This window comes from Cricetulus griseus, chromosome 5, assembly GCF_003668045.3.
Source record: "Cricetulus griseus strain 17A/GY chromosome 5, alternate assembly CriGri-PICRH-1.0, whole genome shotgun sequence".
NCBI lineage: Eukaryota > Metazoa > Chordata > Mammalia > Rodentia > Cricetidae > Cricetulus > Cricetulus griseus.
The window spans coordinates 183955644-184027732 of NC_048598.1; positions in this window are offsets into that span (position 1 = coordinate 183955644).

The window sequence follows — 72089 nt, forward strand, 5'->3', positions numbered from 1 at the left end:
AGCTGATACTAGGCCACATAGAACCAGCTAACCCCTGCTTCAAAGAACCAGCTAAAACTAGGTTGCAAAGAACCAGCTAACTTAGGCCATAAAGAACCAGCTAACCCAGGCTATAAAGAAGGAGTTAACATTAGGCCACAAAGAACTAGCTAACACTAGTCCAGGAAGAACCACCTAACATAGGCTACAAAAAACAGCTAATACTTGGTTACAAGGAAGCAGCTAACTCTAGGTTACAAAGAACCACCTAACCCTAAGCCACAAAGAAACAGATAACCCTAGGCCACAAAGAACTAACTAACCCTAGGCCAGGAAAATCCAGCTAACACTAGGCTAGGAAGAGCCTGCTAATGCTAGGCCAGGAAGAACCAGCTAACACTAGGGTACAAGAATCAGCTAATAGCAATTCATGAAGAACCAGTGAAACCTAGGCCAAAAAACCCAAGTAATGCTATGCACAAAGAACCAGCTAACCCTAGGCCACAAATAACTAGCCAAAACTAGGCCAAGAAGATCCTGCTAACAGGAGGGCACAAAGAACCAGCTAACTCTATGTCAAAAAGAACTAGCTAACCTTAGGCCAGGAAAAACCAGCTAACACTAGGCTACAAAGAACTTGCTAAAGCTAGACCAAAAAGAACAAGCTAACCCTAGGCCACAAAGAACTAGCTAACACTAGGCCAGGAAGTACCAGCTAACCCTAGGCCACAAAGAACCATTTAAAACTAGGCCAAAAAGAACTAGCTAACCTGAGGCTAGGAAGAACCAGCTAACACTAGGCTTGGAAGAAACAGCAAATGCTAGGCCAGGAAGAACCAGCCAATACTAGTCTACAAAGAATCAGCTAAAGTAGGCCAAGGAGAACCAGCTAACCCTAGGCCCAAAAGAACCAGCTAATGCTAGGCCACAAAGAACCAGCCAAACCTAGGCCACAAAAAACTAGCCAACACTAGGCCCAGAAGAACCAGCTAACACTAGGAACAACCAGCTAACACTAGGCTACAAAGAACCAGCTAACTCTAGGCTACAAAGTACCAGCTGACACTAGGCTACAAAGACCCAGCTAACCTCAGGTATGAAGAAACAGCTAACACTAGGCTACAAAGAAACAGGTAACTCTAGGCCAGAAAGAACCAGCTAACCTATGCTCCAAAGAACCTGCAAACACTAGGCCTCAAAGAACAAGGTAACACTAGGCCAGGAAGAACCTGCTAATCCTAGGACACAAAGAACCAGCTAACCCTAGGCCACAAAGAAGGAGCTAACACTAGGCCACAGAAAACTAGGTAACCCTAAGCCAGGAATAACCATCTAACAATAAGCCAGGAAGAACCAGCTAAACCTAGGCTACAAAGAAGCAGCTAACACTAGCCTAGGAAGAAACAGCTAACACTAGACCATGAAGAACCAGCTAACACTAGGCGACAAAGAATCAGGAAACACTAGGCTATGAAGAACAAGCTAATTCTAGGTCACAAAGAACCAGCTAACCCTAGGCCACAAAAACCAGCTAACACTAGGCCACAAAGCACTAGCTTACCCTAGGACACAAAGAACCAGCTAACCCTAGGCCACAAAGAACTAGCCAACACTAGGCTAAGAAGAACCAGCTAACACTAGGCCAGGAAGAACCAGCTAACACTAGGCTACAAAAAACCAACTAACTCTAGGCTACAAAGAATCAGCTGACACTAGGCCACAAGAACAAGCTAACCTCTGCTACAAAGAACCAGCTAATGCTAGGCCAGGAGAACCAGCTAATACTAGGCTAAAAAGAATCAGCTAATAGTAGGCTAGGACGAACCAGCTAACCCTAGGCCAAAAAGAACTAGCTAATACTAGGCCACAAAGAACCAGCTAACCCTAGGCAACAAAGAACCAGCTAACACTAGGCTACAAAGAACCAGCTAAATCTAGGTTACAAAGAACTAGCTAACCCTAGGCCACAAAAACCAGTTAACACTAGGCTACAAAGAATCAGTTAACCTGTGATAAAAAGAAACAGCTAAAACGAGGGTACAAAAATCCAGCCAACACTAGGCCACCAAGGACTAGCTAACACTAGGCCAGGAAGTACCAGCTAACACTAGGATACAAAGAACCAGCTAAATCTTGGTTACAAAGAACTAGCTAACCCTAGGCCACAAAGAACCAGCTAACACTAGGCCACAGAAAACTAGGTAACCCTAAGCCAGGAATAACCATCTAACAATAAGCCAGGAAAAACCAGCTAAACCTAGGCTACAAAGAAGCAGCTAACACTAGCCTAGGAAGAAACAGCTAACACTAGACCATGAAGAACCAGCTAACACTAGGCTACAAAGAATCAGGAAACACTAGGCTATGAAGAACAAGCTAATTCTAGGTCACAAAGAACCAGCTAACCCTAGGCCACTAAAACCAGCTAACACTAGGCCACAAAGCACTAGCTTACCCTAGGACACAAAGAACCAGCTAACCCTAGGCCACAAAAACCAGTTAACACTAGGACAAAGATTTAGTTAACCTGTGATACAAAGAAACAGCTAAAACTAGGGTACAAAAATCCAGCCAACACTAGGCCACCAAGGACTAGCTAACACTAGGCCAGGAAGTACCAGCTAACACTAGGATACAAAGAACAAGCTAAATATTGGTTACAAAGAACTAGCTAACCCTAGGCCACAAAGAACCAGCTAACACTAGGCCACAGAAAACTAGGTAACCCTAAGCCAGGAATAAGCATCTAACAATAAGCCAGGAAAAACCAGCTAAACCTAGGCTACAAAGAAGCAGCTAACACTAGCCTAGGAAGAAGCAGCTAACACTAGACCATGAAGAACCAGCTAAAACTAAGCCACAAAGAACCAGCTAACCTATGCTACAAAGAAGGAGCTAACACTAGTCTACAAAGGACCAGCTAACTATAGGCTAGAAAGAACCAGAAAACCGAAGGTGACAAAGAACCAGCTAACACTAGGCCACGAAGAACTAGCTAACACTGTACCAGGAAGATCCCGCTAACACTAGGCTACAAAGGACCAGCTAAATCTAGGTAACAAAGAACCAGCTAACCTATGCTACAATGAACCAGCTAACTGTAGATTACAAAGAAGATGCTAACCCTAGGCCAAAAAGAACCAGTGAACACTAGGGCACAAAGAACTAGCTATCCATAGGCCATGAAGAACCAGCTACATTATTCCACAAAGAACTAGCTAACCTCTGCTACAAAGAACCAGCCAACACTAGGTCACCAAGAACTAGCTAACACTAGGTCAGGAAGACCACGTAACACTTGATTAAAAAGAACCAGCTAACACTAGGCCACCAAAAACTAGCTAACACTTGGCCAGGAAGAACCAGCTAACACTAGACTACAAAGAGCCAGGTAACTCTAGGTTACAAAGAACCAGCTAACCCTACGCCACAATAAACCAGGTAACACTAGGCCACAAAGAAGTAGCTAACCCAAGTCCAGGAGGAACCCGCTAACACTAGGCTAGGAAGAACCAGCTAATGCTAGGCCAGGAAGAACCAGCTAACACTAGGCTAGAAAGAATCAGCTAACAGTAGGCTACCAAGAACCAGCTAAACCTAGGCCAAAGGAAACAGCTAATCCTATGCCACAAAGAACCAGCTAACTCTAGGCCACAAAGAACCAGTTAACCCTAGCCTACAAAGGATCAGGTGACACTAGGCCACAAAGAACCATCTAAACTCTGCTACAAAGAGCTAGCTAAGAGTAGGCCACAAAGAACCAGCTTACACTAGGTTACAAAGAACGAGCTAACCCTAGGCCAGGAAGAACCACCAAATGCTAGGCAAGGAAGAAATAGATAACACTAGGCTACAAAGAACCAGCGAAACCTAGGCCACAAAGAACTAGCCAACACTAGGCCCAGAAGAACCAGCTAATACTAGGAACAACCAGCTAACACTAGGCTACATAGAACCAGCTAACACTAGGCTACAAAGTACCAGCTGACACTAGGCTACAAAAACCAGCTCACATCAGGTATGAAGACACAGCTAACACTAGGCTACAAAGAACCAGGTAACTCTAGGCCAGAAAGAACCAGCTAACCTATGCTACAAAGAACCTGCAAACACTAGGCCACAAAGAACAAGCTAACACTAGGCCAGGAAGAACCTGCTAATCCTAGGACACAAAGAACCAGCTAACCCTAGGCCACAAAGAACTAGCTAACACTAGGCCACAGAAAACTAGGTAACCCTAAGCTAGGAATAACCATCTAACAATAAGCCAGGAAGAACAAGCTAAACCTAGGCTACAAAGAAGCAGCTAACACTAGCCTAGGAAGAAACAGCTAACACTAGACCATGAAGAACCAGCTAACACTAGGCTACAAAGAATCAGGAAACACTAGGCTATGAAGAACAAGCTAATTCTAGGTCACAAAGAACCAGCAAACCCTAGGCCACACAGAACTAGGAAACACTAGGCCAGGAAGAACCAGCTAACACTTGGCCAGGAACAACAAGCTAACAGTAGTTTACGAAGAACCAGCTAACTCGAGGCTCCTAAGAATCAGCTGACACTAGGCCACAAAGTACCAGCTAACCCCTGCTTCAAAGAACCAGCTAAAACTAGGCTATAAAGAACCAGCTAACTTAGGCCATAAAGAACCAGCTAACCTATGCTATAAAGAAGCAGTTAATATTAGGCCACAAAGAACTAGCTAACACTAGTCCAGGAAGAACCACCTAACACTAGGCTACAAAGAACCAGCTAATACTTGGCTACAAGGAAGCAGCTAACTCTAAGTTACAAAGAACCACCTAACCCTAAGCCACAAAGAAACAGATAACCCTAGGCCTCAAAGAACTAACTAACCCTAGGCCAGGAAAAACCAGCTAACACTAGGCTAGGAAGAGCCCGCTATGCTAGGCCAGGAAGAACCAGCTAACACTAGGCTACAAGATTCAGCTAATAGAAATTCATGAAGAACCAGCGAAACCTAGGCCAATAAAACCAGCTAATGCTATGCACAAAGAAACAGCTAACCCTAGACCACAAATAACTAGCCAAAACTAGGCCAAGAAGATCCTGCTAACCTGAGGGCACAAAGAAGCAGTTAACTCTATGTCAAAAAGAACTAGCTAACCTTAGGCCAGGAAAATCCAGCTAACACTAGGCTACAAAGAACTTGATAAAACTAGACCAAAAAGAACAAACTAACCCTAGGCCACCAAGAACTAGCTCACACTAGGCCAGGAAGTACCAGCTAACCCTAGGCCACAAAGAACCATTTAACACTAGGCCAAAAAGAACTAGCTAACCTGAGGCTAGGAAGAACCAGCTAACACTAGGCTTGGAAGAAACAGCAAATGCTAGGCCAGGAAGAACCAGCCAATACTAGTCTACAAAGAATCAGCTAAAGAAGGCCAAGGAGAACTACCTCACCCTAGCCCCAAAAGAACCAGCTAATCCTAGGCCACAAAGAACCAGCCAAACCTAGGCCACAAAGAACTAGCCAACACTAGGCCCAGAAGAACCAGCTAACACGAGGAACAACCAGCTAACACTAGGCTACAAAGAACCAGCTAACTCTAGGCTACAAAGTACCAGCTGACACTAGGCTACAAAGAACCAGCTCACCTCAGGTATGAAGAAACAGCTAACACTAGGCTACAAAGAACCAGGTAACTCTAGGCCAGAAAGAACCAGCTAACCTATGCTACAAAGAACCTGCAAACACTAGGCCACAAAGAACAAGCTAACACTAGGACAGGAAGAACCTGCTAATCCTAGGACACAAAGAACCAGCTAACCCTAGGCCACAAAGAACTAGCTAACACTAGGCCAGGAAGTACCAGCTAACCTTAGGCCACAAAGAACCATTTAACACTAGGCCAAAAACAACTAGCTAACCTGAGGCTAGGAAGAACCAGCTAACACTAGGCTTGTAAGAACCAGCTAATGCTAAGCCAGGAAGAACCAGCCAATACTAGTCTACAAAGAATCAGCTAAAGTAGGCCAAGGAGAACCAGCTAAGCCTAGGCCACAAAGAACCAGCCAAACCTAGGCCACACAGAACTAGCCAACTCGAGTCTAAGAAGAACCAGCTAACACTAGGCCATGAAGAACCAGCTAACACTAGGCTACAAAAAACCAACTAACTCTAGGCTACAAAGAATCAGCTGACACTAGGCCACAAGAACAAGCTAACCTCTGCTACAAAGAACCAGCTAATGCTAGGCTAGGAAGAACCAGCTAATACTAGGCTAAAAAGAATCAGCTAACAGTAGGCTAGGATGAACCAGCTAACCCTAGGCCAAAAAGAACTAGCTAATACTAGGCCACAAAGAACCAGCTAACCCTAGGCAACAAAGAACCAGCTAACACTAGGCTACAAAGAACCAGCTAAATCTAGGTTACAAAGAACTAGCTAACCCTAGGCCACAAAAACCAGTTAACACTAGGCTACAAAGAATCAGTTAACCTGTGATACAAAGAAACAGCTAAAACGAGGGTACAAAAATCCAGCCAACACTGGGCCACCAAGGACTAGCTAACACTAGGCCAGGAAGTACCAGCTAACACTAGGATACAAAGAACCAGCTACATCTTGGTTACAAAGAACTAGCTAACCCTAGGCCACAAAGAACCAGCTAACACTAGGCCACAGAAAACTAGGTAACCCTAAGCCAGGAATAACCATCTAACAATAAGCCAGGAAAAACCAGCTAAACCTAGGCTACAAAGAAGCAGCTAACACTAGCCTAGGAAGAAACAGCTAACACTAGACCATGAAGAACCAGCTAACACTAGGCCACAAAGAACCAGCTAACCTATGCTACAAAGAAGGAGCTAACACTAGTGTACAAAGGACCAGCTAGCTATAGGCTAGAAAGAACCAGCTAACCGAAGGTGACAAAGAACCAGCTAACACTAGGCCACCAAGAACTAGCTAACACTGTACCAGGAAAATCCCGATAACACTAGGCTACAAAGGACCAGCTAAATCTAGGTAACAAAGAACCAGCTAACCTATGCTACAATGAACCAGCTAACTCTAGATTACAAAGAAGATGCTAACCCTAGGCCAAAAAGAACCAGTGAACACTAGGGAACAAAGAACTAGCTATCCATAGGCCATGAAGAACCAGCTACATTATTCCACAAAGAACTAGCTAACCTCTGCTACAAAGAACCAGCCAACACTAGGTCACCAAGAACTAGCTAACACTAGGTCAGGAAGACCACGTAACACTTGATTCAAAAGAACCAGCTAACACTAGGTCACAAAAACTAGCTAACACTTGGCCAGGAAGAACCAGCTAACACTAGGCTACAAAGAGCCAGGTAACTCTAGGTTACAAAGAACCAGCTAACCCTACGCCACAATAAACCAGGTAACACTAGGCCACAAAGAAGTAGCTAACCCAAGTCCAGGAGGAACCCGCTAACACTAGGCTAGGAAGAACCAGCTAATGCTAGGCCAGGAAGAACCAGCTAACACTAGGCTACAAAGAATCAGCTAACAGTAGGCTACCAAGAACCAGCTAGAGCTAGGCCAAAGGAAAGAGCTAATCCTAGGCCAAAAAGAACCAGCTAACTCTAGGCCACAAAGAACCAGTTAACCCTAGCCTACAAAGGATCAGGTGACACTAGGCCACAAAGAACCATCTAATCTCTGCTACAAAGAGCTAGCTAACAGTAGGCCACAAAAAAACAGCAAACATTAGGCTACAAAGAACGAGCTAACCCTAGGCCAGGAGGAACCACCAAATGCTAGGCAAGGAAGAAATTGATAACACAAAGCTACAAAGAAGCAGATAACTCTAGTCCACAAAGAACCAGCTAACCCTAGGCCACACAGAACTAGCAAACCCTAGGCCAGGAAGAACCAGCTAACACTTGGCCAGGAACAACAAGCTAACAGTAGGTTACGAAGAACAAGCTAACTCGAGGCTACTAAGAATCAGCTGACACTAGGCCACAAAGAACCAGCTAACCCCTGCTTCAAAGAACCAGCTAAAACTAGGCTACAAAGAACCAGCTAACTTTGGCCATAAAGAACCAGCTAACCCATGCTATAAAGAAGCAGTTAACATTAGGCCACAAAGAACTAGCTAACACTAGTCCAGGAAGAACCACCTAACACTAGGTTAAAAAGAACCAGCTAATACTTGGCTACAAGGAAGCAGCTAACTCTAGGTTACAAAGAACCACCTAACCCTAAGCCACAAAGAAACAGATAACCATAGGCCACAAAGAAGTATCTAACCCTAGGCCAGGAAAAACCAGCTAACACTAGGCTACAAAGAACCAGCTAACTCCAGGCTACAAAGTACCAGCTGACACTAGGCTACAAAGAACCAGCTAACCTCAGGTATGAAGAAACAGCTAACACTAGGCTACAAAGAACCAGGTAACTCTAGGCCAGAAAGAACCAGCTAACCTATGCTACAAAGGACCTGCAAACACTAGGCCACAAAGAACAAGCTAACACTAAGCCAGGAAGAACCTGCTAATCCTAGGACACAAAGAACCAGCTAACCCTAGGCCACAAAGAACTAGCTAACACTAGGCCAGGAAGTACCAGCTAACCTTAGGCCACAAAGAACCATTTAACACTAGGCCAAATAGAACTAGCTAACCTGAGGCTAGGAGGAACCAGCTAACACTAGGTTTTTAAGAACCAGCTAATGCTAGGCCAGGAAGAACCAGCCAATACTAGTCTACAAAGAATCAGCTAAAGTAGGCCAAGGAGAACCAGCTAACCCCAGGCCACAAAGACCCAGCCAAACATAGGCCACAAAGAACTAGCCAACACTAGGCCCAGAAGAACCAGCTAACACTAGGAACAACCAGCTAACACTAGGCTACAAAGAACCAGCTAACTCTAGGCTACAAAGTACCAGCTGACACTAGGCTACAAAGAACCAGCTAACCTCAGGTATGAAGAAACAGCTAACACTAGGCTACAAAGAACCAGGAAACTCTAGGCCAGAAAGAACCAGCTAACCTATGCTCCAAAGAACCTGCAAACACTAGGCCAAAAAGAACGAGCTAACAGTAGGCCAGGAAGAACCTGCTAATCCTAGGACACAAAGAACCAGCTAACCCTAGGCCACAAAGAACTAGCTAACACTAGGCCACAGAAAACTAGGTAACCCTAAACCAGGAATAATCATCTAACAATAAGCTAGGAAGAACCAGCGAAACCTAGGCTACAAAGAAGCAGCTAACACTAGCCTAGGAAGAAACAGCTAACACTAGACCATGAAGAACCAGCTAACACTAGGCTACAAAGAATCAGGAAACACTAGGCTATGAAGAACAAGCTAATTCTAGGTCACAAAGAACCAGCTAACCCTAGGCCACACAGAACTAGAAAACCCTAGGCCAGGAAGAACCAGCTAACACTTAGCCAGGAACAACAAACTAACAGTAGGTTACGAAGAACCAGCTAACTCGAGGCTCCTAAAAATCAACTGACACTAGGCCGCAAAGAACCAGCTAACCCCTGCTTCAAAGAACCAGCTAAAACTAGGCTACAAAGAACCAGCTAACTTAGGCCATAAAGAACCAGCTAACCTATGCTATAAAGAAGCAGTTAACATTAGGCCTCAAAGAACTAGCTAACACTAGTCCAGGAAGAACCACCTAACACTAGGCTACAAAGAACCAGCTAATACTTGGCTACAAGGAAGCAGCTAACTCTAGGTTACAAAGAACCACCTAACCCTAAGCCACAAAGAAACAGATAACCCTAGGCCACAAAGAACTAACTAACCCTAGGCCAGGAAAAACCAGCTAACACTAGGCTAGGAAGAGCCCACTAATGCTAGGCCAGGAAGAACCAGCTAACACTAGGCTACAAGAATCAGCTAATAGTAATTCATGAAGAACCAGCGAAACCTAGGCCAAAAAAACCAGCTAATGCTATGCACAAAGAACCAGCTAACCCTAGGCCACAAATAACTAGCCAAAACTAGGCCAAGAAGATCCTGCTAACATTAGGGCACAAAGAACCAGTTAACTCTATGTCAAAAAGAACTAGCTAACCTTAGGCCAGGAAAAACCAGCTAACACTAGGCTAGGAAGAGCCCGCTAATGCTAGGCCAGAAAGAAACAGCTAACACTAGGCTACAAGAATCAGCTAATAGTAATTCATGAAGAACCTGCGAAACCTGGGCCAAAAAAACCAGCTAATGCTATGCACAAAGAACCAGCTAACCCTAGGCCACAAATAACTAGCCAAAACTAGGCCAAGAAGATCCTGCTAACATTAGGGCACAAAGAACCAGTTAACTCTATGTCAAAAAGAACTAGCTAACCTTAGGCCAGGAAAAACCAGCTAACACTAGGCTAGGAAGAGCCCGCTAATGCTAGGCCAGAAAGAAACAGCTAACACTAGGCTACAAGAATCAGCTAATAGTAATTCATGAAGAACCTGCGAAACCTGGGCCAAAAAAACCAGCTAATGCTATGCACAAAGAACCAGCTAACCCTAGGCCACAAATAACTAGCCAAAACTAGGCCAAGAAGATCCTCCTAACAGGAGGGCACAAAGAACCAGCTAACTCTATGTCAAAAAGAACTAGCTAACCTTAGGCCAGGAAAAACCAGCTAACACTAGGCTACAAAGAACTTGCTAAAGCTAGACCAAAAAGAACAAGCTAACCCTAGGCCACCAAGAACTAGCTAACACTAGGCCAGGAAGTACCAGCTAACCCTAGGCCACAAAGAACCATTTAACACTAGGCCAAAAAGAACTAGCTAACCTGAGGCTAGGAAGAACCAGCTAACACTAGGCTTGGAAGAAACAGCAAATGCTAGGCCAGGAAGAACCAGCCAATACTAGTCTACAAAGAATCAGCTAAAGTAGGCCAAGGAGAACCGGCTAACTCTAGGCCCAAAAGAACCAGCTAATCCTAGGCCACAAAGAACCAGCCAAACCTAGGCCACAAAGAACTAGCCAACACTAGGCCCAGAAGAACCAGCTAACACTAGGAAAAACCAGCTAACACTAGGCTACAAAGAACCAGCTAACTCTAGGCTACAAAGTACCAGCTGACACTAGGCTACAAAGAACCAGCTAACCTCAGGTATGAAGAAACAGCTAACACTAGGCTACAAAGAAGCAGGTAAATCTAGGCCAGAAAGAACCAGCTAACCTATGCTACAAAGAACCTGCAAACACTAGGCCACAAAGAACAAGCTAACACTAGGCCAGGAAGAACCTGCTAATCCTAGGACACAAAGAACCAGCTAACCCTAGGCCACAAAGAACGAGCTAACACTAGGCCACAGAAAACTAGGTAACCCTAAGCCAGGAATAAGCATCTAACAATAAGCCAGGAAGAACCAGCTAAACCTAGGCTACAAAGAAGCAGCTAACACTAGCCTAGGAAGAAACAGCTAACACTAGACCATGAAGAACCAGCTAACACTAGGCGACAAAGAATCAGGAAACACTAGGCTATGAAGAACAAGCTAATTCTAGGTCACAAAGAACCAGCTAACCCTAGGCCACACAGAACTAGAAAACCCTAGGCCAGGAAGAACCAGCTAACACTTGGCCAGGAACAACAAGCTAACTGTAGGTTACGAAGAACCAGCTAACTCGAGGCTCCTAAAAATCAACTGACACTAGGCCACAAAGAACCAGCTAACCTCTGCTTCAAAGAACCAGCTAAAACTAGGCTATAAAGAACCAGCTAACTTAGGCCACAAACAACCAGCTAACCTATGCTATAAAGAAGCAGTTAACATTAGGCCACAAAGAACTAGCTAACACTAGTCCAGGAAGAACCACCTAACACTAGGCTACAAAGAACCAGCTAATACTTGGCTACAAGGAAGCAGCTAACTCCAGGTTACAAAGAACCACCTAACCCTAAGCCACAAAGAAACAGATAACCCTAGGCCACAAAGAACTAACTAACCCTAGGCCAGGAAAAACCAGCTAACACTAGGCTAGGAAGAGCCCGCTAATGCTAGGCCAGGAAGAACCAGCTAACACTAGGCTACAAGAATCAGCTAATCGTAAATCATGAAGAACCAGCGAAACCTAGGCCAAAAAAACCAGCTAATGCTATGCACAAAGAACCAGCTAACCCTAGGCCACAAATAACTAGCCAAACCTAGGCCAAGAAGATCCTGCTAACCTGAGGGCACAAAAAACCAGCTAACTCTATGTCAAAAAGAACTAGCTAACCTTAGGCCAGGAAAAACCAGCTAACACTAGGCTACAAAGAACTTGCTAAAGCTAGACCAAAAAGAACAAGCTAACCCTAGGCCACCAAGAACTAGCTAACACTAGGCCAGGAAGTACCAGCTATCCCGAGGCCACAAAGAACCATTTAACACTAGGCCAAAAAGAACTAGCTAACCTGAGGCTAGGAAGAACCAGCTAACACTAGGCTTGGAAGAAACAGCAAATGCTAGGCCAGGAAGAACCAGCCAATACTAGTCTACAAAGAATCAGCTAAAGTAGGCCAAGGAGAACCACCTCACCCTAGGCCCAAAAGAACCAGCTAATCCTAAGCCACAAAGAACCAGCCAAACCTAGGCCACAAAGAACTAGCCAACACTAGGCCAAGAAGAACCAGCTAACACTAGGAAAAACCAGCTAACACTAGGCTACATAGAACCAGCTAACACTAGGCTACAAAATATCAGCTGACACTAGGCTACAAAAACCAGCTCACCTCAGGTATGAAGAAACAGCTAACACTAGGCTACAAAGAACCAGGTAACTCTAGGCGAGAAAGAACCAGCTAACCTATGCTACAAAGAACCTGCAAACACTAGGCCACAAAGAACAAGCTAACACTAGGCCAGGAAGAACCTGCTAATCCTAGGACACAAAGAACCAGCTAACCCTAGGCCACAAAGAACTAGCTAACACTAGGCCACAGAAAACTAGGTAACCCTAAGCCAGGAATAACCATCTAACAATAAGCCAGGAAGAACCAGCTAAACCTAAGCTACAAAGAAGCAGCTAACACTAGCCTAGGAAGAAACAGCTAACACTAGACCATGAAGAACCAGCTAACACTAGGCTACAAAGAATCAGGAAACACTAGGCTATGAAGAACAAGCTAATTCTAGGTCACAAAGAACCAGCTAACCCTAGGCCACAAAAACCAGGTAACACTAGGCCACAAAGCACTAGCTTACCCTAGGACACAAATAACCAGCTAACCCTAGGGCACAAAGAACCAGCTAACACTAGGCTACAAAGAACCAGCTACATCTAGGTTACAAAGAACTAGCTAACCCTAGGCCACAAAAACCAGTTAACACTAGGCTACAAAGAATCAGTTAACCTGTGATACAAAGAAACAGCTAAAACTAGGGTACAAAAATCCAGCCAACACTCGGCCACCAAGGACTAGCTAACACTAGGCCAGGAAGTACCAGCTAACACTAGGATACAAAGAACCAGCTACATCTTGGTTACAAAGAACTAGCTAACCCTAGGCCACAAAGAACCAGCTAACACTAGGCCACAGAAAACTAGGTAACCCTAAGCCAGGAATAACCATCTAACAATAAGCCAGGAAAAACCAGCTAAACCTAGGCTACAAAGAAGCAGCTAACACTAGCCTAGGAAGAAACAGCTAACACTAGACCATGAAGAACCAGCTAACACTAGGCCACAAAGAACCAGCTAACCTATGCTACAAAGAAGGAGCTAACACTAGTCTACAAAGGACCAGCTAGCTATAGGCTAGAAAGAACCAGCTAACCGAAGGTGACAAAGAACCAGCTAACACTAGGCCACCAAGAACTAGCTAACACTGTACCAGGAAGATCCCGCTAACACTAGGCTACAAAGGACCAGCTAAATCTAGGTAACAAAGAACCAGCTAACCTATGCTACAATGAACCAGCTAACTCTAGATTACAAAGAAGATGCTAACCCTAGGCCAAAAAGAACCAGTGAACACTAGGGCACAAAGAACTAGCTATCCATAGGCCATGAAGAACCAGCTACATTAGGCCACAAAGAACTAGCTAACCTCTGCTACAAAGAACCAGACAACACTAGGTCAACTAAGAACTAGCTAAAACTAGGTCAGGAAGACCACGTAACACTTGATTAAAAAGAACCAGCTAACACTAGGCCACCAAAAACTAGCTAACACTTGGCCAGGAAGAACCAGCTAACACTAGGCTACAAAGAACTTGCTAAAACTAGACCAAAAAGAACAAGCTAACCCTAGGCCACCAAGAGCTAGCTAACACTAGGCCAGGAAGTACCAGCTAAACCTAGGCCACAAAGAACCATTTAACACTAGGCCAAAAAGAACTAGCTAACCTGAGGCTAGGAAGAACCAGCTAACACTAGGCTTGGAAGAAACAGCAAATGCTAGGCCAGGAAGAACCAGCCAATACTAGTCTACAAAGAATCAGCTAAAGTAGGCCAAGGAGAACCAGCTCACCCTAGGCCCAAAAGAACCAGCTAATCCTAGGCCACAAAGAACCAGCCAAACCTAGGCCACAAAGAACTAGCCAACACTAGGCCCAGAAGAAGCAGCTAACACTAGGAACAACCAGCTAACACTAGGCTACAAAGAACCAGCTAACTCTAGGCTACAAAGTACCAGCTGACACTAGGCTACAAAGAACCAGCTCACCTCAGGTATGAAGAAACAGCTAACACTAGGCTACAAACAACCAGGTAACTCTAGGCCAGAAAGAACCAGCTAACCTATGCTACAAAGAACGTGCAAACACTAGGCCACAAAGAACAAGCTAACACTAGGCCAGGAAGAACTTGCTAATCTTAGGACACAAAGAACCAGCTAACCCTAGGCCACAAAGAAGGAGCTAACACTAGGCCACAGAAAACTAGGTAACCCTAAGCCAGGAATAAGCATCTAACAATAAGCTAGGAAGAACCAGCTAAACCTAGGCTACAAAGAAGCAGCTAACACTAGCCTAGGAAGAAACAGCTAACACTAGACCATGAAGAACCAGCTAACACTAGGCTACAAAGAATCAGGAAACACTAGGCTATGAAGAACAAGCTAATTCTAGGTCACAAAGAACCAGCTAACCCTAGGCCACACAGAACTAGGAAACCCTAGGCCAGGAAGAACCAGCTAACACTTGGCCAGGAACAACAAGCTAACAGTAGGTTACGAAGAACCAGCTAACTCGAGGCTCCTAAGAATCAGCTGACACTAGGCCACAAAGAACCAGCTAACCTCTGCTTCAAAGAACCAGCTAAAACTAGGCTATAAAGAACCAACTAACTTAGGCCACAAACAACCAGCTAACCTATGCTATATAGAAGCAGTTAACATTAGGCCACAAAGAACTAGCTAACACTAGTCCAGGAAGAACCACCTAACACTAGGCTACAAAGAACCAGCTAATACTTGGCTACAAGGAAGCAGCTAACTCTAGGTTACAAAGAACCACCTAACCCTAAGCCACAAAGAACCAGCCAAACCTAGGCCACAAAGAAGTAACTAACCCTAGGCCAGGAAAAACAAGCTAACAATAGGCTACAAAGAACCAGCTAACTCTAGGCTACAAAGTACCAGCTGACACTAGGCTACAAAGAACCAGCTAACCTCAGGTATGAAGAAACAGCTAACACTAGGCTACAAAGAACCAGGTAACTCTAGGCCAGAAAGAACCAGCTAACCTATGCTACAAAGAACCTGCAAACACTAGGCCACAAAGAACAAGCTAACACTAGGCCAGGAAGAACCTGCTAAGCCTAGGACACAAAGAACCAGCTAACCCTAGGCCACAAAGAACGAGCTAACACTAGGCCACAGAAAACTAGGTAACCCTAAGCCAGGAATAAGCATCTAACAATAAGCCAGGAAGAACCAGCTAAACCTAGGCTACAAAGAAGCAGCTAACACTAGCCTAGGAAGAAACAGCTAACACTAGACCATGAAGAACCAGCTAACACTAGGCTACAAAGAATTAGGAAACACTAGGCTATGAAGAACAAGTTAATTCTAGGTCACAAAGAACCAGCTAACCCTAGGCCACACAGAACTAGGAAACCCTAGGCCAGGAAGAACCAGCTAACACTTAGCCAGGAACAACAAACTAACAGTAGGTTACAAAGAACCAGCTAACTCGAGGCTCCTAAAAATCAACTGACACTAGGCCGCAAAGAACCAGCTAACCCCTGCTTCAAAGAACCAGCTAAAACTAGGCTACAAAGAACCAGCTAACTTAGGCCATAAAGAACCAGCTAACCTATGCTATAAAGAAGCAGTTAACATTAGGCCTCAAAGAACTAGCTAACACTAGTCCAGGAAGAATCACCTAACACTAGGCTACAAAGAACCAGCTAATACTTGGCTACAAGGAAGCAGCTAACTCTAGGTTACAAAGAACCACCTAACCCTAAGCCACAAAGAAACATATAACCCTAGGCCACAAAGAACTAACTAACCCTAGGCCAGGAAAAACCAGCTAACACTAGGCTAGGAAGAGCCCGCTAATGCTAGGCCAGGAAGAACCAGCTAACACTAGGCTACAAGAATCAGCTAATAGTAATTCATGAAGAACCAGCGAAACCTAGGCCAAAAAAACCAGCTAATGCTATGCACAAAGAACCAGCTAACCCTAGACCACAAATAACTAGCCAAAACTAGGCCAAGAAGATCCTGCTAACAGGAGGGCACAAAGAACCAGCTAACTCTATGTCAAAAAGAACTAGCTAACCTTAGGCCAGGAAAAACCAGCTAACACTAGGCTACAAAGAACTTGCTAAAACTAGACCAAAAAGAACAAGCTAACCCTAGGCCACCAAGAACTAGCTAACACTAGGCCAGGAAGTACCAGCTAACCCGAGGCCACAAAGAACTAGCTAACCTGAGGCTAGGAAGAAGCAGCTAACACTAGGCTTGGAAGAAACAGCAAATGCTAGGCCAGGAAGAACCAGCCAATACTAGTCTACAAAGAATCAGCTAAAGTAGGCCAAGGAGAACCAGCTCACCCTAGGCCCAAAAGAACCAGCTAATCCTAGGCCACAAAGAACCAGCCAAACCTAGGCCACAAAGAACTAGCCAACACTAGGCCCAGAAGAACCAGCTAACACTAGGAACAACCAGCTAACACTAGGCTGCAAAGAACCAGCAAACCATAGGCCACAAAGAACCAGTGAAATCTTGGCTTTGCAGAAACAGCTAAAACTAGGCCAGAAAGAACTAGCTAACACTAGGCCACTAAAAACCAGCTAACACTAGGCCAGAAAGAACTAGCTATCAGTAGGCCAGGAAGAACCAGCTAACACTTGGCCACAAGGAACTAGCTATCCCTAGGCCACAAAGAACCAGCTAACACTAAACCATGAAGAACCAGCTGACACTAGGCCACAAAGAACCAGCTAACCAATGCTACCAAGAACAAGCTAACATAAGGCTACAAAGAAGCAGCTAAAACTTGGCCTCAAAGAACTAGGTAACACTAGGCCAGGAAGAGCCAGCTATCACTAGGCCACGAAAACCAGCTAATGCTAGGCCAGGAAGAACCACCTAACACTAGGCCACGAAGAACCAACTAATATTAGGCCACAAAGTACAAGCTAATATTAGGCCAGGAAGAACCAGCTAACACTAGGCTACAATGAACCAGATAGCCCTAGTCCAAAAAGAACCAGCTAACACTATGCCTAAAAGAACTAGCTAACACTAGGCCATGAAGAACCAGCTAAGGTTAGGCCAGGAAAAACCAGGTAACACTAGGCCACAAAGAACTAGCTAACACTAGGCCACAAAGAACCAGCTGACACTAGACCATGAAGAACGAGGTTACACTAGGCCATACAGAACCAGCTAACCGTAGGCTACAAAGAACCAGCGAATCCTAGGCCACAAAGAACTATCTAACCGTAGACCTGGAAGAACCAGCTACCAATAGGCCAGGAGGAACCAGGAAGAACTCTAGGCTACAAAGAAGAAGCTAAAACTAGGCCACAAAAAACCAGCTAACCTACGCTACATAGAACCAGCTAACTATAGGCCACAAAGAACCAGGTAACACTAGGCCGTAAAGAACTAGCTAATACTAGCCAAGGAAGATCCTGCTAACACTTGGCCACGAGAACCAGCTAACCTAAGGCCATAAAAAAACTAGCTAACTAAGGCCACAAAGAACCAGCTAACACTAGGCTTCAAAGAATTAGCTGACCCTAGGCCAGGGAGAAACAGCTAACAATAGGCCACAAAGAACTAGCTAACCATAGGCCACAAAGAAGCAGCTAACACTAGGCCATGAAGGACTAGGTGACACTAGCCCACCAAGAAGCAGCTAACACTAGGCCACGAAGAATCAGCCAATACTAGGCCAGGAAGAACCAGCTAATGCTAGGCCTGGAAGAACCAGCTAACACTAGGTCAGGAATACCCAGCTAACATCTGTTACAAAGAAGCAGCTAACACTAGGCCATGAAGGACTAGGTGACACTAGCCCACCAAGAAGCAGCTAACACTAGGTCAGGAAGACCCAGTTAACATCTGTTACAAAGAACCAGTAAAACTAGGCCACAAAAAACCAGCTAACATATGCTCCAAAGAACCACATAACACTAGGCCACAAAAAACTAGCAACCCCGAGGCCAGGAAGAACCAGCTAACAATAGTTCTGGAAGAACCAGCTAACATCTGCTACAAAGTACCAGCTAACACTAGGCTACAAAGAACCAGCTAACCTAAGGTACAAAGAAGCAGCTAACACTAGGTCACCAAGATTTAGGTAACACTGGGCCAGCAAGAACCAGATAACTGTAGGCTATAAGAACCAGCTAACTCTAGGTTATAAAGAACCAGCTATCCCTAGGCCACAAAGAACCAGCTAACACTAGACCATGAAGAACTAGCTGACACTAGGCCAGAAATAAATAGCTAACTGTAGCCCATGAAGAACCAGCTAACACTAGGCTATAAAGAACCAGCTAACTCTAGGCCTATAAGAACCAGCTAACCCAGGGCACAAAGAACCAGCTAACACAAGGACACAAAGAACTATCTAACCCTAGGCCAGGAGGAACCAGCTAACCATAGGCCAGGAAGAACCAGCTAACATAAGGCTACAAGGAAGCAGCTAACATTAGGCTACAAATAAGCAGGTTAACACTAGGCCAAAACGAACCATCTAACACTTGCCTACGAAGAAACAGCTAGCACTAGGCCACAAAGAACTAGCTAACACTAGGCCACAAAGAACCAGCTGACACTAGACCATGAAGAACCAGGTTACACTAGGCCATAAAGAACCAGCTATCCCTAGGCCACAAAGAACCAGCTAACACTAGACCATGAAGAACTAGCTGACACTAGGCCAGAAATAAATAGCTAACTGTAGCCCATGAAGAACCAGCTAACACTAGGCTATAAAGAACCAGCTAACTCTAGGCCTATAAGAACCAGCTAACCCAGGGCACAAAGAACCAGCTAACACAAGGACACAAAGAACTATCTAACCCTAGGCCAGGAGGAACCAGCTAACCATAGGCCAGGAAGAACCAGCTAACATAAGGCTACAATGAAGCAGCTAACACTAGGCTACAAATAAGCAGGTTAACACTAGGCCAAAACGAACCATCTAACACTTGCCTACGAAGAAACAGCTAACACTAGGCCACAAAGAACTAGCTAACACTAGGCCACAAAGAACCAGCTGACACTAGACCATGAAGAACCAGGTTACACTAGGCCATAAAGAACCAGCTAACCGTAGGCCACAAAGAAGCAGCCAATTCTATGCCACAAAGAACTATCTAACCCTAGGCCTGGAAGACCCAGCTACCAATAGGCCAGGAAGAACCAGGTAACTCTAGGCTACAAAGAAGAAGCTAAAACTAGGCCACAAAGAAACAGCTAACACTTGGCTTTGCAGAAACAGCTAACACTAGGCCAGAAAGAAGTAGCTAACACTAGGCCACTAAAAACCAGCTAACACTAGGCCACAAAGAACTAGCTAACAGTAGACCAGGAAAAACCAGCTAACAAGGCCACAAGGAACTAGCTAACCCTAGGCCACAAAGAATCAGCGAATGCTAGGCCACAAAGAACTAGCTAACAGTAGGCCAGGAAGAAGCAGCTAACACTAGGCCAGGAAGAACCAGCAAACACTAGACTACAAAATAGCAGCTAATATTAGGCCACAAGAACCATCTATCCCTTGGCTATGAAGAAAGAGCTAACACTAGGCCACAAAGATCCAGCTAAAACTAGGCGTCAAAGAACCAGATAACACTAGACCATGAATAACCAGCTGACACTAGGTCACAAAGAATGAGCTAACCTATGCTACAAAGAACCAGGTAACACTAGACTACACAGAACCAGCAAAATCTAGGTTACTAAGAAACAGCAAACACTAGACCATGAAGAACCAGCTGAAACTCGGCCAGAAAAACTAGCTAACAGTACCCAGGAAGAACCAGCTAAAACTAGGCTACAAAGAACCAGCTAACTCTAGGCCTAAAAGAACCAGCGAACCCTAGGCCACAAAGAACCAGCTAACACTCGGCCACAAAGAGCTATCTAACCCTAGGCCTGGAAGAACCAATTAACACCAGGCTACAAAGAAGCTGCTAATACTAGGCTACAAATAAGCAGCTAACACAAGGCCACAAAGTACCATCTAACACTGCTATGAAGAAACTGATAACACTAGGCTACCCAGAACTAGCTCACACTTGGCCACCAAGAACCAGCTAACACTAGGCCACAAAGAAATAGCTAACAATAGTCCTGGAAGAACCAGCTAACACTAGGCCACAAAAAACTAGCTAATCCTAGGACCAAAGAACCAGATAACACTAGACTGTGAAGAACCAGCTGACACTAGGCCACAAAGAACCAGCTAACCTATGCTACAAAAACCCAGCTAACCATAGGCCACAAAGAACCAGTGAACACTAGGCCACAAAGAACTAGCTAAATTTAGGCCAGGAAGAACCAGCTAACACTAGGTCACAAAGAACCAGCTAATGCTATGCCAAGAAGAACCAGCTAACCCTATGGTACAAAGAAGCAGCTAACACTAGGCCACAAAGAACCAGCTAACACTAGGCCACAAAGAACCACCTAACCCTAGGCCACAAAGAACCAGCGAACTGTAGGCCACAAAGAACTAGATAACACTAGGCCTGGGAGACCCAGCTAACAATAGGCCAGGCAGATCCAGCTAACAATAGGCTACAAAGGAGCAGCTAACTCTAGGCTACAAAGAAGCAGGTAATACTAGGCCACAAAGAACCAGCTCACACTTGGCTTCGCAGAAACAGCTAACACTAGGCCACAAAGAACTTGCTAACACTAGGCCACAAAATCAGCTAATGCTAGGCCACAACGAACTAGCTAACAGTAAGCCAGGAAGAAACAGATAATACTAACCAGAAAGAATTAGCTAACCCTATACCACAAAGAACCAGCTAACACTAGACCATGAAGAACCAGCTGACACTAGGCCACAAAGGACCAGCTAATCTATGCTACTAAGAACCAGCTAACACAAGGCTACAAAGAACCAGCTAACTCTAGGCTAATAAGAACCAGCTCACCCTAGGCCACAAAGAACCAGTGAACACTAACCACAAAGAATTAGGTAACCCTAGGCCAGGAAGAACCAGCTAACCCTAGGCCAGGAAGAACCAGCTAATGGTAGGCCAGTATGAACCAGAAACACTAGGGTACAAAGAAGCAGCTAACACTAAGCCACAAAAACCAGCTAACCCTAGGCCACAAAGAACAAGCAAACCCTAGGCAAGGAAGAACCAGCTAAAGGTAGGCCAGAAAGAACCAGCTATCACAAGGCTAAAAAGAACCAGCTAACTGTAGTCTAAAAATAACCAGCTGACAATAGGCCAAAAAGATCCAGGTAACCTCTGCTATAAAGAACCAGCTAACACTAGGGCACAAAGACCATCGAACACTAGGCCACATGGAACTAGGTAACCCTAGGCCATGTAAAACCAGCTAACAGTAGGCTATAAGAACCAGCTAACACTAGGTTACAAAGAATCAGCCAACAAAAGGCCATGAAGAACCAGTTAACCCTAGGCCAAAAAGACCCAGCTAATCCTAGGCCACAAAGAACCATCTGACACTTGGCTACGAAGAAACAGCTAACAATAGGCCACAAAGAACTAGCTAACACTAGGCCACAAAGAACCAGCTGACACTAGACCGTGAAGAACCAGGTTACAATAGGCCACAAAGAACCAGCTAACCGTAGGCCACAAAGAACCAGCGAATTCTAGGCCACAAAGAAATATCTAACCCTAGGACAGGAAGACCCAGCTACCAATAGGCCAGGAAGAACCAGGTAACTCTAGGCTACAAAGAAGAAGCTAACCCTAGGCCACAAGAACCAGCTAACACTTGGCTACGAAGGAACAGCTATAACAGCCCAGGAAGAACTAGCTAACACTAGAGCAGGAAGAACCAGCTAACACTAGGCTACCAAGAAGCAGCTAATACTCGGTTACCAAGAACCAGCTAAGACTAGACCATGAAGGTCCACCTGACACTAGGCTACAACGAACCAGCTAACACTAGACCATGAAGAAGCAGCTGACACTAGGCTACAAGGACTCGGTTACAGAAGCCCAAAAAGAACCAGCTAACTCTAGGCTACAAAGAAGCAGCTAACTCTAGAACTAAACTAACCAGCAATCCCTAGACCACAATGAACCAGCTAACAATAGTCCACAAAAAATAGCAAATCCTAGGCCAGGAAGAACCAGCTAACAATCTGCCAGGACTAGCTAACACTAGGCTACATAGAAGCAGCTAACAGTAGGCCACAAAGAACCATTTAACTCTTGGCTTTGAAGTAACAGCTAACACTAGGCCACAAAGACCTAGCTAACACTAGGCCACAAAGAAGAAGCTAACACTAGGCCACAAAGAACTAGCCAACACTAGGGCAGGAAGAACCAGCTAACACTAGGCCAGAAAGAATAGCTAACCCTAGGCCAAAAAGAACCAGATAACACTAGACAATGAAGAACCAGCTGACACTAGGCCAAAATGTACCAGATAACCTATGATACAAAGAACCAGCTAACACTAGGCAGCAAAGAACCAGCTAATTCTAGGCCACCAAGAACTAGCTAACCCTCAGCCACAAAGAACCAGCGAACACTAGGCCACAAAGAACTACCTCACCTTAGTCCTGGAAGAACCAGCTAATACTAGGCCAGAAAGAACCAGCTAACACTAGGCCAGAAAGAACCAGCTAACACTAGGCTACAAAAAACCAACTAACTCTAGGCTACAAAGAATCAGCTGACACTAGGCCACAAGAACAAGCTAACCTCTGCTACAAAGAACCAGCTAATGCTAGGCTAGGAAGAACCAGCTAATACTAGGCTAAAAAGAATCAGCTAACAGTAGGCTAGGACGAACCAGCTAACCCTAGGCCAAAAAGAACTAGCTAATACTAGGCCACAAAGAACCAGCTAACCCTAGGCAACAAAGAACCAGCTAACACTAGGCTACAAAGAACCAGCTAAATCTAGGTTACAAAGAACTAGCTAACCCTAGGCCACAAAAACCAGTTAACACTAGGCTACAAAGAATCAGTTAACCTGTGATACAAAGAAACAGCTAAAACTAGGGTACAAAAATCCAGCCAACACTAGGCCACCAAGGACTAGCTAACACTAGGCCAGGAAGTACCAGCTAATACTAGGATACAAAGAACCAGCTAAATCTTGGTTACAAAGAACTAGCTAACCCTAGGCCACAAAGAACCAGCTAACACTAGGCCACAGAAAACTAGGTAACCCTAAGCCAGGAATAACCATCTAACAATAAGCCAGGAAAAACCAGCTAAACCTAGGCTACAAAGAAGCAGCTAACACTAGCCTAGGAAGAAACAGCTAACACTAGACCATGAAGAACCAGCTAACACTAGGCCACAAAGAACCAGCTAACCTATGCTACAATGAATCAGCTAACACTAGGCCATAAAGAACTAGCTAACACTAGGCCAGGAAGAACCAGCTAACACTAGGCTACAAAGAAGTAGCTAACACTAGGCCAGGAAGAACTAGTTAACGCTAGGACAGGAAGACCCAGCTATCCCTAGGCCAGGAATATCTAGCTAATTTTAGGCTAGGAAGAAACAGCAAATATTATGCAAAGATCCAGTTAATTCTAGTCAATGTAGAACCATCTGACACTAGGCCACAAAGAACCAGCTAAAATTAGACCATGAAGAACCAGCTGACTCTAGGCCACAAAGAACCATCTAACACTAGGTCACCAAGAACTAATTAACACTAGGTCAGGAAGAACCAGCTAACAGTAGGCTACAAAGAACCAGCTAATACTAGGCCACCAAAAAGTAGTTAACAATTGGCCAGGAAGAACCAGCTAACACTAGGCTACAAAGAATCAGCTAACACTAGGCAACAAAGAACCAGCTTAGACTTGGCTAGGAAGAAACAGCTAACACTTGGCCAAAAAGAACATGCTAACCTAGGCCACAAAGAACCTGTTAACACTAAGCCACAAAGAACTAGCTAACAGTAGGCCAGGAAGAACCTGCTAACACTAGGCCACAGAGATCTAGCTACCCCTAGGCCACATATAACCAGCTAACACTAGACCATGAAGAACCATCTGACAGTAGGCCACAACAAACCAGCTAACTTCTGCTACAAAGAACAAGCTAACACTAGGCACAAAGAAGTAGGTAACACTAGGCCAGGAAGAACCAGCTAACACTAGGCTACAAAGAACCAGCTAATCCTTGGCTACAAGGAACCCGCTAACTCTACGTTACAAAGAATCACCTAACCATAGGCCACAAAGAATCAGCTAACACTAGGCTACAAAGAATCAGCAAACAGTATTCCACGAAGAACCAACCAACCCTAGGCCAAAAAGAACCAGCTAATCCTATGCACAAAGAACCTGCTAACTCTAGGCCAAAAAGAATCAGCTAACACTAGGCCAGGAAGAACCATCTAACACTAGGCCACGAAGAACCAGCTAATATTAGACCACAAAGAACCAGCTAATACTATGCCAGGAAGAACCACCTAATTCTATGGCAGGAAGAACTAGCTAATTCAAGGCCATGAAGAACTAGTAAACACTACTCCACAAATAACCAGCTAAGCCTAGGCCACAAAGACCCAGCCAACACCTGGCGAAAAAGAAATAGCTAACACTAGGCCACAAATAACCAGCTAATTCTAACTCAGGAAGAACCAGCTAATTCTAGGGCATGAAGAACTACCTAACACTAGACCACAAGGAACTAGGCAACACTAGGCTACAAAGAACTAGTTAACACTAGGCTACAAGCAACCAGCTAATACAAGGCCACCAAGAACTAGCAAACAGTAGGCCAGGAAGAACCAGCTAACACTAGGCCAGGAAGAACCAGCTAATGCTAGGCCTGTAAGAACCAGCTAACCCTAGGCCAGGAAGAACCAGCTAATACTATCCCACAAAGAACCAGCTAAAACTTGGACACAAAGAACCAGCTAACACTAGGCTACAAAGAACCGCTAACCCTAGGCCACAAAGAACCAGCTAATACTAGGCCTCAAAGAACCAGCTAACACTAGGCCACAAAGAACTAGCTAACCCTAGGCCAGGAAGAACTAGCTAACAATAGGCCAGGAAGAACCAGGTAACACTCGACTACAAAGAACCAGTTAACACTAGGCCATGAAGAACCAGCTGACACTAGGCTACAAAGAACCAGTTAACTCTAGGCCACAAAGAACCAGCTAACACTAGGACATGAAGAATAAGCTAACACTAGGCCAGGAAGAACTTCTGGAGGCATCAGCATCGCTGAGTTCAAGCTCTATTACAGAGATATAGTCCTGAAAACAGCTTGGTACTGGAATATAAATAGACAGGTAGACCAAAGGAATTGAATTGAAAACCCTGATACTAATCCACAAACCTATGAACACCTGATTTCTGACAAAGAAACTAAAGATATACAATGGAATAAAGAAAGCATCTTCAACAAATGGTGCTGGCATAACTGGATGCTGGCATGTAGAAGACTATAGATAGATCCATGTCTATTGCTATTCACAAAACTTAAGTCCAAATGGACCAAAGACCTCAACATAAATCCAGTCACACTGAACCTCTTAGAGGAGAAAGTGGGAAGTGCCCTTGAAGGAATTGGTACAGGAGACAGCTTCCTGAAAATTACACCTGTAGCACAGACACTGAGATCAACAATTAATAAATGGGACCTCCTGAAACTGAGAAGCTTCTGTAAGGCAAAGGACACAGTCAGCAAGACAAAACAGCAGCCCACAGAATGGGAAAAGATATCCACCAACCCTATATTCAACAGTGGTCTGATCTCAGATTTACAAAGAACTCAAGAAGCTTGTTTCCAAAACACCTAATAATCCAATTAAAAAGTGGGGGTACAGAGCTAAATAGAAAATTCTCAACAGAGGAATCTAAAATGGCTGAAAGACACATAAGAAAGTGCTCAACATTCTTAGCCATCAGGGAAATGCAAATCAAAACAACTCTGAGATACCATCTTGTTTTTGTCAGATTGGCTAAAATAAAAAACAGCAATGATAACTTTTGCTGGAGAGGATGTGGAGAAAGGGGAACACTTGTCCAGTGTTGGTGGGAGTGCCAACTTGTACAGCCACTTTGGAAATCACTATTGTGATTCCTCAGGAAAATGGGAATGAGTATACCACTAGATCCAGAAATTCCTCTCTTAGGCACATACCCAAAAGATTCACATTCATACAATAAAGACATCTGCTCAACTATGTTCATAGCAACATTATTTGTAATATCCAGTAACTGGAAGCAACCTAGATGCCCCTCAACTGAAGAATGGATAGATAAATTGTGGTACATTTACACAATGGAGTACTACTCAGCGGGAAAAAACAACAAAACAACAGAATCTTGAAATTTGCAGGAAAATGGATGGAACCTGAAGAAACCATTCTGATCGAGGAAACCCAGTCACAAAAAGACAAACATGGCATGTACTCACTCATATATGGATTTTACACCTAGAACAAAGGATTACCAGCCTATTATCCACACCACCAGAGAAGCTAGGAAACAAAGAGACATACATGGTTCCCCGGAAAAGGAGAGTGGGACAAGATCTCCTGAGCAAATTGGGAGCATGGGGGGAGGGGAGAGGGAGCTAGGAAAGGGGAGAAGAGGAGGGTTGAGGAGGACATAAGGGAGCAGGAAGTTTGTATCGCAGGAAGAATAGAGGCGACCAAGAGAAGAGATACCATCAGAGAGAGAGCCAGTATAGGTTTAAAGAGTAATCAGGCACTAGGGAAATTTTCAGAGATCCACAAGGATGATGCCACCTAACTATTTAAGCAACAGTGGAGAGGCTACCTTAAATTGCCCCCCCCATAACAAGATTGACGACTGACTTATATACCATCCTAGAGCCTTCATCCAGCAGCTGATGGAAGTAGAAGCTAAAAACTTAACTGAACTGGAATCCAGGTGCAGAGAGGGAGGAGTGATGAGCAAAGGGGTCAAGACCACGCTGGTGAAACCCACAGAGACAGCTGACTTGAGCAAGGGGAGCTCTAGGCCCCCAGACTGATCACTGAGAAACCAGCATAGGACTGATCCAGACCCCATGAATGTGGGTGTCAGTGAGGAGGCCTCGAAATCTATGGGGCCTCTTGTAGTAGATCAGTACTAATCCTAGCATAGGAATGGACCCTGGGACCCTTTTACATAGAGGAATGCTCTCTCAGCTGAGACACACCGCGGTGGGGGGAGGGGTCCTAGGCCCTACCCAAAGGATATGACAGACTCTGAAGACCCCCATCGAAGGCCTCACTTTCCCTGGGGAGCAAAATGGTACAGGATGGGTAGTGTGTTAGTGGGAGGCAAGGGAGTAGGTGGGAGAGAGAGAATGGGGATTGACATGTAAAACAATCTTGTTTCTAATTTAAATAAAAAATTATAAAAGAAAGTTTAGTGTTAATCAAACATTATGTAACTAGTGTTTGGGGCTTTTTGTTCCCCCAACCTGTTATGGAGCATTTCTTTTAGACTTTGGTTAGCTCTCTCTACTACTGCTTGTCCTGTGGGACTGTGTGGTATACCAGTTACATGCTTTATGTTATAATGTTTGAAAAACGGTTCCAATTTGGGGGAGACATATGCTGGAGCATTGTCAGTTGTTATTTGTGCAGGTATATGCATAGTTGCCATTACCTCTAACAGGTGGTATATAACAGAATTTGTATTTTCAGAGCTAAGGACAATAGTCCATTGAAACCCTGAAAATGTGTCTATAGTATGATGTAGATATTTTTAATTTCCAAATTCTGGAAAGTGAAAGACATCCATCTGCCAGACTCCATTTCTCTGAATGCCCTTTGGATTACAGCCTGCTCGTAATGGAGCTTGATTATAGAATTAACAGGTAGGACAGTTTCTTACTATCTTGGCTTGTTTCCAAGTAATGGAGAAATCCTGTTTTAAACCTTTGCTATTTACATGGTGTTTCTTATGAAGTTCTGAGGCTTCTAGCACACTTCCTATTAATAAATGATCAATCTCATCATTGCCTAGTGCATTGGGCCTGATAGATTCAACACATGATTTTTGAGGTCTAGACATTCAGCCGAGAGCACACTCCTTCCTTTGAGCATTGATATTTCTGTGATGAGGGCATACATGTATTTGTTTTATGTTCCCTCCATCAGGACTTGCCCTGATGGTGGAAATATGGACTCCTAATGCAACAATAGAAGCAGGGAAGTCCTTCCATGGCGGTGCCCATGCTTGGGACCCCAAATTGGGGACACACATTCAAGTGATTTGGGGAGGGAGCCCAGGATCTCACTTGCTAAATATTGTCTGAAAAGGTTAATAACTAGGTGAAATCAGCCACAACCCTTCTAGGCAGAGAGGGTCTGTCAAAGACGGAGGCCTCAGGACAGCTGTGTAAAGAACAGGTCCAGGGAAGGAGCCTGGAGAAAGGACAGCAGGCTGATAGAATGCAGGGGAGGAGGACCCAGTTAGGCACTCTGAAATGCAATGATAGACTGTGAACACCAGATGGCGAGCAAAGATCACAATTGCTTTTAACGTCCCAGGCTGAAGAAAACACCCATTACTGAGTTCATGAGAGCCCCTGATGCCAGCTTGTTGGCAGTGTAAACTCCATCCTCCAACAACTTGTGGGGTGTTTGAGGCTGCTGGTTTTTTTTATTTTTTTGAAGATTTTATTTATTATGTATACAACATTCTGCTTCTATGTATATCTGCACCCAGAAGAGGGAACCAGATTTCATAAGGGATGGCTGTGAGCAACTATGTTGTTGCTGGGAATTGAACTCAGGACCTCTGGAGGAACAGTCAGTGCTCTTAACCTTGGAGCCATCTATCCAGCCCCGATGTTGCTGTTTTATATAGGTGAACACTGACATTTAAAAATCATTCAGTGACACCTGTGGCAGAGGGATCAGACACCGTTCCTGCCTCCAGGTAGTCCTGCTGTTTGCTGTTTGCTCTATGAGCATTCTGGTTAAGTTCACATTCCAGCAAATTCCACCCCTGTCTAAGACGCCAAATGTTAACCTGAAATGCTGGAGCACAGTGTGCTGAGACACAGAGTAAAATCTTTGTGTTCCACGGGGAACACGCTGAGCCCCAACTTTTCTTTCCACCACCATCACCCCGGTGTCCACATGCTCATCACCAGGAATGGCAGCCCTGGGCCAACCCCAGACACTGTGTAGGCCATTTCAGAGAAGAGCTTCCTTCCTAAGATGCTCCACCCTCATGTGAGCTGCAGGGGTGAGTCCAAAGAGGGGTCCAGCAAATGCACAGGCTTTTGTCCATGTGACAGAAGTCCTGCAAGGAAGATGGGCAGGATGCGAACACACCGTCCACTCTACTTCCACCCTGCCGAAGTCCCTTGGGAACACTCTCCTGTCCCTAGTGTCCCTTAGGCTGATGAATCAGGCTTTGAAGAATACTCAGGCTTCCTGTCTCTGGGTGGGCATTAGGACTGCATGTTGGATTTTCCATTGTTTACACGTGTGTGTGTGTGTGTGTGTGTGTGTGTGTGTGTGTGTGTGTGTCTGTCTGTCTGTCTGTCTGTCTGTCTGTCTGTGTCTGTGTCTGTGTCTGTGCGCACGCACGCACGCACACACACGCACACGCGTACTTTATGATATAATGTTTGAAAAACTGTTCAAATTTGGTGGAGACATATGCTGGAGCATTGTCAGTTGTTATTTGTGCAGGTATACCCATAAAGGCCGTTACCTCTAACAAGTGTGTTATCACAGAAGCAGCCTTTTTAGAGCTAAGGGCAGTAGCCGATTAAAACCCTGAAAATGGTCTATAGTATGATGTAGATATTTTAAATTTCCAAATTCTAGAAAGTGAAAGACATCCATTTGCCAGACCCAATTCTCTGAATGCCCTTTGGATTGCAGCCTGCTGGTAATGGTGCTTGATTATAGAACTAACAGGTAGGACATTTTCTTGCTATCTTGCTGGCTTGTTTCCACGTGATGGAGAAATCCTTTTTTAAACTATTGCTATTTACATGGTGTTTCTTATGAAATTCTGAAATTCCTAGGATGTTCCTATTAATAAATGATCAATCTTGTCATTGCCAATGAGCATTGATATTTCTGTGATGAGGCCATATATGTATTTGTTTTATGTTCCCTCCATCAGGCCTGGCCAGATGATGGAAATATGGAGTCCTAAAGCAGCAATAGAAGCAGGAGAGTTCTTCCATAGGGGGAACACCTTCAGGTGATTTGGGGAGGGAGTCCAGGGTCTCACGTGTTAAATATTCAATGAGAAGGTTGATAACCAGGTGAAATCAGTCACAACCCATCTAGGCAGAGAAGGGTCTTCAAAAGGGAGAGGCTCAGGATAGCTGTGTGAAGAACAGGTCCAGGGAAGGATCCTGGCTGTGTGCTGTGATGTGTTAGCCACCCTCTCATAACCTTTGCAGGGCACAGCTGTGGGAATTGGGTTCCTGACATTGTCCCAGGCAGTATACCTCAGTGTTCCTGGAGTAGCTGTAGGAAACAAGGGGCTCCACCACACCCACAGCTCTTCAGCTTAGGCATCTCTCTCTGCCTCTTTGGTGTTTGGAGCTATTTGAGTTTTTATTTGTTTATTTATTTATTTTTAATTGGGGAAGGATATTGGGGTTCCTGCACTGTCTGAGCCTCCACTCTCTCTGCAGGATTGCTGAATTGGCAGACTGAGCTCTCTGGGTCCACAGCCCTCCATAGCTACAGTGTAAACACCAATCCTTCCCCTAAGATCATGTGTGGCACCAAAACACACACACACACACACACACACACACACACACACACACACACACACACACACACACAAGTCCCACTCAGCAAGCCTGACTTTAGTTGTGCCATCATTTTGGAACCTACTCACTGGTTCCCAAATAGCCCTGGCTGTGCCCTACTGTCTTCTGACTAAGACACCCCCCCCTTTCTTTCTCCTTCTCTAGGGCAGGAAGAACCAGCTAACACTAGGCCAGAAAGAATCAGCTAACACTAGGCCAGGAAGAACCAGCTAACACTAGGCTACAAAGAACCAGCTAACACTAGGCTACAAAGAACCAGCTAACTCAGGGCTAAAAGAACCAGTGAACCCTAGGCCACAAAGAACCATCTATCACTCGGCCACAAAGAACTAGCTAGCACTAGGTCAGAAAGAACCAGCTAACAGGAGGCTACAAAGAAGCAGCTAACACGAGGCCACACAGTACCATCTAACACATGGCTAAAAAGAAACAGCTAACACTAGGCTACAAAGAACTAGCTCACACTTGGTCACAAAGAACCAGCTAACGCTAGGACACAGAAAACTAGCTAACACTAGGCCAGGAAGAAGCAGCTAACACTAGGCCAGAAAAAAGAGAGAACAGTAGCCCAGGAAGAACCAGCTAAAACTAGGCTACAGAGAACCAGCTAACTCTAGGCCTAAAAGAACTAGCTAACACTAGGCCACAAAGAACCAGATAACACTAGGCCAGGAAGAACTATCTAACCCTAGGCCAGGAAGAACCAGCTAACACTATACTACAAAGAAGCAGCTAACACTATGGTACAAATAAGCAGCTAACACTAGGCTACAACAAACCATCTAGCATTTGGCTACGAAGAAACAGCTAACTTTAGGCCACAAAGAACTAGCTAACCCTAGGCCACAAAGAACCAGCTAACACTGGGCCACAATAAACTAGCTAACCCTAGGCCACAAAGAACCAGCTAACACTAAACCATGAAAAACCAGCTGACACTAGGCCACAAAGAACCAGCTAACCTATGCTACAAAGAACAAGCTAACATTAGGCTACAAAGAACCAGCTAACTCTAGGCCACAATGGACTAGCTAATCTATGCTACAAAAAACCAGCTAACACTAGACTACAAAGAACCAGCTAAATCTAGGCTACTAAGAACCAGCTATCACTAGACCATGAAGAACCAGCTGACACTAGGCCACAAAGAACCAGCAAACCTATGCTACAAAGAACAAGCTAACATTAGGTTACAAAGAACCAGCTAACTCTAGGCCACATAGGACCAGTTAATCTATGCTACAAAGAACCAGCTAACACTAGGCTATAAAGAACCAGCTAAATCTAGGCTAATAAGAACCAGCAAACGCTCGGCCACAAAGAACCATCGAACACTAGGCCACAAAAAATTAGCTAACCCTAGGCCAGGAAGAACCAGCTAAGTGTAGGCCAGGAAGAACCTGAAACACTAGGGTACAAAGAAGGAGTGAACAGTAGGCCAGGAAGAACCAGCTAACACTAGGTCCCAAAGAACAAGCAAACCCTAGGCCAGGAAGAACCAGCTAACACTAGGCCAGGAAGAACCAGCTAACACTAGGCTACAAAGAACCAGCTAACTCTAGGCCCAAAAGAACCAGCAAACCCTAGGCCACAAAGAACCATCTAACACACGGCTACGAAGAAACAGCTAACACTAGGCGACAAAGAACTAGCTCACACTTGGTCACAAAGAAGCATCTAACTCGGCCACCAAGAACTAGGTAACACTAGGCCAGGAAGAAGCAGCTAACACTAGGCCAGGAAGAACCAGCTGATACTAGGCCAGAAAAACTAGCTAACAGTAGCCCAGGAAGAACCAGCTAAAACTAGGCTACAAAGAACCAGCTAACTCTAGGCCTAAAAGAACCAGCTAACCCTAGGCCACAAAGAACCAGATAACACTAGGCCACGAAGAACTATCTAACCCTAGGCCAGGAAAAACCAACTAACAATAGGTCAGGAAGAACCAGCAAACACTAGGATACAAAGAGCAGGCAACACTAGGCTACAAAGAGGCAGCTAATACGAGACCACAATGAACAAGCTAACACTTGGCTTCGTAGAAACAGCTAACACTAGGCCAGAAAGAACTAGCTAACAGTAGGCCAGGAAGAACCAGCTAACACTAGGCTACAAAGAACCAGCTACCTCTAGGCCTAAATGAAGCCGCTAACCCTAGGCCACAAAGAACCAGCTAACCCTAGGCCCCAAAGAACAAGCAAACCCCAGGCCAGGAAGAACCAGCTAACACTAGGCCAGGAATAACCGGCTAACATTAGGCTACAAAGAACCAGCTAACACTAGGCCACAAACAACCAGCTAACACTTGGCCACAAAGAACTAGCTAACACTAGGCCAGGAAGAACCAGCTAACAGGAGGCTACAAAGAAGCAGCTAACCCTAGGCTACAAATAAGCAGCTAACACTAGGCCACAAAGAACCATCTAACACTTGGCTTTGAAGTAACACCTAACACTGGGCCACAAAGAACTACCTAACACTAGGCCACAAAGAACCAGCTAACACTAGGTCAGGAAGACCCAGCTAACATCTGTTACAAAGAACCAGCTAACACTAGGCCAAAAAGACCCAGCTAACCTATGCTACAAAGACCAGGCTAACACTAGGTCACCAAGAACTAGCTAACACTAGGCCAGGAAGATCCAGCTAACTCTGGGCTATAAGAACGAGCTAATTCTAGGTTATAAAGAACCAGCTATCCCTAGGCCACAAATAACCAGCTAATACTAGACCATGAAGAACCAGGTTATACTAGGCCACAAAGAACCAACTAACCGTAGGCCACAAAGAACTAGCTAACCCTAGGACAGGAAGACCCCGCTAACAATAGGCCAGGAAGAACCAGATAACACTAGGCTACAAAGAAGCAGCTATAACTAGGCTACAAAGAAGCAGCTAAAACTAGGCCACAAAGAACCAGCTAACACTTGGCTTCGCAGAAACAGCTAACACTAGGCCAGAAAGAACTAGCTAACACTAGGCCACTAAAAACCAGCTAACACTAGGCAACAAAGAACTAGCTAACAGAAGGCCAGGAAGAACCAGCTAACACTAGGCCACAAGGAACTAGCAAACCCTAGGTCACAAAGAACCAGCTAACACTAGGCCCCAAAGGAGTAGCTAACACTAGGCCACAAAGAACCAGCTAACACTAGGCCACAAAGAACCACCTAAAACTAGGCTCAAAGAACCAGATAACACTAAACCATGAACAACCAGCTGACACTAAGCCACAAAGAACCAACTAACCTATGCTTCAAAGAACCAGCAAACCATAGGCCACAAAGAACCAGCGAAATCTTGGCTTTGCAGAAACAGCTAAAACTAGGCCAGAAAGAACTAGCTAACACTAGGCCACTAAAAACCAGCTAACACTAGGCCAGAAAGAACTAGCTAACAGTAGGCCAGGAAGAACCAGCTAACACTTGGCCACAAGGAACTAGCTATCCCTAGGCCACAAAGAACCAGCTAACACTAAACCATGAAAAACCAGCTGACACTAGGCCACAAAGAACCAGCTAACCTATGCTACCAAGAACAAGCTAACATAAGGCTACAAAGAAGCAGCTAAAACTTGGCCTCAAAGAACTAGGTAACACTAGGCCAGGAAGAGCCAGCTAACACTAGGCCACGAAGAACCAACTAATATTAGGCCACAAAGTACAAGCTAATATTAGGCCAGGAAGAACCAGCTAATACTAGGCTACAAAGAAGCAGCTAACACTAGGCCACAAAGAACAGCTAACACTTGGCTAGGAAAATACAGCTAACAGTAGGCCACCAAGAACTAGCTAACACTAGGCCTGGAAGAACCAGCTAACACTAGGCTAACAAAGAAGCAGCTAATACTCAGTTACATAAAACCAGCTAACACTAGACCATGAAGAACCAGCTGACACTAGAACACAAGGAACTAGCTAACACTACCCCAAAAAGAACCAGCTAACTCTATGCTACAAAGAAGCATCTAACTCTAGGCCTAAAATAACCAGCAAATCCTAGGCCACAAAGAAATAGCTAACAATAGTCCACAAAGAACTGGCTAACCCTAGGCCAAGAGGAACCACCTAACAATAGGCCAGCAAACTAGCTAACACTAGGCTACAAAGAAACAGCTAACAATAGGCCACAAAGAACTAGCTATCACTAGGACACAAAGAACCAGCTAACACTAGGCCACCATGATCTAGCTAACACTAGGGCAGGCACAACCAGATAACACTAGGCCACAAAGAACCAGCTAACACTTGGCTACCAAGATACAGCTAACACTAGGCCAGGAAGAACTACCTAACACTACTGCTGGAAGAACCAGCTAACACTAGGATACAAAGAAGCAGCTAATTCTCGGTTAAAAAGAACCAACGAAGACTAGACCATGAAGGACCAGCTGACACTAGGTCACAAGGAACTAGGTTACAGAAGCCCTAAAATAACCAGCTAACTCCTGGCTACAAAGAAGCATCTAACTTTAGGCCTAAAATAACCAGAAACCCTAGACCACAAAGAACCAGCTAACAATATTCCACAAAATGTAGCTAACCCTAGGCCAGGAAGAACCAGCTAACAATAGGCCAGCAAACTAGCTATCACCAGGGAACATAGAAGCAGGTAACACTAGGCCATAAAGAACCAGCTGACACAAGGTCACAAAGAACTGGCTAACACTAGGCCACAAAGAACTAGCTAAACCTAGGCCACTAAGAATCAGCTAACAATAGGCAAGGAAGAACGAGCTAACACTAGGCTACAAACAATCAGCTAACACTAGGCCACAAAAACCAGCTAACACTTGGCTATGAAGAAACAGCTAACACTAGGCCAGGAAGAGCCAGCTAACACTTGGCTAGGAAGAAACAGCTAAGAGTAGGCCACCAAGAACTAGCTAACACTAGGCATGGAAGAACCAGTTAACACTAGGCTACAAAGAAGCAGCTAATACTCCATTACAAAGAATCAGCTAAGAGTAGACCATGAAGGACCAGGTGAAACTAAGCCACAACGAATCAGCTAACACTAGACCATGAACAACCAGCTGACACTAGGCCACAAGGAACAAGCTAACAGTACCCCATAAAGAACCAGCTAACTCTATGCTACAAAGAAGCAGCTAACTCTAAGCCTAAAATAACCAGCAAACACTAGACCACAAAGAAACAGATAACAATAGTCCACAAAGAACTGGCTAACCCTAGGCCAAGAAGAACCACCTAACAATAGGCCAGCAACTAGCTAACACTAGGCTACAAAGAAGCAGCTACCACTAGGCCACAAAGTACCAGCTAACACTTGGCTAAGAAGAAACAGCAATCCCTAGGCCACGAAGAACTAGCTAACACTAGGCTACAAAGAAGCAGCTAACACTAAGCCACAAAGAACCAGCTAACACTAGGCTACGAAGAAACAGCCAACACTAGGCTACAAAGAAGCAGCTAATACTCGGTTACAAAGAACCAGCTAAGTCGAGACCATGAAGGACCTGCTGACACTAGGCTACAAAGAACCAGCTAAACTATGCTACAAAGAACCAGCTAACACTAGGCTAGAAAGAACCAGCTTACTCTAGGCTAAAAAGAACTAGCTACCCCAGGGCACAAAGAACCAGCTAACACTAGTCCATGAAGAATCAGCTGACACTAGGCCACAAAGATCCAGCTAACCTATGCTACAAAGAACCAGCTAACACTAGGCTACAAAGAAGCAGCTATCTCTAAGCCACAAAGAAACAACTAATCTTTGCTACAAAGAACCAGGTATCACTAGTCTAAAAAGAACCAGCTAACTCTTGGATAAAAAGAACCAGCTAAATCTAGGCAACAAAGAACCAGGGATCACTACTAGGCTACGAAGAATTAGCTAAGCCTAGGCCAGGAAGAACCAGTTAATGCTAGGCCAGGAAGAACCAGCTAACTCTAGGCTACAAAGAAGCAGCTAACACTAGGCCACAAAGAAACAGCTAACCATATGGCACACTGAAAAAAGAAACCCTAGACCAGGAAGAACAAGTTAATACTAGGACAGGAAGAACCAGCTAACACTAGGCTACAAAGAACGAGATAACTCTGGTCTACAAAGAACCAGCTGACACTAGGCCACGAAGAACCAGCTAAACTCTGCTACAAAGAACCAAGTAAAACTAGGCGACAACGAAACAGCTAAACCTATGCCAAAAAGGATAAGCTAGCCGAGGCCACAAAGAACCAGCTAACACTAGTCCACAAAGTACTAGCTAAACTTAGGCCACTAAGAACCAGCTAACACTAGGCTACAAAGAAGCAGCTAACACTAGGATACAAAGAAGCAGCTAACACTAGGATACAAAGAAGCAGCTAACTCTAGGCCTAAAATAACCAGCAAACCCTAGAACACAAAGAACCACCTAACAATAGTCCACAAAAAGTAGCTAACCCTACCCCAGGATGTACCAGGTAACAATAGGCCAGGAAACTAGCTAACACTAGGCTACATAGAAGCAGCTAACACTAGGCCACAAGGAACCATCTAACTCTTGGCTACGAAGAAACAGCTAACACGAGGCCACAAAGAAATAGCTAACACTAGGCCACAAAGAACAAGCTAACACTAGGCCACAAAGAACTACCTAACACTAGGGCAGGAAGAACCAGCTAACACTAGGCCAGAAAATACTAGCTAACCCTAGGACACAAAGAACCAGTGAACACTAGTCCACAAAGAATGAGCTAAACCTAGGCCACTAAGAACCAGCTAACAATAGGCCAGGAAGAACCAGCTACCACTAGGTTACAAAGAAGCAGCTAATAATTGTTACAAAGAATCAGCTAAGACTAGACAATGAAGGACCAGCTGAAACTAAGCCACAATGAACCAGCTAACAGTAGACCATGAAAAACCAGCTGACACTAGGCCACAAGGATCTAGCTAACAGTACCCCAAAAAGAACCAGCTAACTCTATGCTACAAAGAAGCAGCTAACTCTAGGCCTAAAATAACCAATAAATCCTAGGCCACAAAGAAACAGCTAACAATAGTCCACAAAGAACTGGCTAACCCTAGGCCAAGAAGAACCACCTAAAAATAGGCCAGCAAAGTAGCTAACACGAGGCTACAAAGAAGCAGCTAACACTAGGCCACAAAGAACCATCTAACTCTTGGCTACGAGGAAACAGCTACCAATAGGCCACAAAGAACTAGTTAACACTACGGCAGGAAGAACCAGCTAACACTAGGCCAAAAAGAACCAGCTAAAACTAGGGCAGGAAGAACCAGCTAACACTAGGCCACAAAGGACCAGCTAACACTTGGCTATGAAGAAACAGCTAAACCTAGGCCATGAGGAAGTAACTAACACTAGAGCAGGAAGAACCACCTCCACTAGGCCACAAAGAACCAGTGAATACTTGGCTACGGAGAAACAGCCAACACTAGTCCACGAAGAACTAGCTAACACTAGAACAGGAAGAACCAGCAAACACTAGGCTACAAAGAAGTAGCTAACATTAGGCCTCAAAAACCAGCTAACACTAGGCCACAAAGAACCAGCTAACACTAGGCCAGAAAGAACCAGCTAACCCTAGGCCACAAAGAACCAGATAACACTAGACGATTAAGAACCAGCTGACACTAGGCCAAAGCGAATCAGCTAACCTATGATACAAAAAACCAGCTAACACTAGGCCACAAAGAACCAGCTATCTCTAAGCCACAAAGGACCCGCTAACCTATGCTACAAAGAACCAGCGATTCTAGGCTGCAAAGAACCAGCTAATTCTTGGCTACAAAGAACCAGCTAACCCTAGGCCACAAAGAACCAGCGAACATTAGGCCACAAAGTATTACCTCACCTTCGGCCCTAAAGAACGAGCTAATACTAGGCCAGAAAGAACCAGATAACAACTGGCCAGGAAGAAACAGCTAACACTAGGCTACAAAAACCAGCCAACACGATGCCACAAAATACCAGCTAATACTTGCCTACAAAGAAACCACTAACACTAGGCTACAGAGAACTAGCTAACACTAGGCCACAAAGAAAAGCTAAACCTAGGCCACTAAGAATCAACTAACAATAGGCAAGGAAGAACCAGCTAACACTATGCTACAAACAGGCAGCTAACACTAGGCCACAAACAACCAGGTAACACTTGGCAACGAAGATACAGCTAACACTAGGCCAGGAAGAGCCTGCTAACACTTGGCTAGGAAGAAACAGCTAACAGTAGGCCACCAAGAACTAACTAACACTAGGCCTGGAAGAACCAGCTAACACTAGTCTATAAAGAAGCAGCTAATAATCTGTTACAAAGAATCAGCAAAGACTAGACCATGAAGGACCAGCTGAAACTAAGCCACAACGGACCAGCTAACACTAGACCATGAACAACCAGTTGACACTAGGCCACAAGGAACTAGCTAACGGTACCCCAAAAAGAACCAGCTAACTCTATGCTACAAAGAAGCAGCTAACTCTAGGCCTACAATAACCAGCAAACCCTAGGCCACAAAGAAACTGCTAACAATAGTCCACAAAGAACAGGCTAACCCTAGGCCAAGTGGAACCACCTAACAATAGGCCAGCAAAGTAGCTAACACTAGGCTACAAAGAAGCAGCTAACACTAGGCCACAAAGAACCATCTAACTCTTGCCTACGAGGAAACAGAACCAATAGGCCACAAAGAACTAGCTAACACTAGGGCAGAAAGAACCAACTAAGACTAGGCCACAAAGAACTAGCTAACACTAGGCCACAAAGAACCAGATAACACTAGACAATGAAGAACCAGGTGACACTACGCCAAAATGAACTAGCTTATCAATGCTACAAAAAACCAGCTAACACTAGGCTGCAAAGAACCAGCTATCTCTAAGCCACAAAGGACCAGCTAACCTATGCTACAAAGAACCAGCTATCATTGGCTGCAAAGAACCAGCTAATTCTAGGTTACCAAGATCCAGCTAAACCTAGGCCACAAAGAACCAGCTATCACTAGGCCACAAAGAACTATCTAACACTAGGGAAGGAAGAAACAGCTAACATTAGGCCACAAACAACCAGCTAACACTTGGCTACGAAGAAACAGCCAACACTAGGCCACGAAAAACTAGCTAACACTAGAGCAGGAAGAACCAGCTAACACAAGGCTACAAAGAACCAGCTATCTCTAAGCCACAAAGAACCAACTAATCTATGCTACAAAGAAGCAGCTAACATAGTCTAAAAAGAACCAGCTAACTCTAGGCTAAAAAGAACCAACTAACCCTAGGCGACAAAGAACAATCGAACACTAGGCTACAAAGAACTAGCTAAGCCTAGGCCAGGAAGAACCAGCTAAAACAAGGCCAGAAAGAACCAGCTAATGCTAGGCCCGGAAAAACCAGCTACAGTAGGCTACAATGAAGCAGCTAACACTAGGCCAAAAGGAAACAGCTAACCCTACACCACACAGAAAAAGGAAACCCTAGCCCAGGAAGAACAAGCTAACACTAGGACAGGAAAACCAGCTAACACTAGGCTTCAAAGAACCAGCTAACACTAGGCTACAAAGAACCAGCTGACACTAGGCCACAAAAAACCAGCTATCCTCTGCTCCAAAGAACTAGCTAACACTAGGCTACAAAGAAGGAGCTAAACCTAGGCCAAAAACAACCAGCGAACACTAGGCCACAAAGAACTACCTCACCTTAGGCCAGGAAGAACCAGCTAACACTAGGCTACAAAGAACCAACTGACACTAGGCCACAAAGAACCAGCTAAACCCTGCTTTAAAGAACCAGCTAACACTAGGCTACAAAGAACCAGCTAAACCTAGGCCACAAAGGACAAGCTAGCCTAGGCCACAAAGAACCAGCGAACACTAGTCCACAAAGAACTAGCTAAACCTAGGCCACTAAGAACCAGCTAACAATAGGCAAGGAAGAACCAGCTAACACTAGGCTACAAAGAAGCAGCTAACACTAGGCCTGAAAGAACCAGCTAACACTAGGCTTAAAAGAAGCAGCTAATACTCAGTTACAAAAAACCAACTAACACTAGACCATGAAGAACCAGCTGACACTAGGCAAATAGGAACTAGCCAACAGTACCCCAAAAAGATCCAGCTAACTCTATGCTACAACGAAGCAGCTAACTCTAGGCCTAAAATAACCAGCAAACCCTAGGCCACAAAGAAAAAGCTAACAATAATCCAGGAAGAACTGGCTAACCCTAGGCCAAGAAGAACCACCTAACAATAGGCCAGCAAACTGGCTAATACTAGACTAAAAAGAAGCACCTAACACTAGGCCACAAAGAACCATCTAACTCTTGGCTACAAAGAAACAGCTAACAATAGGCCACAAAGAACTAGCTATCACTAGGGCACAAAGAACCAGCTAACACTAGGCCACAAAGAACTAGCTAACACTAGGGTAGGAAGAACCAGCTAACACTAGGCCAGAAAGAACCAGCTAACAATAGGCCAGGAACAACCAGCTAACACTAGGCTACAAAGAAGCAGCTAACACGGGGCCACAAAGTACCAGCTAAAACTTGGCTATGAAGAAACAGCTAACACTAGGCCAGAGAGAACTAGCTAACATTAGGCTACAAAGAACTAGCTAAACCTAGGCCAATAAGAACCAGCTAACAATAGGCCAGGAAGAACCAGCTAACACTAGGCCAGAAAGAACTAGCTAACCCTATGCCACAAAGAACCATATAACACTAGACGATGAAGAACCAGCTGACACTAGGCCAAAACTAATGAGCTAACCTATGAAACAAAAAACCAGCTAACACTAGGCTGCAAAGAACCACCTAATTCTAGAGTTAAGAGAACCAGCTAACCCTAGGCAACAAAGAACCATCGAACACTAGGCTACAAAGAACTAGCTAAGCCTAGGCCACAAAGGACAAGCTAGGCTAGGCCACAAAGAACCAGAGAACACTAGTCCACAAAGAACTAGATAAACCTAGGCCACTAAGAACCAGCTAACAATAGGCTAGAAAGAACCAGCTAACACTAGGCTACAAAGAAGCAGCTAACACTAGGCCACAAAGAAGCAGCTAACACTTGGCTACGAAGAAACAGCTAACACTAGGCCAGGAAGAGCCAGCTAACACTTGGCTAGGAAGAAATGACTAACAGTAGGCCACCAAGAACTAGCTAACACTAGACTACAAAGAAGCAGCTAATAATTGGTTACAAAGAATCAGCTAAGAGTAGACCATGAAGGACAAGCTGAAACAAAGCCACAACGAACCAGCTAACACTAGACCATGAAGAACCAGCTGACACTGGTTCTAGGCCACAAGGAACTAGCTAACAGTACCCCAAAAAAACCCAGCTAACTCTATGCTACAAAGAAGCAGCTAACTCTAGGCCTAAAATAACCTGCAAACCCTAGGCCACAAAGAAACAGCTAATAATAGTCCACAAGGAACTGGCTAACCCTAGGGCAAGAAGTAACTCCTAATAATAGGCCAGCAAACTAGCTAACACGAGACTACAAAGAAGCAGCTAACACTAGGCCACAAAGAACCATCTAACTCTTGGCTACGAGGAAACAGCTAACAGTAGGCCACAAAGAACTAGTTAACACTAGGGCAGGAACAACCAGCTAACACTCGGCTAAAAAGAACCAGCTAACACTTGGCTACGAAGAAACAGCCAACACTAGGCCACGAAGAACTAGCTAAAACTAGAGCAGGAAGAACCATCTTACACTAGGCTACAAAGAAGCAGCTATAACTCAGTTACAAAGAACCAGCTAAGACTAGACCATGAAGGACCAGCTGACACTAGGCCACACAGAAACAACAAACCTTGGCTACGAAGAAACAGCTAACACTAGGGCAGGAAGAACCAGCTAACAATAGGGCAGGAAGAACCAGCTAACACTAGGCCAGAAAGAACTAGCTAACCCTATGCCACAAAGAACCATATAACACTAGACGATGAAGAACCAGCTGACACTAGGCCAAAACTAATGAGCTAACCTATGAAACAAAAAACCAGCTAACACTAGGCTGCAAAGAACCACCTAATTCTAGAGTTAAGAGAACCAGCTAACCCTAGGCAACAAAGAACCATCGAACACTAGGCTACAAAGAACTAGCTAAGCCTAGGCTAGGAAGAACCAGCTAACACTAGGCCAGGAAGAACCAGCTAATGCTAGGCCTGGAAGTACCAGCTACAGTAGGCTACAAAGAAGCAGCTAACACTTGGCAAAAAAGAAACAGCTAACCCTATGCCACACAGAAAACAGAAACCCAAGGCCAGGAAGAACCAGCTAACACTAGGGCAGGAAGAACCAGCTAATACTAGGCCAGAAAGAACCAGCTAACAATAGGCCAGGAAGAACCAGCTAACACTAGGCTACAAAGATGCAGCTAACACGAGGCCACAAAGAACTGGCTAAAACATGGCTACGATGAAACAGCTAACACTAGGCCACAAAGTACTAGCTACCACTAGGCCACAAAGAACCAGCTAACACTAGACCATGAAGAACCAGCTGACATTAGGCCACAAAAAAACAGCTAAACTATGCTAAAAAGAACCAGCAAACACTAGGCTACAAAGAACCAGCTATCTCTAAGCCCCAAAGAACCAACTAATCTATGCTACAAAGAACTAGAAAATACTAGGCTAGAAGAACCAGCTAATTCTAGGCTAAAAATAACCAGGTAACCCTAGGCGACAAAGAACCATTGAACACTAGGCTACAAAGAACTAGCTAAGCCTAGTCCAGGAAGAACCAGCTAAAACAAGGCCAGAAAGAACCAGCTAATGCTAGGACAGGATGAACCAGCTACAGTAAGCTACAAAGAAGCAGCTAACACTAGGCCAAAAAGAAACAGCTAATCCTATGCCACGCAGAAAAAGGAAACCTTAGGCCAGGAAGAACAAGCTAACACTAGGACAGGAAGAACCAGCTAACACTAGGCTTCAAAGAACCAGCTAACACTAGGCCACAAACAACCAGCTAACTTCTGCTCCAAAGAACCAGCTAACACAAGGCTACAAACAACAAGCTAAACCTAGGCCACAAAGAACCAGCGAACACTAGGCCACATAGAACTACCTCACCTTTCTTTGGCCAGGAAAAACCAGCTAACACTAGGCCAGAAAGAACCAGCTAACAATAGGCCCGGAAGAAGCAGCTAACACTAGGCTACAAAGAACCAACAAACCTCTGCTACAAAGAAACAGCTACCACTAGGCTACAAAGAAGCAGCTAAATCTAGGCCACAAAGGACAAGCTAGTCTAGGCCACAAAGAACCAGCATACACTAGTCCACAAAGAATTAGGTAAACCTAGGCCACTAAGAACCAGCTAACAATAGGCAAGGAAGAACCAGCTAACACTAGGTTTCTAAGAAGCAGCTAACCCTAGGCTACAAAGAAGTAGCTAACACTAGGCCACAAAGAACCAGCTAACACTTGGCTAGGATGAAACAGCTAACAGTAGGCCACCAACAACTAACTAACACTAGGTCTGGAAGAACCAGCTAAAACTAGGCTACAAAGAAGCAGCTAATACTCGGTTACAAAGAATCAGCTAAGACTAGACCAGGAAGGACCAGCTGACACTAGGCCACAAGGAACTAGGTAACAAAAGCCCAAAAAGAACCAGCTAACTCTAGGCTACAAAGAAGCAGCTAACTCTAGGCTACAATAAGCAGCAAACACTAGACCACAAAGAACCAGCTAACAATAGTCCACAAAATGTAGCTAACCCTAAGCCAGGAAAAACCAGCTAACATTAGGCCAGGAAACTAGCTAACAATAGGCTACAAAGAACCAGCTGACACTAGGCCACAAAAAACCAGCTAACCTCTGCTCCAAAGAACCAGCTAACACAAGGCTACAAAGAACAAGCTAAACCTAGGCCACAAAGAACTAGCTAACACTAGGCCACAAAGAACCAGCTAACACTAGGCCATAAAGAACTAGCTAACACTAGGGCAGGAAGAAACAGCTAACACTAGGCCAGAAAGAACTAGCTAACCCTAGGCCACAAAGAACCAGATAACAGTAGACGATGAAGAACAGCCTGACACTAGGCCAAAATGAACCAGGTAAACTATGATACAAAAAACCAGCTAATACTACGCTGCAAAGAACCAGCTATCTCTAAGCCACAAAGGACCAGCTAACGTATGCTCCAAAAACCAGCTAACAGTAAGCTACAAACAAGCAGCTAACACTAGGCTACAAACAAGCAGCTAACACTAGGCTACAAAGATGCAGCTAACACTTGGCTATGAAGAAATAGCTAACACTATGCTACCAAGAACTAGCTAACAGTAGGCCAGGAAGAACCAGCTAAGACTAGACTACTAAGAAATAGCTAACACTAGGCCAGGATAAACTAGTTAATGTTATTACAGGAAGAAATAGCTAACCCTAGGCCAGGAAGATCCAGCCAATTTTAGGCCAGGAAGAACCAGCTATTTTAGGCAAAGAACCAGCTAATTGTAGACAAGGAAGAACCCGCTGAAACTAGGCCACAAAGAACCATCTAACCTATGCTACAAAGAACCAGCTAACAGTAGGCTACAAAGAACATGCTAACCCTAGGCCACAAAGAAACAGTGAACACTAGGGCACAAAGAAATAGCTATCCCTAGGCTAGGAAGAACCATCTAATTCTAGGCCAGGATGAACCAGCTAGCACTAGAATTCAAAGAAGCAGTTAACACTAGGCCACAAAGAACTAGCTAAACCTAGGCCACTAAGAATCAGCTAACACTTGGCTATGAAGAAACAGCTAAAAGTAGGCCACCAAGAACTAGCTAAATCTAGGCCTGGAAGAACCAGCTAACACTATGCTACAAAGAAGTAGCTAATACTGGGTTACAAAGAACCACCTAACAGTAGACCATGAAGGACCAGCTGACACTAGGCCACAAGGTTCTAGCTAACAGTACCCCAAAAAGAACCAGCTAACTCTATGCTACAAAGAAGCAGCTAAATCTAGGCCTAAAATAACCAGCAAACCCTAGGCCACAAAGAAACAGCTAACACTAGGCCACAAAGAACTAGCTAACCCTAGCGCAGGAAGAACCAGCTAACACTAGGCAAGAAAGAACTAGCTAACCCTAGGCCACAAAGAACCAGATAACACTAGACGAAGAAGAACCAGCTGACACTAGGCCAAAACGAATCAGCTAACCTATGATACAAAAAACAAGCTAACCCGAGGTGACAAAGAACCAGCGAACACTAGGCTACAAAGAACTAGCTAAGCCTAGGCCAGGAAGAACCAGCTAACACTAGGCCAGGAAGAACCAGCTAACACTAGGCCACAAAGAACAAGCTACAGTAGGCTACAAAGAAGCTGCCTCTTGGCTAGGAAGAATCAGCTAATAATAGGCCACAAAGAACTAGCTAACACTAGGGCAGGAAGAATCAGCTAACACTAGGCCACAAAGAACTAGCTAACCCTAGGGCAGGAAGAACCAGCTAATGATAGGCCAGGAAGAACCAGCTAACACTAGGCCACAAAGAACAAGCTAACACTTGGCTACGAAGAAACAGCTAATACTCAGTTACAAAGAACCAGCTAAGACTTGACCATGAAGGACCAGCTGACACTAGGCCACAATGTAATAGCTAAAACTTGGCTACGAAGAAACAGCTAGCACTAGGCCAGGAAGAACTAGGTAACACTAGGGCAGGAACAACCAGCTAACAAGCCTACAAAGAAGCAGCTAATACTCGGTTACAAAGAACCAGCTAAGACGAGACCATGAAGAACCAGCTGACACTAGGCCACATGGATCTAGGTTACAGAAACCAAAAAGAACCAGCAAACTCTAGGCTACAAAGAAGCAGCTAACTCTAGGCCTAAAATAACCAGCAAACCGTAAACCTCAAAGAACCAGCTAACAATAGTCCACAAAATGTAGCTCACCCTAGGCCACTAACAATAGGCCAGGAAACTAGCTAACACTAGACTACATAGAAGCAGCTAACACTAGGCCACAAAGAACCATCTAACTCTTGGCTATGAAGAAACAGCTAACACTAGGCCACAAAGAACTAGCTAACACTAGGCCACAAGAACCAGGTAACAGTAGGCCACAAAGACTACCTAACACTAGGGCAGGAAGAACCAGCTAACACTAGGACAGAAAGAACTAGCTAACCCCAGGGCAGGAAGAACCACCTAACACTAGGCCACAAAGAACCAGCGAAAGCTAGGCCACAAAAAACTACCTCACCTTAGGCGCGGAAAAACCAGCTAATACTAGGCCAGAAAGAACCACCTAACAGTAGGCTACAAAAAGCAGGTAACACGAGGCAACAAAGAACCAGCTAAAACTTGGCTACGAAAAAACAGCTAATAAGAGGCCACAGAGAAGTAGCTAACACTAGGCCACAAACAAGCAGCTAAAACTAGGCTACAAAGAAGCAGATAACACTAGGCCAAAATAAACATCTAACTCTTGACTAGGAAGAAACAGCAAGCAATAGGCCACAAAGAACTAGCTAACACTAGGGCAGGAAGAACCAGCTAACTCTAGGCCACAAAGAACTAGCTAACCCTAGGGCAGAAAGAACCAGCTAACACTAGGCCACAAAGAACCAGCTAACACTTGTCTACGAAGAAACAGCTAACACTAGGCCACAAAGAACTAGCTAACACTAGGCCACAAAGAACCAGCTAACACTAGGCCACAAAGAACCAGCTAACACTAGGGCAGGAAGAACCAGCTAACACTAGGCTACAGAGAAGCAGCTAATACTCGGTTACAAAGAACCAGCTAAGACTAGACCATGAAGGACCAGCTGACACTAGGACACAAGGAACCTGGTTACAGAAGCCCAAAAAGAACCAGTTAACACTAGGCTACAAAGAAGCAGCTATCTCCAGGCCTAAAATAACCAGCAAACCCTAGTCCACAAAGAACCAGCTAACAATAGTCCACAAAATGTAGCTAACCATAGGCCAGGAAGTACCAGCTAACAAGAGGCCAGAAAACTAGCTAACACTAGGCTACATAGAAACAGCTAACACTAGGCCACAAAGAACCATCTAACTCTTGGCTATGAAGAACCAGCTAACACTAGGCCACAAAGAACCAGCTAACACTTGGCTACGAAGAAACAGCCAACACTAGGCCACGAAGAACTAGCTAAAACTAGAGCAGGAAGAACCATCTTACACTAGGCTACAAAGAAGCAGCTATAACTCAGTTACAAAGAACCAGCTAAGACTAGACCATGAAGGACCAGCTGACACTAGGCCACACAGAAACAACAAACCTTGGCTACGAAGAAACAGCTAACACTAGGGCAGGAAGAACCAGCTAACAATAGGGCAGGAAGAACCAGCTAACACTAGGCCAGAAAGAACTAGCTAACCCTATGCCACAAAGAACCATATAACACTAGACGATGAAGAACCAGCTGACACTAGGCCAAAACTAATGAGCTAACCTATGAAACAAAAAACCAGCTAACACTAGGCTGCAAAGAACCACCTAATTCTAGAGTTAAGAGAACCAGCTAACCCTAGGCAACAAAGAACCATCGAACACTAGGCTACAAAGAACTAGCTAAGCCTAGGCTAGGAAGAACCAGCTAACACTAGGCCAGGAAGAACCAGCTAATGCTAGGCCTGGAAGTACCAGCTACAGTAGGCTACAAAGAAGCAGCTAACACTTGGCAAAAAAGAAACAGCTAACCCTATGCCACACAGAAAACAGAAACCCAAGGCCAGGAAGAACCAGCTAACACTAGGGCAGGAAGAACCAGCTAATACTAGGCCAGAAAGAACCAGCTAACACTAGACCATGAAGAACCAGCTGACGCTAGGCCACAAAGTACCTGCTAAACTATGCTAAAAAGAACCAGCTAACACTAGGCTACAAAGAACCAGCTATCTCTAAGCCCCAAAGAACCAACTTATCTATGCTACAAAGAGCCAGAAAATACTAGGCTAAAAGAAACAGCTAATTCTAGTCTAAATAGAACCAGCTAACCCTAGGCGACAAAGAACCATTGAACACTAGGCTACAAAGAACTATCTAAGCCTAGGCCAGGAAGAGCCAGCTAACACTAGGCCAGATAGAACCAGCTAATGCTAGGCCTGGAAGAACCAGCTACAGTAGGTTACAAAGAAGCAGCTAACACTAGGCCAAAAAGAAACAGCTAACCCTATGCCACACAGAAAAATGAAAAACTAGGCCAGGAAGAACAAGCTAACAGTATGACAGGAAGAACCAGGTAACACTAGGCTTCAAAGAACCAGCTAACACTAGGCTTCAAAGAACCAGCTGACACTAGACCACAAAGAACCAGCTAACCTCTGCTCCAAAGAACCTGCTAACACTAGGCTACAAAGAAGGAGTTAAACCTAGGCCACAAAGAACCATTGAATACTAGGCCACAAAGAACTACCTCACTTTAGGCCAGGAAGAACCAGCTAACACTAGGCTACAAAGAACCAGCTGACACTAGGCCAAAAAGAACCAGCTAACCTCTGCTTTTAAGAACCAGCGAACACTAGTCCACAAAGCTCTAGCTAAACCTAGGCCACTAAGAACCAGCTAACAATAGGCAAGGAAGAACCAGCTAACACCTAGGCTACAAAGAAGCAGCTAATACTAGGCTACAAAGAAGCCGTAAACTCTAGGCTGCAAAGAAGCAGGTAACACTAGGCCACAAAGAACCAGCTAACACTTTTCTAGGAAGAAACAGCTAACAGTAAGCCACCAAGAACTAGCTAACACTAGACCATGAAGAACCAGCTGACACTAGGCAAAAAGGAACTAGCTAACAGTACCCCAAAAAGAACCAGCTAACTCTATGCTACAAAGAACCAGCTAACTCTAGGCCTAAAATAACCAGCAAACCCTAGGCCACAAAGAAACAGCTAACAATAATCCAGGAAGAAGTGGCTATCCCTAGGCCAAGAAGAAACACCTAACAAGAGGCCAGCAAACTGGCTAATACTAGGCTACAAAGAACCCTCTAACTCTTGGCTACGAAGAAACAGCTAACAATAGACCACAAAGAACTAGCTATCACTAGGGTACAAAGAACCAGCTAACACTAGGCCAAAAGAAGCAGCTAACATTTGGCTACAAAGAAACAGCTAACACTAGACCACGAATAACTAGCTAACACTAGGGCAGGAAGAACCAGCTAACACTAGGCTACATAGAAGCAGCTAATATTCGGTTACAAAGAACCAGCTAAGACTAGACCATGAAGGACCAGCTGACACTAGGCTACAACATATCAGCTAACACTACTGTCAGCTAGGGTAGGAACTAGGGTACAGAAGCCCGAAAATAACCTCTTAACTCCAGGCTACAAAGAAGCAGCTAACTCTAGGCCTAAAATAACCAAAAACCCTAGACCTCAGAGAACTAGCTAACAATAGTCCACAAAATGTAGCTATCCCTAGGCCAGGAAGAACCAGCTAACAATAGGCCAGGAAACTAGCTGACACTAGGCTACATCGAAGTAGCTAACAATAGACCACAAAACACCAGCTAACCTATGCTACAACGAACCAGCTAACACTAGGCTGCAAAGAACCAGCTAATTCTACGTTACAAAGTACCAGCTAACCCTAGGCCACAAAGAACCAGTGAAAACTAGGCCACAAAGAACTACCACACCTTAGGCCCGGAAGATCCAGCTAATACTAGCCCAGAATGAACCTGCTAACAATAGGCCAGGAAGAACCAGCTAACACTAGGCTACAAAGATGCAGCTAACATGAGGCCACAAAGAACCAGCTAACACTTGGCTATGAAGAAACAGCTAATGCCTGGCCAGGAAAACCAGCTAACACTTGGCTAGGAAGAAACATTAACAGTAGGCAACCAAGAACTAGCTAACACTAGGCCAGGAAGAACCAGCTAACCCGGGGCTACAAAGAGGCAGCTAATACGGGGCCACAAAGTACCAGCAAAACTTGGCTACGAAGAAACAGCTAACACTAGGCCACAGAGAAGTAGCTAACACTAGGCCACAAAGAAATAGCTAAACCTAGGCCACTAAGAATCAGCTAACAATAGCCAAAGAAGAACCAGCTAACACTAGGCTACAAACAAGCAGCTAACACTAGGCCACAAAGAACCAGCTAACATTTGGCTATGAAGAAACAGCCAACACTAGGCCAGGAAGAGCCAGCAAACACTTGGCTAGGAAGAAATGACTAACAGTAGGCCACCAAGAACTAGCTAACACTAGGCCTGGAAGAACCAGCTAACACTAGGCTACAAAGAAGCAGCTAATAATCTGTTACAAAGAATCAGCTAAACCAGAGCCACAAAGAACCAGCGAACACTCGGCCACAAAGAACTACCTCACCTTAGGCTAGGAAGAACCAGCTAACACTAGGCCAGAAACAACCAGCTAACAATAGGCCAGGAAGAACCAGCTAACACAAGGCTAAAAAGCACCAACTGACAGTAGGCCATAAAGAATCTGCTAACCTCTGCTACTAAGAACTAGCTATGACTAGGCTACAAAGAACCAGCTAAACCGAGGCCTAAAATAACCAGCAAACCCTAGGTCACAAACAGCTAACAATAGTCAACAAAGAACTGGCTAACCCTAGGCCAAGAGGAACCACCTAATAATAGGCCAGCAAACTAGCTACACTAGGCTACAAAGAAGCAGCTAATACTCAGTTTCAAAGAACCAGCTAAGAGTAGACCATGAAGGACCAGCTGACACTAGGCCACAATGAACCAGCTAACTCTTGGCTACAAAGAAACAGGTAAAACTAGGCCACAAAGAACTAGCTAACACTAGGGCAGGAAGAACCAGCTAATGCTAGGCCAGGAAGAAGTACCTAACACTAGGCTACAAAGAATCAGCTAACAGTAGGCTACCAAGAACCAGATAAACCTAGGCCACAAAGAACCAGTTTACCCTAGCCTACAAAGGATCAGGTGACACTAGGCCACAAAGAACCATCTAACCTCTGCTACAAAGAGCTAGCTAACAGTAGGCCATAAAGAACCAGCGAACACGAGGCTACAATAACGAGCTAACACTAGGCCAGGAAGAACCACCAAATGCTAGGCAAGGAAGAAATAGATAACACTAGGCTACAAAGAAGCAGCTAACTCTAGTCCACAAAGAACCAGCTAACCCTAGGCCACACAGAACTAGGAAACCCTAGGCCAGGAAGAACCAGCTAACACTTGGCCAGGAACAACAAGCTAACAGTAGGTTACGAAGAACCAGCTAACTCGAAGCTCCTAAGAATCAGCTGACACTAGGCCACAAAGAACCAGCAAACCCCTGCTTCAAAGAACCAGCTAAAACTAGGCTACAAAGAACTAGCTAACTTAGGCCATAAAGAACCAGCTAACCTATGCTATAAAGAAGCAGTTAACATTAGGCCACAGAGAACTAGCTAACACTAGTCCAGGAAGAACCACCTAACACTAGGCTACAAAGAACCAGCTAATACTTGGCTACAAGGAAGCAGCTAACTCTAGGTTACAAAGAACCACCTAACCCTAAGCCACAAAGAAACAGATAACCCTAGGCCACAAAGAACTAACTAACCCTAGGCCAGGAAAAACCAGCTAACACTAGGCTACAAGAATCAGCTAATAGTAATTCATGAAGAACCAGCGAAACCTAGGCCAAAAAAACCAGCTAATGCTATGCACAAAGAACCAGCTAACCCTAGGCCACAAATAACTAGCCAAAACTAGGCCAAGAAGATCCTGCTAACAGTAGGGCACAAAGAACCAGCTAACTCTATGTCAAAAAGAACTAGCTAACCTTAGGCCAGGAAAAACCAGCTAACACTAGGATACAAAGAACTTGCTAAAGCTTGACCAAAAAGAACAAGCTAACCCTAGGCCACCAAGAACTAGCTAACACTAGGCCAGGAAGTGCCAGCTAACCCTAGGCCACAAAGAACCATTTAACACTAGGCCAAAAAGAACTAGCTAACTTGAGGCTAGGAAGAACCAGCTAACACTAGGCTTGGAAGAAACAGCAAATGCTAAGCCAGGAAGAACCAGCCAATACTAGTCTACAAAGAATCAGCTAAAGTAGGCCATGGAGAATCAGCTAACCCTAGGCCCAAAAGAACCAGCTAATCCTAGGCTACAAAGAACCAGCCAAACCTAGGCCACAAAGAACTAGCCAACACTAGGCCCAGAAGAACCAGCTAACACTAGGAACAACCAGCTAACACTAGGCTTCAAAGAACCAGCTAACTTTAGGCTACAAAGTACCAGCTGACACTAGGCTACAAAGAACCAGCTCACCTCAGGTATGAAGAAACAGCTAACACTAGGCTACAAAGAATCAGGTAACTCTAGGCCAGAAAGAACCAGCTAACCTATGCTACAAAGAACCTGCAAACACTAGGCCACAAAGAACAAGCTAACACTAGGCCAGAAAGAACCTGCTAACCCTAGGCCACAATGAACTAGCTAACACTAGGCCACAGAAAACTAGGTAACCCTAAGCCAGGAATAACCAGCTAACAATAAGCCAGGAAGAACCAGCTAACACTAGGCTACAAAAAACCAACTAACTCTAGGCTACAAAGTACCAGCTGACACTAGGCTACAAAGAACCAGCTAACCTCAGGTATGAAGAAACAGCTAACACTAGACTACAAAGAACCAGCTAAATCTAGGTTACAAAGAACTAGCTAACCCTAGGACACAAAAAACCAGTTAACACTAGGCTACAAAGAATCAGTTAACCTGTGATACAAAGAAACAGCTAAAAGGAGGGTACAAAAATCCAGCCAACACTAGGCCACCAAGGACTAGCTAACACTAGGCCAGGAAGTACCAGCTAACACTAGGATACAAAGAACCACCTAAATCTTGGTTACAAAGAACTAGCTAACCCTAGGCCACAAAGAACCAGCTAACACTAGGCCACAGAAAATAGGTAACCATAAGCCAGGAATAACCATCTAACAATAAGCCAGGAAGAACCAGCTAAACCTAGGCTACAAAGAAGCAGCTAACAATAGCCTAGCCTAGGAAGAAACAGCTAACACTAGACCATGAAGAACCAGCTAACACTAGGCTACAAAGAATCAGGAAACACTAGGCTATGAAGAACAAGCTAATTCTAGGTCACAAAGAACCAGCTAACCCTAGGCCACAAAAACCAGCTAACACTAGGCCACAAAGCACTAGCTTACCCTAGGCTGGGAACAACCAGCTAATACTAGGCCAAAAAGAACCTGCTAATCCTAGGACACAAAGAACCAGCTAACCATAGGCCACAAAGAACTAGCCAACACTAGGCTAAGAAGAACCAGCTAACACTAGGCCAGGAAGAACCAGCTAACACTAGGCTACAAAAAACCAACTAACTCTAGGCTACAAAGAATCAGCTGACACTAGGCCACAAGAACAAGCTAACCTCTGCTACAAAGAATCAGCTAATGCTAGGCCAGGAAGAACCAGCTAATACTAGGCTAAAAAGAATCAGCTAACAGTAGGCTAGGACAAACCAGCTAACCCTAGGCCAAAAAGAACTAGCTAATAGTAGGCCACAAAGAACCAGCTAACCCTAGGCAACAAAGAACCAGCTAACACTAGGCTACAAAGAACCAGCTAAATCTAGGTTACAAAGAACTAGCTAACCCTAGGCCACAAAAACCAGTTAACACTAGGCTACAAAGAATCAGTTAAACTGTGATACAAAGAAACAGCTAAAACGAGGGTACAAAAATCCAGCCAACACTAGGCCACCAAGGACTAGCTAACACTAGGCCAGGAAGTACCAGCTAACACTAGGATACAAAGAACCAGCTAAATCTTGGTTACAAAAAACTAGCTAACCCTAGGCAACAAAGAACCAGCTAACACTAGGCCACAGAAAACTAGGTAACCCTAAGCCAGGAATAACCATCTAACAATAAGCCAGGAAGAACCAGCTAAACCTAGGCTACAAAGAAGCAGCTAACACTAGCCTAGGAAGAAACAGCAAACACTAGACCATGAAGAACCAGCTAACACTAGGCTACAAAGAATCAGGAAACACTAGGCTATGAAGAACAAGCTAATTCTAGGTCACAAAGAACCAGCTAACCCTAGGCCACAAAAACCAGCTAACACTAGGCCACAAAGCACTAGCTTACCCTAGGCTGGGAACAACCAGCTAACACTAGGCCAAAAAGAACCTGCTAATCCTAGGACACAAAGAACCAGCTAACCCTAGGCCACAGAAAATAGGTAACCATAAGCCAGGAATAACCATCTAACAATAAGCCAGGAAGAACCAGCTAAACCTAGGCTACAAAGAAGCAGCTAACACTAGCCTAGGAAGAAACAGCTAACACTAGACCATGAAGAACCAGCTAACACTAGGCCACAAAGAACCAGCTAACCTATGCTACAATGAATCAGCTAACACTAGGCCATAAAGAACTAGCTAACACTAGGCCAGGAAGAACCAGCTAACACTAGGCTTCAAAGAAGTAGCTAACACTAGGCCAGGAAGAACTAGTTAACGCTAGGATAGGAAGACCCAGCTATCCCTAGGCCAGGAAGATCTAGCTAATTTTAGGCTGGGAAGAAACAGTGAATTTTATGCAAAGATCCAGTTAATTCTAGTCAATGAAGAACCATCTGACACTAGGCCACAAAGAACCAGCTAAAACTAGACCATGAAGAACCAGCTGACTCTAGGCCACAAAGAACCAGCTATACTATACTACAAAGAACCAGCTGACACTAGGCTACAAAGAACCAGATAAACCTAGGCCACAAAGAACCAGCTAATCTATGCTACAAAGAACCCGCTAACACTAGGCTACAAAGAAGCAGCGAACATAGGCCACAAAGGGCCATCTAACACTAGGTCACCAAACTAATTAACACTAGGTCAGGAAGAACCAGCCAACACTAGGCTACAAAGAACCAGCTAACACTAGGCCACCAAAAAGTAGCTAACAATTGGCCAGGAAGAACCAGCTAACACTAGGCTACAAAGAACCAGCTAACACTAGGCCACCAAAAAGTAGCTAACAATTGGCCAGGAAGAACCAGCTAACACTAGGCTACAAAGAATCAGCTAACACTAGGCAACAAAGAACCAGCTAAGACTTGGCTACGAAGAAATAGCTAACACTTGGCCAAAAAGAACATGCTAACCTAGGCCACAAAGAACCTGTTAACACTAGGCCACAAACAACTAGCTAACAGTAGGCCAGGAAGAACCAGCTAACACTAGGCCACAGAGATCTAGCTACCCCTAGGCCACTTATAACCAGCTAACACTAGACCATGAAGAACCATCTGACAGTAGGCCACAACGAACCAGCTAACTTCTGCTACAAAGAACAAGCTAACACTAGGCACAAAGAAGTAGGTAACACTCGGCCAGGAAGAACCAGGTAACACTAGGCTACAAAGAACCAGCTAACCCTTGGCTACAAGGAACCAGCCAACTCTAAGTTACAAAGAATCACCTAACCATAGGACACAAAGAATCAGCTAACACTAGGCTACAAAGAATCAGCAAACAGCAATCCACGAAGAACCAACCAACCCTAGGCCAAAAAGAACCAGCTAATCCTATGCACAAAGAACCTGCTAACCCTAGGTCACAAATAACTAGCCAACACTAGACCAAGAAAAACCAGCTAAAACTAGGGCACAAAAAACCAGCTAACTCTAGGCCAAAAAGAATCAGCTAACACTAGGCCACGAAGAACCAGCTAATATTAGACCATAAAAAACCAGCTAATACTATGCCAGGAAAAACCACCTAATTCTAGGGCAGGAAGAACTAGCTAATTCAAGGCCATGAAGAACTAGTAAACCCTAGTCCACAAAGAATCAGCTAAGCCTAGGCCACAAAGACCCAGCCAACACTAGGCGAAAAAGAAATAGCTAACACTAGGCCACAAATAACCAGCTAATTCTAAGTCAGGAAGAACCAGCTAATTCTAGGGCATGAAGAACTAGCTAACACTAGACCACAAGGAACTAGGCAACACTAGGCTACAAAGAACTAGTTAACACTAGGCTACTAACAACCAGCTATCCCTAGGCCACAAAGAACCAGCTAAACCTAAGCCACAAACAAGTAGCTAACACTAGGCCAGGAAGAATTAGCTAACACTAGGCTACAAAGAACCAGCTAAATCTAGGTTACAAAGAACTAGCTAACCCTGGGACACAAAGAAGCTGCTAACACTAGGCCACAAAAAACTAGCTAACCCTAGGCCACTAAGAACGAGCTAACAATAGGCCAGGAAGAACCAGCTAATTCTAGGCTACAAAGAACTCACTAATACTAGGTTACGAAAACCAGCTAAGAGTAGACCATGAAGGACCAGCTGACAATAGGCCACAAAGTACTAGCGAACAGTTGAACAGGAGGAACCAGCTAACACTAGGCTACAAAAAAGCAGCTAACACTAGGCCTAAATTAACCAGCTAATCCTAGGCCACAAAGAACTAGCTAATCCTAGGCCAGGAAGAAGCAGCTAACAATAGGCCAGGAAACTAGCTGAAACTAGGCTACAAAGAAGCAGCTATCACTAGGCTTCAAAGAACCATCTAACTCTTGACTATGAAGAAACAGCTAGCAATAGGCCAAAAAGAACTAACTAACACTAGGCCACAAAGAACCAGCTAACACTAGGACACAAAGAACTAGATTACACTAGGGCAGGAAGAACCAGCTGACACTAGGCCACAATGAACCAGCTAACCAATTCTACAAAGAACCAGCTAACACTAGCCTACAAAGAACCACCTATCTCTAGGCCACAACGGACCAGCTAACATATGCTACAAAGAACCAGCTACAAAGAACCAGCTAAATCTGGGCTACAGGTAACCATAGGTCACCAAGAACCAGCGAACACTAGGCCACAAAGAACTAGCTAACATTAGTCCAGGAAGAACCAGCTAACACTTGGCCATGAAGCACCAGCTAACACTAGGCCAGGAAGAACCTGCTAATCCTAGGCCAAGAAGAGCCAGCTAACACTAGGCTACAAAGAAGCAGCTAACACTAGGCCACAAAAACCAACTAACACTAGTCCACAAAGAACCAGGTACCCTAAGCCAGAAAGAACCAGCGAACACAAGGCCACATAGAACTAGCTAACCCTAAGCCAGGAAGAACCAGCTAACAATAGGCCAGGAGAACCAGCTCACACTGGCTACAAAGTAGCACCTGACAGTAGGCTACAAAGAAGCAGGTAATTCTAGGCCACAAAGAACCAGCTAACACCAGGCTACAAAGAACCAGCTAACCCTAAGCAACAAAGAACCACCTAATCTATGCTAAAAGAACCAGCTGACAGCAGGCTACAAAGAACCAGGTTACCCTAGGCCACAAAGAACCAGAGAACACTACGGCACAAAGAACTAGCTAAAACTAGGCCAGAGAAAACCAGCTAACCCTAGGCCTAGAAGAACCTGCTAATGCTAGGCCATGAAGAACCAGCTAACATTAGGATACAAAGAAGCAGCCAACACTAGGCCACCAAGAACTAGCTATCGTTAGGCCAGGAAGAACCAGCTAACACTAGGCTACATAGAATCAGCTAACAGTAGGCTACAAAGCACCAGCTAACCCTAGTTCAAAAAGAACCAGCTAATCATAGGCCACTAAGAACCAGCTAACTGTAGGCCACAAAGAAAGAGCCAACACTAGGCCAGGAAGAACCAGGTAACACTAGGCAAGGAAGAACCAGCTAACACTAGGCTACAAAGAACCAGCTAACTCTAAGTGACAAAGAACCAGGTGACACTAGGCCACAAAGAACCAGCTAATCTATGCTACAAAGAACCAGCTAACACTAGGTTACAAAGAACCACCTAACCCAAGGCCACAAAGAAACAGATAGCACTAGGCCACAAAGAAATAGCTAATCCTAGGCCAGGAAGAACCAGCTAACACTAGTCTAGGGAGAACCAGCTAATGCTAGGCAAGGAAGAACCAGCTAACACTAGGGTACAAGAAACACCTAATAGTAATCCATGAAGAACCAGCCAAACCTAGGCCAAAAAGAACCAGCTAATCCTAGGCCACAAAGAACCAGCTAACCCTAGGCTACATAGAACCAGCTAACTCTAGGCTACAAAGAACCAGCTCACTCTAGGCTACAAAGAACAAGCTGGCACTAGGCCACAAAGAACCAGCTAACCTCTGCTACAAAGAAACAGCTAACACTAGGCTACAAAGAACCAGCTAACTCTAGGCCACAAAGAACCAGCTAACATATGCTACAAAAACCAGCTAACACTAGGCCACAAGAACTAGCTAACACTAGGCCAGGAGAATCAGCTAATACTAGGCTACAAAGAACAAGCTAACACTAGGCCACCAAGAACTAGCTAACACTAGGCCAGGAAGAACCAGCTAACCCTAGGCCACAAAGAACCATTTAACACTAGGCCACAAAGAACTAGCTAACCCAAGGCCAGGATCAACCAGCTACAATACGCTAGGGAGAACTAGCTAACCCTAGGCTACAAAGAAGGAGCCAAATCTATGCTACAAAGAAGCAGCTAACACTAGGCCACAAACAACCAGCTAACACTTGGCAACGAAGAAACAGCTAACACTAGGCCAAAAAGAAATAGCTAACACTAGGCCACAAAGAACCACCTAACACTAGACCATGAAGAACCAGCTGACACTAGGCCACAATGAACCAGCTAACCTATGCTACAAAAAGCAGCTAACACAAGTATACAAAGAACAAGGTATCTCTAGGCTACAAAGAACCAGCTAACCCTAGGCCACAAAGAACTAGCGAACATTGGGCCACCAAGAACTAGCTAACCTTACGCCAGGAAGAACCAGCTAATGCTAGGCCAAGAAGAACCATCTAATAATGGCTACAAAGAAGCAGCTAACACTAGGCCACAAAAAACCAGCTACCACTAGGCCACAAAAAACCAGCTACCCTAGACCACAAAGAGCAAGTGAACACTAGGCCATAAAGAAGTAGCTAACCCTAGGGCAGGAAGAACCAGCTTACAATAGGCCAGGAAGAACCAGGTAACACTAGGCCTCAAAGAAGCAGCTAAGACTAGGCCACAAAGAACCAACTAACACCAGGTTAAGAAGAACTAGCTAACTGTAGGCCACAAAGAACCAGCTAACACTAGGCTACAAAGAACTAGCTAACACTAGGCGAAATAGAACCAGCTAATCCTAGGCCACAATGAAACAGCCAACACTAGGCCAGTCAGAACCAGGTAAGACTAGGCCAGGAAGAACCAGCTAAGTCTAGGCCAGGAAGAACCAGCTAATGTAAGGCCAGGAAGAACCAGCTAACACTAGGCTACAAAGAACCAGCTAAATGTAGGTTACAAAGAACTAGTTAACCCTAGGCCACAAAGAACCAGCTAACACTAGGCCACAAAGACTAGCTAATCCTAGTCCACTAAGAACCAGCTAAAAATAGTCCAGGAAGAACCAGCTAACATTAGGCTACAAAGAGGCAGGTAACACTAGGCTACAAAGAAGCAGGTAATACTAGGCCACAAAGAACCAGCTAACACTCGGCTACGAAGAAACAGGTAACACTAGGCCACCAAGAACTAGCTAACACTAGGCCAGGAAGAACGGGCTAACAATAGGCCAGAAAACTAGCTAACACTACGCTACAAAGAAGCAGCTTAAACTAGGCCACAAAGAACCATCTAGTTCTTGGCTAGGAAGAAACAGCTAGCAAAAGGCACAAAGAACTAGCTAACACTATGTCACAAAGAATGACCTAACATTAGGCCACAAAAAACTAGCTAACACTAGGGCAGGAAGAACCAGCTGACACTAGGCCACAATGAACCAGCTAACCTATGCTACAAAGAACCAGCTAACACTAGGCTACAAACAACCAGCTATCTCTAAGCCTCAAGGAACCAGCTAACCTATGCTACAAAGAACCAGTTAACACTAGGCTATAGAGAACCAGCTAACTCTAGGCTACAAAGAGCCAGCGAGACTAGGCTACAAAGAACTAGCTAACCCTTGGCCAGGAAGAACAAGCTAATCTAGGCTACAAAGAAGTGCTAACAATAGGCTTCAAATTGCCAGCTAACCCTAGGCCATGAAGAGCCTGCTAACACTAGATCATGAAGAGCGAGCTGACACTAGACCACAAAGAACCAGCTATAACTAGGTAAAAGAACTAGCGAACCCTAGGCCAGAAGAACCAGCTAACAATTGGCCAGAAAAAACCAGCTAATGCTAGGCCTAGAATAAATTGCTAACACTAGGTTACAAAGAAGCAGCTAACACTAGGACACAAAAAACCAGCTAACCTCTGCTACAAAGATTCAGCTAACACTAGGCTACAAAGAACCAGCCAACACTAGGCCACCAAGAACTACCTAAATCTAGGCCAGGAAGAACCACCTAAAACTAGGCTACACAGAACCAGCTAACCCTTGGCTACAAAGAACCAGTTAACTCTAGGTTACAAAGAACCACCTAACACTAGGCCACAAAGAATTAGGTAACACTAGGCTAGGAAGAACCAGCTAATGGTATGCCAGGAAGAACCAGCTAAAACTAGACTAAAAAGAATCAGCTAACAGTAGGCTACAAAGAACCAGCTAACCCTAGGCCAAAAAGAACCAGCATATCCCAGGCCACAAACAAGCAGCTAACCCTAGGCCACAAAGAACTAGCCAACACTAGGCCAGGAAGCACCAGCTAACACTAGGCAAGGAAGAATCAGCTAGCACTAGGCTTCAAAGAACCAGCTGTCTCTAGGCTACAAACAACCAGGTGACAGTTGGCCACAAAAAACCAGTTAACCTCTGCTACAAAGAACCAGCTAACACTAGGCCACAAAGAACTAGCTAACAGTAGGCCAGGAAGAATCAGGTAACACTAGGATACAAAGAACCAGCTAATACTAGGCCACCAAGAACTAGCTAACACTAGGCCAGGAAGAACCAGCTAACATTAGGCTTCGAAGAACCAGTTAAATGTAGTTACAAAGAATGAGCTAACCCTAGGCCACAAAGAACCAGCTAACACTAGGCCACAAAGAAATAGTTAACCCTAGCCCACGAAGAACCAGCCAACAATAGGCCAGGAAGAACCAGCTAACACTAGGCTACAAAGAAGCAGCTTATACAAGGCTATAAAGAAGCAGCTAACACTAGGACACAAAGAACCAGCCAACACTTGGCTATGAAGAAACAGCTAACACTAGGCCACCAAGAACTAGCTAACACTAGGCCGGGAAGAACCAGCTAACACTAGGCTACAAAGAACCAGCTAATAATAGATTACAAAGAACCAGCTAAGATAGACCATGAAGGACCAACTGACACTAGGCCACAAACAACCAGCTAACACCAGACCATGAAGAACCAGCTGAAATTAGGCCACACAGAACTAGCTAACAGTAGCCCAGGAAGAACCAGCTTACACTAGGCTACAAAGAATCATCTAACTCTAGGCCTAAAACAACCAGCTAACACTAGGCTAAAAAGAACCAGCCAACAATAGGCCACAAGGAATTAGGTAACGCTAGGTCAGGAAGAACCAGCTAACAATACGCCAGGCAACTAGCTAACACTAGGCTACAAAGAAGCAGCTAACACTAGGCCACAAAGAACCTTCTAACTCTTGGCTACGAAGAAACAGCTAACAATATGCCACAAAGAACTAGCTACCACTAGGGCAGGAAGAACCAGCTAACACTAGGCCACAATGAACTACTTAACACTAGGTCAGGAAGAACCAGCTGAAACTAGGCCACAACAAAACAGGTAACCTATGCTACAAAGAACCAGCTAACACTAGGCTCTAAAGAATCAGCTATCTCTAGGCCACAAAGGACCAGCTAACCTATGCTACAAAGAACCAGCTAACACTAGGCTACAAAGAACAGGCTAACTCTAGGCTACAAAGAACCAGTTAACCCTAGGCCCCAAAGAACCAGCGAACACTAGGCCACAAAGTACTAGCTCACCTTAGGCCAGGAAGAACCAGCTAACACTAGGCCAAGAAGAACCAATTAACACTAGGCCACAAAAAATCAGCTAACCTATGCTAAGAAGAATCAGCTAACATTAGGCTGTAAAGAACCAGCTAACTCTAGGCCACAAAGAACCAGCTAACTCTAGGTTACAAAGAACCAGCTATCACTGAGTCACAAAGAACCAGGTAACACTAGGCCACAAAGAACTAGCTAACACTATGCCAGGAAGAACGAGCTAGCACTAGGCTACAAAGAACCAGTTAAATCTAGGTTACAAAGAAACACTTAACACTAGACCATGAAGAATCATCTGACACTTGGCCACAAAGAACTAGCAAACATTAGCCAAGGAAGAACCAGCTAAAACCAGGCTACAAAGAATCAGCTAACTCAAGGCCTAAAATAACCAGCTAACAATAGGCCACAAAGTACTATCTAACCCTAGGCCAAGAAGAACCAGCTAACCATAGGCCAGGAAGAACCAGCTAACACTGGGCAACAAAGAAGCTGCTAACACTAGGCCTCAAAGAAGCAGCTAACACTACCCCAAAAAGAACCATTAAACACTTGGCTATGAAGAAACAGCTAACACTAGGCCACAAAGAACTAGCTAACACTAGTCCAGGAGAATCAGCTAACACTAGGCCACAAAAAACTAGCTAACCCTAGGTCACAAAGAATGCAATAACACTAGACCATGAAGAACTAGCTGACACTAGGCCACAACGACCAAGTTAACCTATGCTACAAAGAACCAGATAACACTAGTCTACAAAGAAACAGCTAACCCTAGGCCACAAAGAACTAGCTAACCATAGCCCAGGAAGAACCATCTTTCCCTAGGCCAGGAAGAACCAGCTAATGCTAGGCCAAGAAGAAACAGCTAACACTAGAAAACACTAGGCCACAAAAAAACTATCTAACAGTAGGCCAGGAAGAACCAGATAACATTAGGCCACAAAGAACCAGCTAATTCTAGGCTACAAATAACCAGCTAACCCTAGGCAACAAAGAACCAGTGAACATTAGGCCACAAAGAACTAGATAACCTTAGCCCAGGAAGAACCATCTTTCACTAGGCCAGGAAGAACCAGCTAATGCTAGGCCAAGAAGAACCATCTAATAATGGCTACAAAGAAGCAGCTAACAGTAGGCCACAAAAAGCCAGCTACCACTGGGCCATAAAAAACCAGCTACCCTAGACCACAAAGAGCAAGTGAACACTAGGCCACAAAGAAGTAGCTAACCCTAGGGCAGGAAGAACCAGCTTACAATAGGCCAGGAAGAACCAGGTAACACTAGGCCTCAAAGAAGCAGCTAAGACTAGGCCACAAAGAACCAACTAACACCAGGTTAAGATGAACTAGCTAACTGTAGGCCACAAAGAACCAGCTAACACTAGGCTACAAAGAACTAGCTAACACTAGGCTACAAAGAACCAGCTAATCCTAGGCCACAAAGAACCAGACAACACTAGGCCAGTAAGAACCAGCTAAGACTAGGCCAGGAAGAACCAGCTAAGTCTAGGCCAGGAAGAACCAGCTAATGTAAGGCCAGGAAGAACCAGCTAACACTAGGCTACAAAGAACCAGCTAAATGTAGGTTACAAAGAACTAGTTAACCCTAGGCCACAAAGAACCAGCTAACACTAGGCCACAAAGAACTAGCTAATCCTAGTCCACTAAGAACCAGCTAAAAATAGTCCAGGAAGAACCAGCTAACATTAGGCTAGAAAGAAGCAGGTAACACTAGGCTACAAAGAAGCAGGTAATACTAGGCCACAAAGAACCAGCTAACACTCGGCTACGAAGAAACAGGTAACACTAGGCCACCAAGAACTAGCTAACACTAGGCCAGGAAGAACAGGCTAACAATAGGCCAGAAAACTAGCTAACACTACGCTACAAAGAAGCAGCTTAAACTAGGCCACAAAGAACCATCTAGTTCTTGGCTAGGAAGAAACAGCTAGCAAAAGGCACAAAGAACTAGCTAACACTATGTCACAAAGAATGACCTAACATTAGGCCACAAAAAACTAGCTAACACTAGGGCAGGAAGAACCAGCTGACACTAGGCCACAATGAACCAGCTAACCTATGCTACAAAGAACCAGCTAACACTAGGCTACAAACAACCAGCTATCTCTAAGCCTCAAGGAACCAGCTAACCTATGCTACAAAGAACCAGTTAACACTAGGCTATAGAGAACCAGCTAACTCTAGGCTACAAAGAGCCAGCGAGACTAGGCTACAAAGAACTAGCTAACCCTTGGCCAGGAAGAACAAGCTAATCTAGGCTACAAAGAAGTGCTAACAATAGGCTTCAAATTGCCAGCTATCCCTAGGCCATGAAGAACCTGCTAACACTAGATCATGAAGAGCGAGCTGACACTAGACCACAAAGAACCAACTAAACTAGGCTACAAAGAACCAGCTATAACTAGGCTACAAAGAACTAGCGAACCCTAGGCCAGAAGAACCAGCTAACAATTGGCCAGAAAAAAACCAGCTAATGCTAGGCCTAGAATAAATTGCTAACACTAGGCTACAAAGAAGCAGCTAACACTAGGACACAAAAAACCAGCTAACCTCTGCTACAAAGATTCAGCTAACACTAGGCTACAAAGAACCAGCCAACACTAGGCCACCAAGAACTACCTAAATCTAGGCCAGGAAGAACCAGCTAAAACTAGGCTACACAGAACCAGCTAACCCTTGGCTACAAAGAACCAGTTAACTCTAGGTTACAAAGAACCACCTAACACTAGGCCACAAAGAATTAGGTAACACTAGGCTAGGAAGAATCAGCTAATGGTATGCCAGGAAGAACCAGCTAAAACTAGACTAAAAAGAATCAGCTAACAGTAGGCTACAAAGAACCAGCTAACCCTAGGCCAAAAAGAACCAGCATATCCCAGGCCACAAACAAGCAGCTAACCCTAGGCCACAAAGAACTAGCCAACACTAGGCCAGGAAGCACCAGCTAACACTAGGCAAGGAAGAATCAGCTAGCACTAGGCTTCAAAGAACCAGCTATCTCTAGGCTACAAACAACCAGGTGACAGTTGGCCACAAAAAACCAGTTAACCTCTGCTACAAAGAACCAGCTAACGTAGGCCACAAAGAACTAGCTAACACTAGGCCAGGAAGAACCAGCTAACATTAGGCTTCGAAGAACCAGTTAAATGTAGGTTACAAAGAACGAGCTAATCCTAGGCCACAAAGAACCAGCTAACACTAGGCCACAAAGAACTAGTTAACCCTAGCCCACTAAGAACCAGCCAACAATAGGCCAGGAAGAACCAGCTAACACCAGGCTACAAAGAAGCAGCTTATACAAGGCTATAAAGAAGCAGCTAACACTAGGACACAAAGAACCAGCCAACACTTGGCAATGAAGAAACAGCTAACACTAGGCCATCAAGAACTAGCTAACACTAGGCAGGGAAGAACCAGCTAACACTAGGCTACAAAGAACCAGCTAATAATAGATTACAAAGAACCAGCTAAGATAGACCATGAAGGACCAACTGACACTAGGCCACAAACAACCAGCTAACACTAGACCATGAAGAACCAGCTGAAATTAGGCCACACAGAACTAGCTAACTGTAGCCCAGGAAGAACCAGCTAACACTAGGCTACAAAGAAGCAGCTAACACTAGGCCACAAAGAACCTTCTAACTCTTGGCTACGAAGAAACAGCCAACAATATGCCACAAAGAACTAGCTACTACTAGGGCAGGAAGAACCAGCTAACACTAGGCCACAATGAACTACCTAACACTAGGTCAGGAAGAACCAGCTGAAACTAGGCCACAAAAAACCAGGTAACCTATGCTACAAAGAACCAGCTAACACTAGGCTCTAAAGAATCAGCTATATCTAGGCCACAAAGGACCAGCTAACCTATGCTACAAAGAACCAGCTAACACTAGGCTACAAAGAACAGGCTAACTCTAGGCTACAAAGAACCAGTTAACCCTTGGCCCCAAAGAACCAGCGAACACTAGGCCACAAAGTACTAGCTCACCTTAGGCCAGCAAGAACCAGCTAACACTAGGCCAAGAAGAACCAATTAACACTAGGCCACAAAAAATCAGCTAACCTATGCTAAGAAGAATCAGCTAACATTAGGCTGTAAAGAACCAGCTAACTCTAGGCCACAAAGAACCAGCTAACTCTAGGTTACAAAGAACCAGCTATCACTGGGTCACAAAGAACCAGGTAACACTAGGCCACAAAGAACTAGCTAACACTATGCCAGGAAGAACGAGCTAGCACTAGGCTACAAAGAACCAGTTAAATCTAGGTTACAAAGAAACACTTAACACTAGACCATGAAGAATCATCTGACACTTGGCCACAAAGAACTAGCAAACATTAGCCCAGGAAGAACCAGCTAACACTAGGCTACAAAGAATCAGCTAACTCTAGGCCTAAAATAACCAGCTAACAATAGGCCACAAAGTACTATCTAACCCTAGGCCAAGAAGAACCAGCTAACCATAGGCCAGGAAGAACCAGCTAACACTAGGCTACAAAGAAGCTGCTAACACTAGGCCTCAAAGAAGCAGCTAACACTACCCCAAAAAGAACCATTAAACACTTGGCTATGAAGAAACAGCTAACACTAGGCCACAAAGAACTAGCTAACACTAGTCCAGGAGGAACCAGCTAACACTAGGCCACAAAAAACTAGCTAACCCTAGGTCACAAAGAACGCGATAACACTAAACCATGAAGAACTAGCTGACACTAGGCCACAACGACCAAGTTAACCTATGCTACAAAGGACCAGATAACACTAGTCTACAAAGAACCAGCTAATTCTAGGCTACAAAGAACCAGCTAATCCTAGGCAACAAAGAACCAGCGAACACTAGGCCACAAAGAACTAGCTAACCATAGCCCAGGTAGAACCATCTTTCCCTAGGACAGGAAGAACCAGCTAATGCTAGGCTACAAAAAGCAGCTAACACTAGACCACCAAGGAACAGCCAAAACTAGGCCACAAAGAACAAGCTAAACCTAGGCCTCAAAGAACCAGCAAACACTAGGCCACAAAGAAATAGCTAACCCTAGGCCAGGAAGACCCAGCTAATTGGCCAGGAAGAACCAGCTAACACTAGTCTACAAAGAAGCAGCTAACACTAGGCTACAATGAAGCAGCTAACACTAGGCCACAAAGAACCAGGTAACTCTAGGCCACAAAGAACCAGCTAAACTATGCTACAAAAAACCAGCTAACACTAGGCCACAAAGAACCATCTAACACTAGGCCACAAAGAACTAGCTAACAGTAGGCCACAAAGAACTAGCTAACACTAGTACAGGAGGAACCAGCTAGCACTAGGACACAAAGAACTAGCTAACCATAGGCCACAAAGAACCAGATAACAGTAGACCATGAAGAACCAGCTGACACTAGGCCACAATGAACCAGGTAACATATGCTACAAAGAACCAGCTAACACTAGGCTACAAAGGACCAGCTAATTCTAGGCTACAAAGAACCAGCTAACCCTAGGCAACAAAGAACCAGCGAACACTAGGCCACAAATAACTAGCTAACCTTAGCCCAGGAAGAACCATCTTTCACTACTCCAGGAAGAACCAGCTAATGCTAGGCCAAGAAGAAACAGCTAACACTAGGCTACAAAGAAGCAGCTAACAATAAGCCACCGAGAATCAGCCAAATCTAGGCCACAAAGAACATGATAAACCTAGGCCTCAAAGAACCAGCAAACACTAGACCACAAAGTACTAGCTAACCCTAGGCCAGGAAGACTCAGCTAAATATAGGCCAGGAAGAACCAGCTAACACTAGGCTACAAAGAACCAGCTAAATCTAGGTTACAAAAACTAGCTAACAATAGGCCACAAAGAACCACCTAACACTAGGCCACAAAGAACTAGCTAACCCTAAGCCAGGAAGAATCAACTAACACTAGGACAGGAATAACCAGCTAATGCTAGGCCAGTAAGAACCAGCTAACACTCGGCAACAAGGAAGCATTAAACACTAGCCTACAAACAACCAGTTAACACTTGGTTACTAAGAAACAGCTAACACTAGGCCACAAAGAACTAGCTAACACTAGGCTACAAAGAACCAGTTAATACTAGGGCACAAATACCAACTAACCCTAGGCCACAAAGAAGTAGGTAACACAAGGCCAGGAGAAATAGTTAACACTAGACCAGTAAGAACCAGCTAACCCAAGGCCAGGAAGAACCAGCTAATTTTTCGCCAGGAATTATCACCTATTTTAGGTGAGGAAGAACCAGCTAATTCTAGGCCACAAAGAAACAGCTAACACTAGGAAACAAAGAACTAGCTAACACTAGGCCACAAAGAACCAGCTAACCCTAGGATAGAAAGAACCAGACACCCTAGACCACAAAGTACTATCTAACAAAATGCCAGGAAGAACCAACTAACACTAGGCTACAGAGAACCAGCTAACACTAGGCTACAAAGAAGCAGCTAACACTAGGCCACCAAGAACAAGGTAACAATAGACAGGATGAACCAACTAACACTAGGCTACAAAGAACCAGCTAACTCTAGGTTACAAAGAACCAGCTAACACTGGGCCACAAAGAACCAGGTAACAAGAGGCCACAAAGAAGTAGCTAACCCTAGGCCACAAAGAACCAGGTAACAATAGGCCAGGAAGAATCAGCTAACACTAGGCTACAAAGAAGCAGCTAACACTAGGCTACAATGAAGCAGCTAACGCTAGGCCACAAAGAACCAGCTAACTCTAGGCCACAAAGAACCAGCTAATCTATGCTACAAAGAACCAGCTAACACAAGGCCACTAAGAACCATTTAACACTAGGCCACAAAGAACTAGCTAATCCTAGGCCACAAAGATCCATCTAACACTAGACCATGAAGAACCAGCTGACCCTAGGCCTGAAGGAACCAGCTAACTATGCTAGAAAGAACCAGCTAACACTAGGCCACGAAGAACCAGCTAATCTATGCTACAAAGAACCAGCTAACACTAGGCTACAAAGAACCAGCTAACTCTAGGACACAAAGGACCAGCTAACACTAGGCTACAAAGAACTAGCTATTACTAGGCCACAACGAACTTGATTTCACTAGGGTAGGAAGAACCAGCTAACAATATTCTACAAAGAATCACCTAACAGTAGGCTAAGAAGAATATGCTACCTCTAGGCCAAAAATAGCCAGGTAATCATAGGCCACAAAGAACCAGCTAACCTTAGGCCACAAAGAATTACCCAACACTAGGCCAAGAAGAACCAGCAAATCTAGGCCAGGAAGAAGCAGGTAACACTAGGCTACAAAGAACCAGCTAACTCTGGGCTATAAAGAACCAGCTGACACTAGGCCACAAAGAATAAGCTAACCTCTGCTACAAAGAAAAGGCTAACACTAGGCTACAAACAACCAGCTAACTCTAGGTCTCAAAGAACCAGCTAACACTAGGCCACAAGAACCAGCTAACACTAGGCCACAAAGAACTAGCTAACCCTAGGCCAGGAAGAAAAGCTAACAATAGGCCAGGAAGAACTAGCTAAGACTAGGCTACAAAGGACCAGCTAACACTAGGCTACAAAGAACCAGCTAACTCTAGGTCACAAAGGACCAGCTAACCTATGCTACCAAGAACCAGCTAACACTAGGCTACAAAGAACCATATAATTCTAGACTACAAAGAACCAGCTACCCCTAGGCAACAAAGAACTAGTGAACAATAGGCCACAAAGAACTAGATAACCTTAGCCCAGGAAGAACCATCTTTCACTAGGCCAGGAAGAAACAGCTAATGCTAGGCCCGGAAGAACCAGCTAACACTAGGCTACAAAGAAGCAGCTAACAATAGGCCACCAAGAAACAGCCAAAACTAGGCCACAAAGAACAAGGTAAACCTAGGCCTAAAAGAACCAGCAAACACTAGGCCACAAAGAAATAGCTAACCCTAGGCCAGGAAGACCCAGCTAACAATAGGCTAGGAAGAACTAGCTAACACTAGGCTACAAAGAAGCAGCTAACACTAGGCTACAATGAAGCAGCTAACACTAGGCCACAAAGAACCAGCTAACTCTGGGCCACAAAGAACCAGCTTATCTATGCTACAAAGAACCAGCTAACACTAGGCCACAAAGAAACATTTAACACTAGGCCAGAAAGAACTAGCTAACAGTAGGCCAGGAAGAACCAGATAATACTAGGTCACAAAGAACTAGGTAACCATAGACCGCAAGATCCATTTAACACTAGACCATGAAGAACCAGCTGACAGTAGGCCACAAAAAACCAGCTAACCTATAGTACAAAGAACCAGCTAACACTAGGCTACAAAGAACCAGCTAACTCTAGGCAACAAAGAACCAGCTAATCTATGCTACAAAGAACCAGTTAACACTAGGCTACAAAGAACCAGATAAGAGTAGGCTACAAAGAAGCAGCTAACCCTAGGTCACAAAGAAGAAGCAAAAACTAGGCCACCAAGAACTAGCTAAGCCTCAGCCAGGAAGAACCAGCTAACACTAGGCCAGGAAGAACCTGCTAATGCTAGGCCAGGAATACCCAGCTAACAATAGGCCAGGAAGAACCAGCTAACACTAGGCTAAAAAGAAGCAGCTAACACTAGGCTACAATGAAGCAGCTAACACTAGGCCACAAAGAACCAGCTAACTCCAGGCCACAAAGAACCAGCTAATCTATGCTACAAAGAACCAGCTAACACTAGGCTATAAAAACCAGCTAACTCTTGGCAACAATGAACCAGCTAACCTATGCTACCAAGAACCAGCTTACACTAGGTTACAAAGAACCAGCTAATTCTAGGCTACAAAGAACCAGTTAACCGTAGCCCACAAA